General features: G+C 44.6%; 3 protein-coding genes across 5 annotated transcripts; 2 read left to right on the top strand and 1 right to left on the bottom strand.

Annotated features, from left to right (window-relative positions):
* Positions 1-20,513: 20,513 nt before the first annotated feature.
* iqcc (IQ motif containing C) lies at positions 20,514-31,603 on the bottom strand. Its single transcript, XM_033044828.1, has 5 exons — positions 31,564-31,603; positions 28,442-28,585; positions 23,677-24,067; positions 22,980-23,101; positions 20,514-21,849 (listed from the first exon to the last, which is right to left on the bottom strand). The coding sequence occupies exons 1-5, from the start codon at positions 31,597-31,599 to the stop codon at positions 21,808-21,810; spliced, it is 735 nt and encodes a 244-aa protein (XP_032900719.1). The 5' UTR covers positions 31,600-31,603; the 3' UTR covers positions 20,514-21,807.
* Positions 31,604-31,699: 96 nt separating this feature from the next.
* zbtb8os (zinc finger and BTB domain containing 8 opposite strand) lies at positions 31,700-43,525 on the top strand. Of its 2 annotated transcripts, none has more exons than XM_033044829.1 (7): positions 31,700-31,815; positions 34,641-34,665; positions 37,167-37,288; positions 39,350-39,432; positions 40,601-40,653; positions 41,282-41,318; positions 41,434-43,525. In XM_033044829.1, exons 1-7 carry the CDS (start codon positions 31,734-31,736, stop codon positions 41,518-41,520), a joined length of 489 nt encoding a protein of 162 aa, XP_032900720.1. In that variant the 5' UTR covers positions 31,700-31,733; the 3' UTR covers positions 41,521-43,525. The 2 variants fall into 2 exon arrangements, with proteins under 2 accessions (XP_032900720.1, XP_032900721.1); XM_033044830.1 differs by having other exon boundaries at positions 31,702-31,782.
* Positions 43,526-49,655: 6,130 nt separating this feature from the next.
* Positions 49,656-60,747, top strand: pnrc2 (proline rich nuclear receptor coactivator 2). 2 transcript variants are annotated; one of them, XM_033044832.1, is made up of 2 exons: positions 49,656-49,855; positions 59,965-60,747. In XM_033044832.1, the coding sequence occupies exon 2, from the start codon at positions 59,989-59,991 to the stop codon at positions 60,424-60,426; it is 438 nt and encodes a 145-aa protein (XP_032900723.1). In that variant the 5' UTR covers positions 49,656-49,855; positions 59,965-59,988; the 3' UTR covers positions 60,427-60,747. The 2 variants fall into 2 exon arrangements, with proteins under 2 accessions (XP_032900723.1, XP_032900722.1); XM_033044831.1 differs by having other exon boundaries at positions 49,657-49,839; positions 59,962-60,747.
* The last annotated feature ends 201 nt before the right edge of the window (positions 60,748-60,948 follow it).

Here is a 60,948-nt window from a genome sequence, read left to right on the forward strand (position 1 = left end):
TTAAGGATGATGAATATGAAAACCCAATATATTTAAATGCGTTTTCCTATAACATAGTATAATAGTAATAATCTGTTTGTCAGCGATGCTCCCTGCAATAAATGTCTCCTCTGTCCTTCACGTTTCATCAAGCATGCACAGTCCTGCTACTGAAGCTTGTCTCTTAATTACTGCATTTGTTGCAAGATAATTTCAGTGAGCTGAAGCAGTATTTAATCCTTTAATTAGTTTTTCTCTCGAGCAGTGCATTTTGGTTTAAGTATATCACTAGTACTGAAGATAGATACAAAATGCTGGAGTAACTCAGTGGGACAGGCAGCATCTGTGGAGAGAAGGAATGGGTGACGTTTCGGGTCGATACCCTTCTACAGACTGAAACGTCACCCATTCCTTCTCTCCAGAGATGCTGCCTGTCCCGGTGAGTTACTCCAGCATTTTGTGTCTATCTTCGGTTTAAACCAGCATCTGCAGTTCCTTCCTACACATGTCACTAGTGCTGAGTTGACACAGACCACGATATAACTACCTGCCTATACGTTTCACTGAAAGAAGTGGGATATTTCATGCAAATTACAATGCAAGAGTTAAAATACATTTATTATGAATGAATACACTAGATTAGGAATTCACATTGTTAATAGACACAGAATGCTGGAGTGACTCAGTGGGTCAGGCAGCATCTATGGTGAGAGGGAATGGGTGACATTTCGGGTCGAGACCCTTCCTCAGACAGAACCCTATCGATCCCTGAACTCATCACACTATCACGTTCTGGTGTGAAATATGTTCTAAACCGTTTTGTTTGGTGGTGCAAATATTTTTTTTAAACGTTGCAATCATTTCTAATTGAGGTAATATTGCAGTTTGATTTTGTCAGTGCCCAAAGTGCTTTTGTACTGGCTTTCACTCCACCACTGACAGATTCCCAAATGTTTCTGCTTTTCTTCAGACTTCTAGCATTTGTCTCCTTCAGCTTCTGAATCCATTGCAGAGAATAACGTGAGTGGTTCTACCACCCTCTGTCAGTGCTGGTGAGCTGTGGCTTTAGTGAGGCCAGGCCGTGGACCAGACACTGTTACAACTACATTCCATCATTTCAATTAATGCCAGCATAAGTTTCAACTGCATTTCAGCCAATCACTTCCAGCTGGTCATTATCATGAGTTATTTTTAGCAATTTACTACATTTTATTATTTGTTTATTATGAAGGTATTTCCAGAAGATTATTATCTTGCTATAATTTCCACAAGTTACGGAAACACAACTGAAGACAGTGCAGTTAATGGATGGACTGAGATATTTCAAGGCCAGGTTTTGTGCCGATTCTTTCAGCATCTTTCCATGTTTCTGTGCTGATGTCAGCAGGATGTTATGAGGTTCGAGGTCCACTTGCACCATTGACCGATCTGCACCTCACGTTGTTCCATTGTGCAGAGTAATTCATTTGTCCCCATCAGGAAAGCCTCGCTGTCCAGCACGGATACTGACCACCCAACTGGTGAAGGGATCTCCAGGAGATGGTGCCTCACAAAGGCAGCCAATATCAGCAAACACCCACTGTCTCTAGTTTGGTTCAGTTCAGTTTATTGTCACGTGTACCGAGGTACAGTGGAAAGCTTTTGTTGCGCGCTAACCAGTCAGCGGAAAGACGATACATGATTACAATCCAGCCATCCACAGTGTACAGATACATGATAAAGGGAATAATGTGAAAAACATTTAGTGCAAAATATAGTCCAGTAAAGTCCGATTAAAGATAGTCCGAGCGTCTCCTATGTGGTGGATAGTAGTTCAGGACTGCTCACTAGTTGGTGATAGGATGGTTCAGTTGCCTGATGACAGCCGGGAAGAAACTGACCCTGAATCTGGAGGTGTGCGTTTGTTTTCACACTTCTGCACCTCTTGCCTGATGGGAGAGGGGAGAAGAGGGAGTGGCCGGGGGTGAGACTGGTCCTTGATGATGCTGCTGGGCCTTGCCGAGGCAGCGTGAGGTGTAGATGGAGTCGATGGAAGGGAGGTTGGTTTGTGTGATGGTCTGGGCTGCGTCCATAATTCTCTGCAATTTCTTGTGGTCTTGGATGGAGCTGTTCCCAAACCGTGCCGTGATGCACACCAATAATAACCTGTACAATTTGCTAATGGGGATGAGCTTAGGTATGGCTATACTCTACTGGACTGTTGGTCGGAAAGGAGTCTCACTTTGCACATGTGACAATGAAAGCTCCACTGAACCTTCCAACCACCCTGGCAGAGGGAATGGACAGGTGACGTTGACAATCCATACCCTTCCTCCATATTTATGATGTTACAAATTCAGGTTCACCTTTTAATGGATGTTCAGTGTGACTGGTATTAAATGAACTCATCTCAGCGACAGGCTGAAGAAATTAAAAATAATTTGTCATGCAAATACAACCTCTCGGTCCCCTCTCCCCTGACTCTCAGTCTGAAGAAGGAAGGGTCTCAACCCGAAACATCACCTATTCCTTTTCTCCAGAGATGCTGCCCATCCCGATGAGTTGCTCCAGCACCTTGTGACTGTCCTGGTAAACTAAGCTTCAGAAACAGTAATAAGTAAAGGACGGTCCTTCCTAGGTCTGCTATCCCTTATGGCAATAAACAATTGAACAACACGAGTTGACTTGGGGCATATTGACATGAGAAATGAGTAATTTTTCAATTATTTAAAGAGCAGAGCTGCAGGGTTAACGGGTGAATAACTCACAGCTCAGGAAGCTGACGCTTGCAATCGTGACCGCCTGCTCTGAAATTACGCCTGACGTACAGTCTTGTAAAGTTGACACTAAAGGGCTTAAGTTACGATCCCTCATAAATTTTATCCCCTTCTTCCTCAGTCCCATTCATCTCTGTAAACTCCGGTGGTTAAAGTGTGGACATCCATCTGGGCCTGTTGTATCTTTGACCACCCACACCCACCAACACCAGGCTGTGGCACAATCAGCCAGTGATTTAGTGCAGAAAACAGTGTGCTGGAGGAACTCAGCAGGTCAGGCAGCATCTCTGGAAGACATAGGTAGGCCATGGAATCTGAAGAAGGGTTCCGTCCCAAAACATCACCTATCCACGTTCTCCACAGATGCTGCCTGACCCGCTGAGTTACTCCAGCACTCTGTGAAACGTCACCTATCCATGTTCTTCACAGATGCTGCCTGACCTGCTGAGTTACTCCAGCACTCTGTGAAACATCACCTATCCATGTTCTCCACAGATGCTGCCTGACCCGCTGAGTTACTCCAACACTCTGTGTTCTACGCAAGTTTCCAGCACTGTTTCTGATTTGGTGCAGATCTTAACGAGACACACCCCAGTAATAAACCAGCAGTTATTCTCAGCAATGTGTCTGTAAAGCAAAGTGAATCCCTGTTTAACTGTTTACACAGCCTTGGGTGCGTTAAGTATAGAGGGAACTCAATTATACAGTCAATGGGAGAATTCAATGCTTTGTTTTAACTAATGTACTTTGTGGAATATTGAAAGAATATTCTGCTTCGTGGAAGAGAATAGTTGATCAGAATAAGTTGAAAACATTTCCCATTTCCGCTACATATTCCATCACACAACCAACCTCCCTTCCATTGACTCCATCTACACCTCACGCTGCCTCGGCAAGACCAGCAGCATCATCAAGAACCAGTCTCACCCCGGCCACTCCCTCTTCCTCCCTCTCCCATCGGGCAAGAGGTACAGAAGTGTGAAAACGCACACCTCCAGATTCAGGGACAGTTTCTTCCCAGCTGTTATCAGGCAACTGAACCATCCTCTCACCAACTAGAGAGTGGTCCTGACCTCCCATCTATCTCATTGGAGATCATTGGACTGTCTTTAATCGGACTTTATTGGACTTTATCTTGCACTAAACGTTATTCCCTTTATCATGTGGATGGCTTGATTATAACTATGTATAGTCTTTCTGCTGACTGGTTAGCACACAACAAAAGCTTTTTGTACACATGACAATAAACTAAACTAAACTAAACTAATACTACGAGAATGATCCCAGGAATTAGTGGGTTAACCTATGATGAGCATTTTTGACAGCACTGGGCCTGTGCTCGCTGGAGTTTAGAAGAATGGGGGGGGGGGACCTCATTGAAACGTACCGAATAGTGAAAAGCCTGGATAGAGTGGATGTGGAGAGGATGTTTCCACTTGTGGGAGAGTCTAGGACTAGAGGTCATAGCCTCAGAAGTTAAGAACATTCCTTTGGGAAGAAGATGAGGAGGAATTTCTTTAGTCAGAAGGTGGTGAATCTGTGGAAGGAACTGTAGATGCTGGTTTATACTGAAGATAGACACAAAATGCTGGAGTAATTCAGCGGGACAGGCAGCACCACTGGTGAGTTACTCCAGCATTTTGTATCTATCTTCAGTATAAACCAGAATCTACAGTTCCTTCCTACACACTGTACTGCTCTACATTCCATGTTCTTGTACGAACATTTTGGGTATTGTGTGCAGCTCGATTAAGCTGGCTAATGTTGACTGCATTTTGATGTTTGATGGATGATTTTCACTGTTCCTCAGTACACGTGACAATAAACTAATGTGTAACTGTAACCGATTTGGCTTTGCAACTCACTACTACATATAAAATCAAATCAATAGACCAATCCTGGTATGAGATGGTTTCCCTGTTGCTATCAGCTAAGGCAGGCATGGGAAGGGGAGAGTGTGGTTAGTGTGTGGTCACATGCAGTTACACGCTCTGAAACTGACTAGACCTTACACCTACACTCAGTACAGTCTATCTGTGGTAACACCGGCAGGATATTTATTACCCCATGAACATACTTTATAAACCAAGTTATCATACTTTAATCTACTCTCTGCCTTCTTCTACAATAAAATCATGTTATAAAATTTAGCAAATTATTACAAGTGAAGTTTTGGATGAAAATTTGCTGTTGTGACAAGGAATGAATAATGAAAAGAAGCGATGCCAACCTGTCTCACTGTGTTTGCAATTTAATAGTCTGACTAATATTTCGCTGGCCTGAAGCTATAATATGCTGGTGTGAATTTCAATCTGTACTTGATTGAACATAAGTATTCTGGTGCTCTTCTGGTAGAGAAAGAGCCAGTGTTACTATAACACTAATTACATAATGCTATTCTCCTCCAGGCCAGGGAACGATGCTCTATATTAATAATCAACCCGCGACATAATATGGAGCCTGTGCTCTCCAGCGGCTGAGAGGGAGCAGCCACTAACACCAGGAGGAGCCAAGAGATATGTTACTTCCAGCATGGATGCTGCTGCAAACTGCCAATGACCACACACACGCGTCAGTAGATTGTGGGATCACTTTGATATGTGTAGCAAGCAACTGCAGATGCTGGTTTAAACCGAAGATATAGACACAAAATGCTGGAGTAACTCAGCGGGACAGGCAGCATCTCTGGAGAGAAGGAATGGATGATGTTTCGGGTCGAGACCCTTCTTCAGACTGAGAGTCACGGGAAAGGGAAACAAGATATAGACGATGTTGTAGAGAGATATAGAACGATGAATGAAAGATATGCAAAAATATTAATGATGATAAAGGAAACAGGCCCATTGTTAGCTGTTTATTGGGTGAAAACAAGAAGCTGGTGCGACTTGGGTGGGGGAGAGTTCGAGTCATAGAGTGAGTATAGAAGTGGGAAAACACACACCTCCAGATTCAGGGACAGCTTCTTCCTGCCTGTTATCAGGCAACTGAACCATCCTACCACAACTAGAGAGCAGTGCTGAACTACTGATAGACTGAAGATGCTGGAATAACTCAGCAGTACAGGTAACATCTCTGGAGAGAAGGAACAGGTGACGTTTCGGGTCGAGACCATTCTTCAGACTGCTGGTCTTGACCCGAAATGTCACCCATTTCCTCTCTCCACAGATGCTGCTTTTTTTCCCTGAGTTGCCCCAGCATTTTGTGTCTATCTTCGGTTTAAATTTGCATCTGCTAGTTTAAAATTAGGAGATTAGTGAAATTCCAATTTAGTTCAGAGATACAGTGCGGACTCTGTGGCCCTTCAGCCCAGAGTCCATGCCGAGCAGCGATCCCCACCCACTGCCATTCGGCCCATCGTCAACTCCACCATTCAATCATAGCTGATCTATCTTTCCCTCTCAACCCCATTCTCCTGCCTTCTCCCCATAACCTCTGACACCCATACTAATCAAGAATCTATCTATCTCTGCCTTAAAACTATCCATTGACTTGGCCTCCACTGTGCAATGAATTCCACAGATTCACCACCCGCTGACTAAAGAAATTCCTCCTCATCTCCTTTTCTAAAGGAACGTCCATTAATTCTGAGGCCCTGGCCTCTGGTCCTAGACTCTCCCACCAGTGGAAACATCCTCTCCACGTCCACTCTATCCAGGCCTTTCACTATTCCACTTTTCACTACTGTGTGGTATCGTGTATTTTTCATTTGTTTCTGCAAGTCAGAAGCAGCCAAGGGAAGGAAGCCTCCTCGCTAGCTGCTGAAAAACACGGTAAAAATAGAAATAGAAGTAAAATGGACAGGTGAATAATTAATGAGCTCCTCTATTCACACGGTCGCTTTACAACTTGCTAAATCATTGATGACTGGGCTGCATTTTTGAATACATTAAACCCTTAATGAACAAGCTCCATGCCTGCAACCGATATGCAGATGCCTTTGTGAATAATGCACGGTGAAGCTGCCGCTGCAGCCTCCGGGATCTACAACGACCACGTACATTTCAACACATACTAATATTATGCCCCATGAAATGTCACCCCCAGTCACTCCCGGCTGCGTTTGTCATGTTACCATCGGAAAATGTGCAAAGTTACAAGGTGAAACACGATGCAATAATATCCCGTAAAACGCGTGAACGCTTATTTCCAGTAACTATAAGCGATGGGGCATAATCCCACGTCCAACCTTGGACTCACAAACGATGCTGGAGCGAGATCAACAATTAAACCAGATCCATTTATCTGACAGGTGGGGCAATGTCATTGCGAAGCCAACGAGGATAACCCTGAATTTCTCTTCTCTCGTGTCATCAGGTTCACGCGGGTTTTTGCTGTTACATTCATGCCACCTTCTTGTTCCTGGTGACGGCTCCACCACCGATTTTCCGGCATATGCTGGTCTGGCACCTCCTTTAATCCGGACACATTTTAGGAAAGTGCACATGAAATCCGCTCCCCGGAGCCCCCCCCCCCCCCCCCACCTAGGCCGGGTGGGGCGGCCGACCTCGACCTCGGGAAGGAGGTACAGGAGCCTGAAAACCCGTGAGCTCCAGGTTGAAGGACAGCTTCTTCCCAACAACCATCAGGCTCTTGAACACTGCACAACACTGACCTCCCTCAGCAACTGTGATCTAACACGGACTGTGTCTGTGGTTGCACTACAGACTCGAGTTTTGCGCTTTTATGGTTACCTATATATATTATTAATTGATCGTGTTAAATGTGTCTGTGTGTTGTTGCGTTTATGGGCCTGTGAAGCTGCAGCGAGAGTAAGTATTTAATTGTTCCTATGACAATTAGATGCTTGATTTCTGCATGACGGGCCCTGGTCAACGAGATGCTCAGAACCCCTCAGGTCAAACAGATTTAGTTGCACTCTAGTTCAAAGATCTTAGAGCAGATCTTTGCTCTAGTTCACAATACCACACAGTCCTATTAACATGCTGTGGAGGAAGGAACTGTAGATGCTGGTTTACACTGAAGCTAGACACACAAAGCTGGAGTAACTCAGCGGGTCAGGCAGCATCTCTGAAGAATCCTTCTTCAGTCTGAAGGGTCCGTTGTCTGCGGAGGGCGCTCAGCATCGCCAAGGACTGCTCTCACCCCAACCATGGACTGTTTACCCTCCTACCATCCGGGAGGCGCTACAGGTCTCTCCGTTGCCGAACCAGCAGGTCCAGGAACAGCTTCTTCCCGGCGGCTGTCACTCTACTCAACAACGTACCTCGGTGACTGCCAATCACCCCTCACCCCCCACCCCCCGGACACTTATTATCACTTATTATTATTTTTTCAAATCATTTGCTATGTCGCTCTTCCAGGGAGATGCTAAATGCATTTCGTTGTCTCTGTACTGTACACTGACAATGACAATTAAAATTGAATCTGAATCTGAATCTTTTCCTGAAACATCACCTATTCCTTTTCTCCAGCGATGCTACCTGACCCGCTGAGTTACTCCAGCACTCTGTGCCTCTTTCCCATTAACATGCTGTCAGGTCACATCCAGTACCATCTTTAATATCACATCCTGAATGTGCAGACACTGTCTGACAGTTGTAATTAATAAGATTGTGGGGCTTAAATGAACATGCAGTGGCGGAGGTCTGAAGGGGGTTAAGTCCGATCTCAAAGAGAATCTGCTTCAGTAGTTTGGTGCCTGTGGTTCTGTATCCCGTAACCGCCTGAGGGATTGATATGAGACGGATACACATTGTGTGTGTGTGTGCGTGTGTGTGTGTTTGTGTGTGTGTGTGTGTGTGTGTGTGTGTGCGTGCGTGTGCGTGTGCGTGTGTGTGTGTGTGTGTGTGTGTGTGCGTGTGCGCGTGTGTGTGTGTGTGTGTCTCCCCGCACCCACTGTGAGCGACGCAGACACCTGCAATGGGCAAAGACACTGTCTTCATGTTCACTCTGTCAGCTGTGGCCAGCTCTAATCTGCTTCCAGGTGCAGACAGAATGAGGCTGGATTTCCAGAACCAGCGTTAACATTTAGTGATAAACATTTACATTTTCATTTAAAGAAAGGAATCTTGACTTCAATTAGAAGAAAAATGTTCATGTTTTAATGTAATCTAAACATTCCCCATCCAGACCACAAAGGTGAAAGTCGTCTTTGTTTTGTCATTTCATGGTGAAGATATTCTTGTTGTTTATGCTCTGTGGGGAAATTGTTTTTAATTGTTTTATTTAAACTTTATTCAGAATAAAAGATACACAGATCAAAAACCGTGAGCTACACCCTCAGTGTGCAGACTTTCAATATTGCTGGAGTCACACTTATAGTGTTAGCATTCTGCTCTGTGGGAAGGGATCTACTAAAGCATTTAGATATAAGGTTGGTCTAAATGCTTGGTTTAATTGTCTCCCCCTGTCTGTGTGAGCTGGGAGAAGTGGGGACCATATAGTGCATGTCTCCGCCTGGTATAAATCTCCACCGTAGATCAGAGAGCTCTATCGCGTGAAGCATAAAACACAGCCATGATTTTGTTATGTAAATACGGGCCGGGGGGTTTACTGATATGAAGGGAATCAGAAGTGGGTGTTGCAGGAAATGGCGTTTGGATTAAAGGCCAGTCGTCATTTTATCCAAATAAACGTAGATCAGAAGAAATGCAACGAGTCACTGAATCACCTGTCTACACGGATATAAAGATCCACGGGGCTCTGGGCCAAGACGGGACCAGCCCGATGGGCCGAAGGGTCATTTCCCGAGCTGTAAAACTCTATGGTTCTAACATCTGTCCTTTTCCTCTTCCCCTTTCACCATCCATGGATACGTGGAGAGGAAATGTTTAGAATGATACGGACCAGTCAATGGGACCTGGCATGGGTCAATGGGTCCGGGCATGGGTCAATGGGACCGGGCATGGGTCAATGGGACCAGCTTAGATGGGAGATCTTGCTCAGCATCCACGCGTGTACAGTGCACAGCACGCTGGCTGGTTGCATGCCGGCCTGGGTTCAGTAACTCGAACTCGGACACAAAGGAACAAAGGAGATTACAGAGAGTGGTGGACACTGCCCGGTCCATCACAGGTACTGACCTCCCCACCATCGAAGGGATTTACAGGAGTAACTGCATCAAAATGCAGCCAGCATCATCACAGACCCACACCACCCTGGCCACACTCCCATCTCGCTGCTACCTTGGGGAAGAAGGTCCAGAAGCCTGAAAACCGTGACCTCCAGGTTCAAGAACAGCTTCTTCCCAACCATAAATAAAATGTATTATTATTATTATTAACCATGGGTCCTTGAACACTGCACTAAAACACTGAAATGAACAACTGTGATCTTCTATGGACTGTGGCTTTGGTTGCATCACAGACTTCATTTTTTCACCATAATGGTTACATGGTATTACTGATTGTTAATTTATTGTATACTTGATTACTATATTTATCAGTGTGTTATTGCGTTTATGGGCCAGTTAACCGGCAGCAAGCAAGAATTTCATTGTTCTGTTGGGAATATACACTATATAACAATTAAACTCACTTGACTATTGACTCTTGACATCTATACAAATCTTTTCATTTCATACTTCAATCTCATGGATTGAACAGAAGATGGTTATAGCGGCAAAAAGATATACATAACCTTCTTTATAAAAACCTCATGTAGCAGTAGCCGAGGAACAGGCTTCAGTGTAATTGATGTGAAATTGTAAGATGCTTGACACTCATCCATAAACATGATGTTCCCGTACAATATATGGCCGGATCAGTCCCCGGCACTGCAAGCGATCAGTAATGAATGCAGCACTTCACACTTCACACTGGGGAAGAAAGAGATGACCCAAACTAGTTAATCCATGGATAATCGTTTGTTACTTATCCATAACTAGTTTGCTGTGATGTTTGGACGCACAGAAACGGCAGATGCTGCGGCTTTTATCGCCTCAGCGGGTATCGCCTCAGCGCAGAAGGAGAAGAGGAGGGAAGAGACTGCAGCCCTAAGACTTTTGCCTCCATCACAGTGAGGAGATGTTGGGTGGACTCACTGTGGTGGATGTTAATATGTGTTTATTGTTGTTTTTTATTGTATTGTATTATATGTATGACTGCTTAAATTTCGTTCAGACTTCGGTCTGGATGACAATAAAAGGCTATTCTATTCTATTCTATTCTATTTTTTTAAAGCGAAAGTACAAAGACCGTTCCCATGAGAGAGTTGATGTCATGCTTACCTCCTTACCTCCCTTCCCTTCGTAGTCCTCAAAGTGCTTCTCCAGTCAATGTCCCAGTTCATATTCACACAAATATTTCCCGCCACTTCTCCTATGCTGTCCACTTGCTGAGGAATGACTTTGCCCCGTTGCCTCTCGGTCAGAGGCGGGGTGTTCACCTCTAATCCTAGCCCAGTCCAGAACTTGGAACATAAGGTCATTAAAGATAGCGGAGTCAGGGGATATGGGGAGAAGGCAGGAACGGGGTACTGATTGGGGATGATCAGCCATGATCACATTGAATGGCGGTGCTGGCTCGAAGGGCCGAATGGCCTCCTCCTGCACATATTGTCTATTGTCATATTGTCATAAGAGGGAGTTAGATGTGGCCCTTGTGGCTAAGGGGATCAGAGGGTATGGTGAGAAGGCAGGTACGGGATACTGAGTTGGATGATCAGCCATGATCATATTGAATGGCGGTGCAGGCTCGAAGGGCCGAATGGCCTACTCCTGCACCTAATTTCTATGTTTCTATGTGATCGGAGCAGAATTAGGCCATTTAGCCCATCGTCTATTCCACCACTCAATCATGGCTGATCTATCTCTCCCTCATAACCCCATTCTCCTGCCTTCTTCCCATAACCCCTGACACCTGTACTAATCAAGAATCTATCTAATCTATCTCTGCCTTGAAAATATCCATTGACTTGTGGCCTCCACAGTCTTGTTTGGCAATGAATTCCACAGATTCACCACCCTCAATATATAACCTGTGGTGATACCATGGAAACCCGATAGAAGTATGTACAATTATGAGAGGAATAGATAAGGTCGACATGCAGAACCTTTATCCAGTAATGGAAATGTCAAGGACTAGAGGGCATAGTTTTCAGGTAAGAGGGGAAAAGGTCAAAGGAGATATGTGAGATAGGTTTTTTACACAGAGGGTGGTGGGTGCCTGGAACATGCTGCTGGAGGTGGTGGTGGAAGCAGATACAATGGTGGTGTTTAAGAGGCTTTTAGATAGGCATATGGATATGCAGGGAATGGAGGGACATGGTTCAGGTGCAGGCAGAGGTTAGTTCATCATGGCATTATATTTGGCACAATGTGGGCCGAAGGACCTGTTCCTGTGCTGTACTTCTATGCTCTATGATTTATGAACAAACCCTCCCTCCCTCACCTGTGCCCATCTATTACCTGCCACACTCTGTCCTGTTTCTCTCGTCCAGCTTTCCAGCTTCTATGATCTATGATCTATGTTCTATGATCTAAGTTCTATGTTCTATGATATATGATCTGTGTTCTATGGTTCGTGTGCTGATAAGACAGATGGACTGCTCATTAGACCTTAAACTGAAGCCTTTTCCAATGGTTCACGGAGCTATTTGTAGAGTTGTCAGTTCCCAGAGAATTCTGCCCAGATAAAAACACCCAAAGTTGGTTAATGAAGGTCATCATCTGATTGCTGTTTACAATGACAAATTGCCTGCTATGTTCACCGGTATAAAAACGGCACACTTCACCCAGTGGATCTGCTGAAATACTTTGAAGGAAAGAATTAAATTCTGAATAAACATCGCAGCAAAACAGAAAGTGCTGGTGAAACTCAGTGGGTCAGGCAGCATCTGTGGAGCATCTAACCATCTGCCTATCAAACACCTCCCTTGCCTGTCTACATATTACCTGCCACGCTCTGTCCTGCCTCGCCTCTCCTCTCTTCCAGCTTTCTTTCCCCTCCCCCCACCCCTACAATTCATCTGAAGAAGGGTGCCGACCCGAAACGTCACCTATCCATGTTCTCCAGAGATGCTGCCTTACCCACTGAGTTTCTCCAGCACTGTGTGAAACGTCACCTATCCATGTTCACTACAGATGCTGCCTGACCTGCTGAGTTCCTCCAGCAATTTGTTTTTTGCTCCAGCATCTGCAGTCTCTGGCGTCTGCGTACAAATCTCCCGATGGACAGTACAGGCTTTTGATGAACAATGTGAACAAATTGCTATTGTCATTTAATGTGTGGTATCTTTGAAGCGCCCCTCCAGTTCACTCAGTCTTTGACATGTTGGTGAAGCTGCACAAATGAGCAAAGTGTGTACAGACCAACAGGAGTTACATGGCCACTGAAAATTTATTGCTCTTTCCCCGGTAATAAAAACATCTGCTTTCAAGTGAATTATGATGTAATCCTGCTCCACATGAATGATTTTATACACATATAAAAGACAGATAATAGACACAACGTGTAGAAAGGACAGATATTGCAGACTATAGAGAGTGGTGGACACTGCTCGGTCCATCACAGGTGCTGACCCCCCCCCCCCCCATCCCCCATCGAAGGGATCTACGGGAGGCGCTGCCTCAAAAAGGCAGCCAGCATCATCAGAGACCCACACCACCTTGGCCACGCTCTCATCTCGCTGCTACCATCAGGAAGAATTAATAAATTGGCCAAGTATTCACATACAAGGAATTTGCCTTGGTGCTCTGCCCGTAAGTGACAATGACATACAGTGACAATTAGGAATGAAATTGTACAGGAGCCTGAAAACCATGACCACCACATTCAAGAACAGCTTCTTTGCAACAACCATCAGCCTCTTGAATACTGCACAACACTAACCTCAGCAACAGTGATCTAACATGGACTGTGTCTGCGGGTGCTCTACGGAATTCAGCCTTTGCACCGATATGGGGTACCTAGTATTACGCTTATTAATTCATTGCGTTTTGGATTATTTTATATTATCTGTTGTGTTATTGCGTTTGCGGGCCAGTTAAGCTGCAGCAAGTATGAATTTCATTGTTCTGTTGTCGGTGAATATGACAATTAAACACTCTTGTCTCTTGATTTGAATGAATTAACAATCTTCTATTTTAAACTACGACAAACTAATCTAAAAATCCTGTCTGTGAGTGTTAAGGAAAAAGCGAGTAATAGTGTCTAAAAATAAGTAATTGGATTCCAAAATGCTCCCCACTCACGGGGCCTTGTTGTTGAAATCCACTTGAGAAGCCTAAATCTACATAAATTCCAGTCTAAACTGGAGTAGACATGTCTGGTAGATGAACAAGCATCCCCCTATCCCACACACCACCACCGTCCAAGTGACGTGGAATTATATTAAAACAGTGTAAAGAAGTTAATAGTCTTTCGCCTCTAAATCTCAGCCTCACAGCGGAGACCGCTGGAGCTACGATTGAAAATTCTTGCTTGGAACAATCATTAGGGCAGCCTTGCGATGCTGTGCATCACATGCCTAACACTCGAACAGCAAGAGATCCTCGGTGACCCTGGGAGCAGTGAAGTGACTCCTTTGTCATGCAGACTTTTTCCCAACCACACCTCTTTCACCTCCAGCGACACTTATTCTGACCGTGGCTTTTGTGGACGAATGTGGCCCCCGTCAGCTGTGAGCTCTAAATGTGACCATTGAGAGATGAGAGGGAGCCAAACACACGGTGAATAATTATCCTCACCAAGAGAACAAGATGGCTGGGGCTGAGGCAGGGTGTAGCTCCCACCCTTCGCAATGCTCTCTATCACTTAATGAATCTGCATTGTAAAACATCACAATCATCTCCACAATTTATTCATAACAAGTGTGTACACATAAGGAGACAGCTTTGAGCTGTGCTTAATTACACTCTCCTCCCCCCATACGCTTTATAGATGATTGGTTATGGATAATTCTCTTCCAAACTCACGTGATATCATTAAGCTCTCTCCAACTCAGGCATATCACTGGTGCTTGTAACATAGGCTGCTGCCTGCGTTTTCCTAAGGTTATCTCGAAACAGTCTCAAAACAGTACATTCAGGCAAATACTGTAATACAGGAAAGCTGAAAGGAAATTATTCTTCCTCTGGCTGATGAGATAGCTTTAAACTGCAAGCTTTAAACTGCAAATGTGAGTTCATTTTTAATTAGTGGACGACAGTTTAAATGCAAACCTAAATCCTTTATGAATCTAATGCAGGAATCAACTCAATCATCAACAAAGTGCAAATATTCAGCTCCCCCTGAGAGCTTTTGAACACAAGCCTGGCACGGCGGCGGCAGGTTCTGCATCAGAAACTCTGTGCTTTGTCTCCTGTGTCCCTGTCCCTCCATGCAGTGGTGCAAGCTGCATGGAGGATTGAAGGCTGATTTCCCTGCCCCCTTGTAACCCCCTCCCCCTCCCCCCAAACTCTTTCACCCAGATGGTAGTCCACATCTGGAACGGGCTGAGAGACGAGGTTACAGAAGTGGATATAATTACGTCTTTGAAAAAACACTTGTGCAGATATATGGATAGGAAGGGTTTGGAGGAATATGGGCCAAATGAGACATATGGGGCAAGTGCAGGCAACTTGGTTAGCATTCACAATGCGGGCCGAAGGGCCTGTTTCTTTGCTCTAGGATGCTCCAGGGGCTTCAGGGATGAAAGCCCAATGGTTAGGTAAAATATATAAAGGATAAGCCCATCAGCAATCTCATTAGCCTCTGAAGCCCGTATTGTGAGGGGATTGTCATCAGGCAACTGAACCATCTTACCAACAACTAGAGAGTGGTCCTGACCCACCATCTACCTCATTGGAGATCCTCGGACTATCTTTAATCGGACTTTATCTTGCACTACACATTATTCCCTTTATCCTGTTATCTGCACACTGTGGACGTAATGATTGTAATCATGTGACTAGATAGCACACAACAAAAAAGCTTTTCACTGTACCTCGGTACACGTGACAACAAGATGAACCAAACTGGACATGAAACACCGACCTCCTGGCACTGTGGCTCAGACTGGGGCTCTGACGGTACGGGGCTCAGGCTGCAGAGAGGACCAGGACAATCCGCCACAGATCTCTGCTACATCTTATGGCACTCTGAAAAATCACTCTATCTTTTAATAATAAAATAGTGATAAACCTGCGCTTTGAGCGCCTGGGGTTGTAATCTGCTATAGCACTGCCCCTCTGCGGGCGGGTGCGTGAAGTTACAAATGGCTTTGGATTCCAACAGGCACATTTATTACCTAAATCAAGTCCTGTATGTTCAGAGATATTGAATGGTGCCAAGTTAGACTGATAATAAACAGCATGTTTTCAGTCTCAAGAAATGAGATCTTGGGATTATTTCCCTGGAGCTGTCTACGAGTGCATGGCCTATGAGGATGAAGAGTGTATAATTGTCAACCGTACCAGCAACAGAACAATGAAATTCTTACTTGCTGGGCAGATTTACAGGCCCATTAACGCAATAACACACAGATAAACATACAATAGTCAATAATACAAAAAATAATCAGCAATATTAGGTGACCATAAAAGTGTAAAAGCTGAAGTCCGTAGTGGAACCACAGACACAGCCCATGTTAGATCACAGTTGCTGAGGTTAGTGTTGTGCAGCGTTCACGAGCCTCATGGTTGCTGGGAAGAAGCTGTTCTTGAAACTGGAGCTCACGGTTTTCAGGCTCCTGTACCCTCTACCCGATGGTAGCAGCGAGATGAGAGCGTGGCCAGGGTGGTGATGATATTGTTTGTTTACTGGGGTTGAGTTGAATATTTGCATCAGCTAATCCAGGCATGATCAAGGCAAGAGGAAAGCAGAGAAACACACAAGAAACTGCAGATGCTGGAATCTGTTCCTTCAGCACTTTGGTTTTTTTGCTTAAGATTCCAGCATCTGCAGTTCCTTGCATCTACAATCGCTGGCAAAGTCGTGAAACAGCATTTCTCTTCTAAAGACACATGAAACTGTAGATACTGGAATATGGAGCAAAAAAATAAAGTGCTGGAGGAACTCAGCAGGTCAGGCAGCATCTGTGGAGACAGAGGGATGGACCCTGTCTCAGACTCCAGATTCCGGCATCTGCAATCACGAGTGTTTTATTGTCATATGTCCCGAGATGGAACAATAGAATTCGTACTTGCAGCAGTACAACAGATCTACAAACATGTGTAGAAAGGAACTGCAGGTGCTGGTCTATACCGAAGATAGACACAAAGAGCTGGAGTAACTCAGTGGGTCAGGCAGCAGATCTGTGGAGGGAACAGGCAGATGACGTTTTGGGTCGGGACCCTTCTTCAGACTGGTGAGGAGGGGGGGGGGGGAGGGGAGAAAGCTGTAAAAGAGAGGAGGGGGTGGATCTGTTCATTCCCTCCAGAGATGCTGCCTGACCTGCCGAGTTCCCCCCACTTCTCAAGATATTAACCTAGACAGAGCACTTCACATCCAATGCTGAAGCTTCGAATGGGAGTTCGAACACAGGGAGTGCTGGAACCCACACCAGTGTCCTGGCCAATGTTTATCCATCAATAAACCACTAAAAAGCAGTTTATCCTGTCATTATTACATGGTTATTTACGGGAAGTTAGTGTGTGAAGATTGACTGCTACATCTATTACAACTACAGTCACACTGCCACAGTTGGCTCGGCTGACCGTGTTTACAATGCCAGAAGCTACATAAAGTGGAATACAGAAATGCAAGTTGTTATGTACGGGGAATACAGCTTGTGAATATTGTGTGGAGTATTTAGACATCTATGAGTTTCCAAAGGCTTTTGTTGGCACCATGTCTGTTCAAAATGAATCGGATGAATTATGTTTGACTCGTGCAACAGGTTTGCAAATCGCAAAAGGAGCAACTTCACACATGTGGGGGAAAAATGGACTTTTATGTTTAGTGTTTACAACGTGTACAATCTAAATTGGGAAAAAATTAACAGTCTGATTAACAGGTGGTTGAGTAATCACTAGGTGATTCTTTACAGACTTCACTTATCTTCACTTAAGTCGGCTTGCTGCTTGCTTGTGGTCTCTCTCTCTGTGTCTGTGTGTCACCATTGATTCCCACAGGTCCATTGGGAAGTTAGCAAGCCCCCTGTTTTGTCACGTTGAACTCTTGGGAATTACATTTGTGCTTCTGGCTTCTTTGTTACTTCAAAAGCGATGGGCATATTTGCAGGACAATTGTAAAATCTGAGTTTTCTACTGAATTTGCTCTTAATATTGGTCCCAGCAGAGCGAGATGTCCGTGGGGGAATGTTGCCGACTGGCCCGCTGCAGACTGCAGGAGTACGTGCTGAGGGACGCACTGAAGCTCGGTGCAGCCAACACCAAGGCTCGGTGGGGGAGGACCACAGTCTAGGGTCCTTCCGCTGCTGGACATTGGGGGTCAGAGTCCGGTGAGGACATCCCTCACACAAGGGACGGGATATCACCCCGGGGGGCCACATGAGAGGTGAGGGTCTTTTGTTCAAGGAAAGAGAGAGGTGCTAACACAACTAGGTATAACACTAGCAATATTGAGTGTATTGAGTAGACATACCATGAGGAATGTATTGAGAATGTTTTTAGAGTTTTTGTTTTGTATATGAGTTGCCAGAGGAAGATATAGAAGTAGGTACAATTAAAAGATGTTTGGACAGATGTAAGGATAGGAGAGGTTTAGAGATATGGGCAAATGCAGGCCAATAGGATTAGGCCAGTATGTCAACCGGATTGGCATGCTGAAGGGCCTGTTTCCGTGCTGCACAGCTCTGTGACTCTATCTGCCAACCACTATTTTTAATAGTTCTGCTTGATGCCTTGGGTCCCAACCACAGTCAGCTTTTCCATGTTGTAGGTCAATTCTAGAAATAGTTCATGATGGTAATGTCTTTGGATTCTCTAAGCCACAGTGAAGCCAGTGGAAACAGGACAAGAGCATCATATTGTAAATCCCAGTCTTAACACTCTCAGGAATTCTTTGAAAGTTCTCCTCACCCATTAATTTCAACTAATCTGCCAATCCCCCTTTCACCTGTGTCCACCTATCACTTGCCAGGCTTTGCCCCACCTCTTTTTCACAGCTTTCTTCCCCCTACTCCATCAGTCTGAAGAAGAGTCCCAACCTGAAACGTCATCTGTCCATTCCCAGATGCTGCCTGACCCGTTGAGTTCCTCCACCACTGTGTTTTGCTCAAGATTCCAACATCTGCAGTTTCCTGTGTCTATTATTTTCAAATGGCTGGTCAGAATTTTTACAAATAGGCCTAAAAATGTGTTTTTAAGAATGTATTATAAGAGCAATTAACACTTGGAATAATCTGAATATAATTATATATTGTACAGGGGTAGTGCAAATCTAAACAAGGTCGCTTTATGCCCCCTAGTGGATAACCAGCCAAGGCCATGGGGATTTATAATGGGCAGCGGTAATTGAAAGTTAACTGATTATTCTATACCCGACCAAGGAATACTCAACCACACCATAAATGGATAAAATATACTCAAATCTGCAAAAGACGCAACTCCCACCCAACCTCAAATTATTACTTTTTAGACAGTCAGAACCTTTTTCCCCAGGGTGGAAATGTCACGGACTAGAGGGCATAGCTTAAGGTGAGAGGGGCAAAGTTTAAAGGAGACGTGCAGGGCACGTTTTATGACACAGATAATGGAGGGTGCCTGGAACGCACTGCCAGGGGTGGTGGTGGAAGGACATATGATAGTGATGTTTAAGAGGCTTTAGATAGGCACATGGATATGCAGGGAATGGAGGGATATGAATCAAGAAGGCAGGAGAATGAGGTTGAGAGTGAAAGATAGATCAGCCATGATTGTATGGCGGAGTAGACTCGATGGGCCGAATGGCTTAATTCTGCCCCTATCACATATGAACGTGCAGGCAGAGGGCATTAGTTTAACTTGGCATCATGTTCGGCATGGACAATGTGGGCCAAAAGGCCTGTTCCTGTTTTGTATGGTTCTATGTTCATGGTTAGCAAGGGTAGAAAATATTAGTGATTATTAATTTATTGTATTATTTTTACTTATTTGCGTAACATTAGGTTTAGTTTTATTATTGTCTGAGGTACAGTGAAAAGCTTTGTTTTGCGAGATATCCAATCAAATCAGATATAATGTTACTGGGCCTGTAAAGCTGCAGCAAATAAGAATTAAATTGTTCCGCTGTCGGTACATCTGGCAATTAAACACTCTTGACTCGACTCGACGTCAATGGGCATCAACCAAGAGAGGCAACCCTGGACGTTTGTACTTTGGCTTTCAGCCTAATATTACACGAGTGGCATTGGTTTCTTATTGTCACGTGTAACGAGACATGGGGAAATGCTTTGTTTACGCACTATCCAGTCAAATCACAAGTACAATCAAGCTATTCACAAGTACAACATGGTGAAAAATACCAGAGTGCAGAATATAGTGTTATAGCATTATAGTTACAGAGAAAGTGTAGATACAAAAAGTACAAGGTCTGCAGTGAGGTAGGTTGGAAGATTGGGACGACCGCCACGGTTATGGGAGGGTGTTCAGTAGTCTAACAGCCGTGTTCCTGTATCTGTTCCTGAATCTGGTGGTACATGCTTTCAAGCTTTTGTATCTTCTGCACTAATCATTTTGCAGCCTGCACAGACTAGCTTATAAGACCAATGCCATGAGATGAAATATTTTGATGGTGCTTTTGGCAATGCAATAGTGATCAAAATGTTATTACCAATCTCAACTGAGGTTTGACAACTGGGAACACTGAAATTCTTTATTATTTTTAAAAGAATTGTGCTTGAATGGAGATCGAGATTATTGCTGCTCATAAAACGTGCAGGTGAGTGATGCAAACAGAAGAAAGAAAATCACTTTACATTTAATGTAAAAATATACTTTAACAAATTTTTCTCATGGATAAATCGCGCGCAGTGGGAAGGTTGTGTAACAGAGTAGTGGTACAGGAAATATACAAAATAACAACATCTGATACCGTTCAACAGTATTCTAAAAAAAACACCCAGACAATTTATTTTGATTTATGGTCCTTATTTAAGGACTTGCCTAAGAACAGCTCATTCCAGGCTTATACTCAGGGTTCTGCTTCTTAAAGTGTGGAGAACTAAGTACAACAGGCACTTGATCCTTTTATTTCCTTTGGGAAATATCTCGTTTCTATTCCATGCAGTCACCCCAGCAAGCAATCAGAACCTGACTAAAGAAATCCAGGCACATATTTTGTAGAAAAATCTCTGCTAAATTCAGTATTTTTTGTAAAGGCATACTGGCACCTCTAAAAAGTTAAAAATCTAGATTGTCAAGATTTTAGAATTTTTAATATTACAAAAAGATTACTAAAGTTTAAAAAATTAAATGTATTAATTAAATTAGTCAGCCAGGCCCTTAAAAAACAGCTTATGGAATGGCGATCCAGCATTGACACCAACAGCAAGGAATGAGATGCGTACTGTAACCTTTGTTGCATACAAAAAAAATACTGAGTAAGTTCATCCCACCACTAACAACCCCTCCACCCCCCCCCCCCCCCCCTCCACCTCCTTCTCAATTAGTGTTATTGAGCTTGATAATCCACATCTAGTCTGAGCAAGATACAAGTCTTAGAAATACAGAGGCAACATCTTAACCTTTGGTAGGTATGTCCTCTGTAAAATAAACCATGCTAACTGAGGGCAGTCCACACAAACCGATGAATGGTGGAGCTGGAGCTCTATGTAGATGGATGAATGCCAAGATCAGTGATAGGTGCTCTAGTCCAAACCAGCTACAAAACAACTGGCATATTAGATTAAAGGGAAGATAATTTTCTAAAGTGTTGAATTATGGCTGGGAGTTTAACAGGATTAGTAAAGATCCATGATCATGAAACAGACTACTATAACGCAGGAACGGTACAAAATAGCACCATGCCTTCCTTCAAAGGTGCATTAAGGATAATAGCATTCATTAAACCTTTCCTTTTGCGGTACAGGCTTCCAGCAAGCACTGTGCTACAGGGTTCATCGCAGGCAAGTCTGTTCCACACCGTCACTAGTGTCATCGCTTGTTCATTTTTGATTTAACAGCAAGAAGTGGTTTATGTTCAACTTTGTTTCTTACAGTTCTTGCGGTGCTTCCAAATCTGAAACCATATCATGGTTCTGGAGCTCCCAGCCTTTGCTTCAGTATCAGATACTGGGAAGGAAAATAAGGTCAAGTGATTTGGTTTTCAAACAAAACTATTTTAAATTAACCAGCACCTCTAAATTAGCAGCATTATTGCAAAATAGGGTAACCAAACAAAATGGTATAGTCGAGACACAAGAAACTAGATGCTGGAATCTTCATCAGAACAAAAAGTCCTGGAGGAACCTAGTGAGTCAGGCAGCATCTGTGGAGGCAATGGACAGAAGGATGTTGTTTCTGTCCCGAATCATCATATTTCAGTATTGTCCATCTCTAAGGAACAATTGAGAAAGAGTTGGTAAGAGATCTAGTGAAGGTGCTGTTCTTTGGCAGTTTAGACCCAGCACTGACAATATATTTCCAAGTCAGGTTGCTGTGGCACTTGGTGGCATTCCCATGTAAATGCTGTCCTTGCAGTAAAGAGTAGGTGTATGGAAGAGAGGTTGGATTAGCCTAAACGGGTTTGTAATTGGTACATAGTGCACTCATGTTGCACTGATGTGGAAGGGATGGATGGGGATCGCGTAAGCTGCTTTGCCTTGATGGTGTCAGATGTCTTGAGTGTGCTTTTAGCTGTAGAAGGCAAGTAGAGAACATCCTATCAGACTCCTAACTTGTGTCTCACTGCCACGAAGAGGTGATTCACTCACATCCCATGCAGCCTCTGACCATCCAGCTGAGCTGCTGGTCAGGACTTAGAGCTGCTTATGTCTTTAAATGGCAAATGGCATGGTATATTCCCTCTGACATAGGGGGCCACCGGGCCCATCAAGTCTATGCTGGCTCACAGAGCAACGCTATCCCACAATCAATGTTTTCCTGCAGTCTCTCCTCCCCATATTTCTATCAAAATCTCCCTGACGCTATCATTCATCTGTACACTCAGGGCAATTTATTTCAGGGCCAGTTAACTTGCAAAACTGCACGTTTTTGAGATGTGGGAGAAAGAGCTTGTTCGATATACCCACCATCTGCTCAGGTTCCTATTAAAATGTTCCCCTCTTACCGTAAACCTATGTCCCCTGGTTCTTGGTTCCCCTACTCTATTTCATTGCTAGATACATTGTCCGAAGCTCATTCAGGATCGGTTTCAAATACCAACCTACCAACTCTCAATCTTGCATCAATTTATGACTTACTTTTTTACGGCTGGCAATGGCTTGTTGCAGCCACAGGAGTTCCATCGCAAGGTTGCTTCTGTAGTTCTGAAGATCCTCATATGCTGTGGGCATCTCTTTCCTTTGCAATTTATACAGAGGTTCTGTGGAATCAAATGTCAACATTCCCCAGAATCAATCTTTTCTGAACCTTATTCTTATACCAATCACCAACAATTTTTAAAGTTAGTTAGGGACAGTGGTTTGATCATATTTTAAAATATACTCTCATTTTTGAAAGGTAAGGCACAAAAGTTAAAATGACTTTATAGCAGAATAGATCCTTAGAACTTTTGATCTAATATAAATAAGAATGTATTAGAAACATTTGATCACCTATCTGCAGAATTGTTTTCTTTTCCTGTCACCTCAGCAAAATATCCAACTTCCCCCTTAGTAGTTTCAAAATTTGGAATCTTAATTCCTGAAGCATAAAAACTACCCTTAATCTGAAGAAGGGTCTCAACCCGAAACGTCACCTATTCCTTTTCTCCAGAGATGCAGTCTGACCCACTCCAGCTTTTTGCATCTGTCTTCAGTTTAAACCAAAGTATCTGCAGTTCCTCCCTGCACAAAACTATTCCAAGTATTTGCAACCTTGGTGCAAACAATTAACATTGCAAAACATTTTATAAAGACATTGGTCTATTAATTTAACAAAGTCTTATCATTAGCGTACCATTCTTTGCATCTTGCATTTTACTTGCGACGCCATCAGCAGATGCATGCTCCCGTATTGTGCCACCACATGCTGACAGTACTGTGGTGCAGCTCTCAAGGACTTTCCTCTCAGCACCATCTGCACAGGATGCTTCCTCTGTCTCAAACAGTGCACTCACACCTTCGGTCTGTGCTGCCTCCCAGTGTGAACTGGTGTCTGTACTCAGAGCGCTGGCAACAAGCTGCATGGGAGCACTTTGTCCGCTGGTGGAATTCCTGCCATCACAAGAATCTTTTACTGGTTCATCATTCTCGATCAGCGAACAGTCAGCACTTTTATCAGCTTCAGGACAGAGTGCTGGAGATGTTTGGGTTTTAGATAATTTGTGCACATTGTCCATTCCTGCAATCTGACAAAGATGAAAACAAATGCTGTCATAATAAATTTTCAAACACCAGTCAGTAGAAAAAGCTGGGGAGTTGCCATTTCTTCAAATAAGGAATTTTAGATCTAGCTCATGCAAGAAATATGACAAGCTGTTAAATTACTGCCCTGATCACATGTACAATGGTGGTTTCATTAGCTGCAGCATAGTGTGTGGCAATATTAATATTCAATCTGATAATTGCTCAATGGTATCAAATCAAAATCGGTGCAGTGCTTCCTAGAATCAATGAATGATAGAATGGCTGAAAGGAGGCCATTTTGCCCATCATGTCCTTGCTAGCTCTCTACAGACGTAACTCACTATTCCACTCCCTGGTCCTTTCTCAGTTGCCTTCCATTCTTTACTCCACTATAAAATCATCCATGTCCCTCTCGGAGGCCATAATGGGGTCTGCCTCCACCAATTTTTTTTCTCTATAAAAAACACAAAGTTCTGGAGGAACTCAGCAGGTCAGGCAGCATTTGTGCAGGCAATGGATAGGGGATGTTTTGGGCCAGGACACTTCTTCAGATGGATTAGAATTGGGGAGATAAAGCTGGAAAAGAGAGGTGGGGGTGAGACAAAGCCTGGGAAGTGATAGGTGGATACAGGTGAGGGGAGATGGATGTAATTGGCAGATGGGTGGAGTACGAAAGGTTAGAAGTGAAAGGAGACACAAGGGTATTATATAAGGAGAGTGAAACCCCGTAAAGCCAAGGGTAGGAATATGGGCGGAAGGGGAAAGTCGGGGGGCTGATAAATGGAACACGGGGATGGGAGATGAGCTTACATATTCATAAGTGATAGGGGCAGAATTAGGCCATTCGGCCCATGAAGTCAACTCCACCATTGAATCATGGCTGATCTATCTCCTAACCCCATTCTCCTGCCTTCTCCCCATAACCCCTGATACCCGTACTAATCAAGAATCTATCTATCCCTGCTTTAAAAATATCAATTAATTTGGCCTCCACAGCCTTCTGTGGCAATGAATTCCACAGATTCACCTCCTTCTGATTGAAGAAATTCCTCCTCATCTCCTTCCTAAAGGAAAGTCCTTTAAATCTGAGGCTGTGGCCCTCCCTCATCCTTCTAAACTCCAACAAGTACAGGCCCAAAGCCGTCAAAAGCTCATCATATGTTAATCCAATCATCCCTGGGATTCCTTACGGTTGAGGGGAAAGGAGCAGGAGTCAAGAATGTTTAATTGTCTAATGTATGGACAACAGATGAACGAAACTGTTACTTGCAACATCTCCACTGGCCTGTAAATGCAATATACACAGATAATATAAAATCTATTTTTTTAATTCAATAAATCAATAAATGTAATTCAAGAGCAAAAACAGAAGCTCTTGGTGGGACCTAAGAGTCCACAGAGTAGTGTCTGGGGGTCTAGATGGTGGAAGGCATGTGTGCAAAGGACAGAGAGCGGGGGGAGGAGTATTATTCCAAATTGGAAATATTCTTTATTCTATGTTGCCTCTCCTCATTCTTCCTATGAAAATGTATCACCTCACCTTTCACCACGTTAAACTTTATCAGTCTGTTCCACTAGTCTGCAGCAACCCATCACTGTGCTCTTTGCAGTCCACCACACAGCCCAGTTTTGTCCCTCCCCAGTTGCTGCACCAGGGTGCATTTTATCCAGCACTCTCTGCTTCGCAGACAACATTCCTGTAAGACCCAATCAATCTCCACCTCAGAGTGGTATGAATGGATTTCCAGTTAATGCATTGGTTGCAGCATCTCACAGGCTGAGAGCTGCCCATCCCCCACCCTGCGTGGGACAGTCAGCACCACACTACACTGATTAACCCAGGAGCTTGGGAAGGATATTGTCCAGCCTCCGGCTACAATAGAACTGTTAAAAGGTACTCAATAATACAAGACTTTAATAGAAATACCGCTCACAGTAGCCATGTTGAGACATCTACTATGTTACCAACATTATTTGAACAATTGGGGAGATAAAGATATTAGTGTGTCGGTTTCAATGGGAAGAGCAAATGAAATTCATGAAGCAGTTATGTTAGGGCAGGATAGTAAAGTAGCAATCAGATGAGGTAGAATTAAAACATTTGAAGGAGACAAAGCAAAGGTGGACAATTTGCAGCAAAGGAACCAAACATGTAGGAAATTCAAGGTGAAATTAGAGTTACTGTTTTAAATGTTAGAAGTAAAGTTAGGAATTTAAAGCCGGTTCTGACAGCAAGGACAGCATGTGCAGCAATTAGAAATTCTTGTGATGGAGATGAGGTCAGCAGCTAAACAGGTGCAAACGGTTAAAGAGGGAATAAGCAGTCTTAAAAGGAACCACATCAAGATGGTGATGGAGGCATCTTGACATGTATTCAGCAAGTAGGATTCACAATAGGGAATAGGTTTCCAGAGCGGCACACTTAACAGGATGACAGATGACTTGAATGAGGTCATTGGCCATCCTTACAAATGAGAAAGGGAGTACCTTTTAAATAAGGTTGCTGCAGGAAGCAGCCAAATAGAGTTGAAGCTAAGTCACGTGGTAAAATGTGTTATCCAGTCAGGTGCAAAGATAAATCAGATTTAGGCAAAAGTACTTCTTTGGTTTTAAAGGAGATTGTTCTCAAGAGGAAAAGATTGGTATTGATGTTGGCTAAAAGAAACATAAGCTGTTCTCACAACAGTGAAGGTCAGTGAAGAAAGCTATAGTTAATGGCTATGATAATACTTGCAGATCTTTTCTAGCAGGGTATGATGTCAGACAGTCTTTGAAAGAAAAGATGCATTAATATAGCGACCTTCATAACCTCTGCACGTCCCAAAGAATATAACAGTTGTAAACCAAGGAGCAGTGTAGCCAATTTATGCACATCACGTTTGATAAAGAACAAAGTGATAAATAACCTGCAACTGGTAGGAATGACAATGGTTAAAGAGTAAGTGCAGCCCAAGATACTGAGATCTTTTCATCCACATCAGTGGATTGACCAGGAGTCGGAACATGCCCAGGACATGGATCGATTTACTTTATTGATGTTCTTTCCTTTACACTATTCACCGAGGTTCATAGGAACATAAGAAATAGAAACAGGAGGTGGTTATGTGGTCCTTTCAGCCAACTCTACCATTGGCCAGGGGTTTAGTTTAGTTTAGAGATACAGCGCGGAAACAGGCTCTTCGGCCCACCGAGTCCACACCGACCAGCAATCCCCGCACATTAACACTATCCTACGCCCACTAGGGACAATTTTTACATTTACCAAGCCAATTAACCTAAAAACCTGTACGTCTTTGGAGTGTGGGAGGAAACCGAAGATCTCGAGGAAAACCCACGCAGGTCATGGGGAGAACGTACAAACTCCGTACAGACAGCACCCGTAGTCAGGATCGAACCCGGGTCTCCGGCGTTCCATTCGCTGTAAGGCAGCAACTCTACCGCTGCGCCACCGTGACCGCCCTTCCCTGCATACTCCAGCTGGAATGTCACCAATGTTCTGGAGATCTGTGGTAAAATCTTCAATCCTCTATTCCAAACTACTTGTAATAAAGGCCAGATTGCCGTCTGCCTTCTCAATTGCTTGCTGTAACCCTACAAGCTTCCACAGATTCACGCAGAGAGGCATCCAAACCTCTCTGGTCACCAACATTAATAATTAGGCCTTCATTTCATCTTGCCAAAGGAATAGCCTCACACGTTCTCCCATCATATTCCATCTACCAAGTTGTTGTTCACTTGTTTAACTTCTTTAAGTCCTTTTGCTAAGTTGGGACGTAATGTTGACACATGACATAGGTTTGGCTGCACTTGTTCAGATTGCAGCTCTATAGGAGGGATGTTGTATCACTGGAGAGAGTGCAGAGGGGATTCACCAGGATGCTGCCTGGATTGGTGAAGAATTTCATCAGAATTTGTGATAAACCACTTGTCATTTTGAAGTTTTCTGAATTTCACATATGGTTATTTCCAAGTAGATGTTGGGAAATAGATGTCTAATAATTTGCACATGCATTATTTTGTGGTTAAACTGAAGATCTGTGTACATTTATCACTAGAAAGACCATCTTCCTGTAAATCAATTGACTGAATTCACTCAGGTTAATTACTTTCAGATAAGGGATAGGATTCAGAATTTGTTTGTAGAAAGGCAATATAGCTCGAGTATTTGCATCTCTGGAGAGGTTTCCAAAATGAAGAAAATGATTGCAGTTGTTTCTTGAAATCGGCATTAGGCTACACCTACATTAGGCAGCAAGCAATGTCAGCATTCCAAAATCTTCCAGATGTTCTGATTAACACTTTACGTTCGGTAGAAACTAAACTAAACAAAAGTTTAGTTAATGTGCAAGGTTTAGATACAAATACACGTTACATACCTGATTCCTAAATTTGGGTCTAGGCAACACTTTCCCATCCCATTCCAAATTGTCCAATCCTCCTTCAATTTCTTTCACAATGCTCTCATAATCTTGACGCAAACTTCGGAACTTTTTTCTTATCAAATAACCTCTACCATAAGCCTACAAAAAGGACAAAAATGCTTATGAAATTACTGTATATAACACATTTCTTACACTATAAGCAGCACTCCTAGTGTAAATGAATCCATGTCCCTGTTAGTTTGTCAGAATACAGACAGTCCCGCTGCAACACGAGTTTTCATAACACAAATTTGATATCATGAACTTAAGAGCTTTCATAACACAAATTTGATATCGGGAACTAAAGAGCTACTTAAAAGTTACTTTGGAAATTAGCAAGCAGATAAAAAAGGAAAACAAAGTTTTGTGGGGAAAAAAATATTTCCATGTTACCTCTCCGCAGCAATCAGACATCATAAGAACAGCTTAAGAATACAGTCTGCCAGTTTGACCAATTGGCCATTGAAGTTGACAAGCAATTGCCTCTATGGACACTTATGCAACAATATTCTATTAAATAATGCAACATACAGTTTTTAGTACTTTTCGCTTGTAGTGACAAATGTAAACTAAGTTAAAGCTATTGAAAAGACTGTTACATTTGAACATCCTTCAGGGGGAAAAAGCACTGTTAGTGTGAGTCTCAAACTCTCTAGCCCCTAACCCCCTTTTCCCCACTGACACAATGTAATTTTCTATAACACAAAGTTTCTTTGAATGCATCTATCAAGTTATGGCAGAACTACCTGTACTGTTATCTGCTCCATTTGAAATAACTATCTGTTCCGCCGACTCCCCCTGACATCAGTCTGAAGAAGGGTCTCGACCCGAAACGTCATTCCTTCTCTCCAGAGATGCTGTCTGACCCGCTGACTTACTCCAGCATTTTGTGTCAACCTTCCATTTTAAATAACATTCAAATTTGTTAACCAACACTGCATGTCACAATACCAATAGATGGAATTAACTGAAGTGTTAACAGTAATTCAATAACTATTGACTTTACAAAATCAAAATCATCTTCTTTATTACTCAACTCCCCAAATAGTTGCTCATCAGGCCTCCAAATGAAACACATTTTTTTTGTATTTAACATATTTTTTTAAATATTGGAAGGCCATGCGCAGATGGCTAAAAATCACAAAATACCCAATGAAATTTAATCGTGGTAATACATGTAATTTTTTTGCATTAACATGCAAATTATTTCATTCAATAGGATGCTCAGTGATTGTTCAAATCTTAACGGCACTAAAACAATTTTGAAAGCACACCACACTTATCATGCAAATACAGGTTTTGCTCAGTTAAGGAGTTACACAAGGGAAACTCCGAGGCTTCAGTGTGGACTTGGATATTATAGTGCTCTGGCCTCCCAGAGAAGCAATCTTTCAAACATGTCATAAGTTCATAAGTTGTAGGAGCAGAATTAGGCCATTCGGCCCATCAAGTATGTTCCACCATTCAATCATGGCTGATCTATCTTTCCCTTCTCCCCATAACACAGCCTTCCGTGGCAATGAATTCCACAGATTCATCACGATCTGGCTATAGAAATTCCTTGTCATCTCCTTGCTAAAGGAAGGTCCTTTTATTCTGAGGCTTTGGCCTCTGGTCCCTGACTCTCCAACTAGTGGAACCATCCTCTCCACATCCACTCCTCTCTGCCTGTACCAAATGGACATGAAAAGCCCCAGTGAGCAGCAGGTTCATTCTCTGGGCAGCCAAAGGAGGTTCGATGTCACCACTGCAGTTTTCTAGCCCTGGAATGAACATCTCCGGTGTCCTTTCTGCAGTGTTTCAATTTAGTTTACCATATTTACCGCTCAAGGGATTTTCTCCCTGGGAGGAAATCAAATATAGCAAACTGCTGAAGGAACTCAAGAGGGCCAAAGAAAATGAACAATTATTTTAGCTGGTGTTTGTAGCAATATTCTAGAATTTCTAGCCACTGTCCAATTTAATTTACTGCCTCCACTTGGACCCCTCTGTTCTGAGTTTCTCATGTAGCTTAATGAAATTGCAAAGAACAGCTACAATCTTCCAGATTGAATCTCAAATCCAACAGGTCAAAGCCACTAATTTTGTTTTCAGAAATACGGTGATAATTGTTCAGCTGAGGTTCTGCAAATGCATTGTCTGAAAGGGTGCTGGAAACCAATTCAATTTTGGGTTTCAGAAAGTACAAATAATTGGTAACAAAAACTGCAGGCTCGAGGAAAAGAGCCAGAGGAAAGGGACACGCTTAATTATTTTACAAAAAGCCAACACAGGTTCAACAAGCCATAAGTGTGTTAGAGAATCAGGGCTATTATTTCACCTCTCTTGAGTTTCCATTCGGTTTGACGTTTGGTAACCTTTTTAAACCAGCACTCTGATGCAATTTGATGAAAGCAAAAATCAATGGCTCAGGCAGCAATACTTTAGTCCTTATTAGCAGAACATGTTTCATTCTGAGTAGGAAGGAACAGCAGATGCTGGTTTACACTGAAGATAGACACAAAGTGCTGGAGTAACAGGCAGCATCTCTGGAGAGAAGGAATGTGTGTGGTTTTGTGTCAAGACCCTTCTTCAGCATCTGCAGTTCCTTCTTACACATTTTGTCTGCGAAATCTCCTTAAGGTATGCCTACTTTGAAGAAGTTCTCCTCCTCCCTCCGACAAATCTGAAGAAGGGTCTCAACCCGAAACATCCCCCACTCCTTCCGTCCACAGATGCTGCCTCTCCTGCAGTAAATTCAGGAATTTGGTGTCTATCTTTGGTGTAAACCACATCTGTACTTCCTTCCTACACAATAACAAGCATATCCTTGATAAGGATTGTAAAATAGTTATTTGAGATTTAGTGATAAGATCATTCGGTGTAGACACTAAATGCTGGAGTAACTCAGGCAGCATCTGAGGAGAGAAGGAATGGGTGACGTTTCGGGTCGAGACCCTTCTTCAGACCGATTTACATTTGGTGATTTTAGTATTATGGTAGTGGGTGTGTTGTCACTGATTGGTTTGTTCTGTAAATATTATTTTAGTAATACTTGACTACATTGAATTAATTAATTGATTAATAACAAAGCTGACCTGCAGACGACAGATTCCGCGCAGCCCCGCCGCCATTTTAAACGGTATCTAAGGAAGTGACGCCGGAGGAGCCAGTGCACCAATGGCTGCAGCAGTGCTGGGTGACTGACGGGGGCTGTACCTAATGGAGGGCGGGTCGGTGGGCGGGACATCCGCCCAGCCCCGCAGACATGGACGACAGGGAGTACAGCCTGACGGCCAAGCAGCGCGCCGTCAAACACAAGTACCCGCCCGTCACCAAGAAGTACGAGTGTGAGTGGGGCGGGCATGGCATGGTATAGCGGGTGGTGCTCGGGGCCGGGATCCCGCCTGGTCTCCCCGATGAGGCGCGGGGCCTGTGTCCGTCCCCAGGGTCGGGCCGTTGCCGGGGCGACGGCGGGGCCTAGTCGGTGTGTGGGCACAAGCCTACAGGAAAGAAGCCAATTGAAGAAGGGTCTCGACCCGAAACGTCATCCATTCCTTCTCTCCACAGATGCTGCCAGTCCCGCTGAGTTACTCCAGCTTTTTGTGTCTACCTTCTTGAGCGAAATGTTTACAGATACAGCGCAGAAACAAGCCCTTCGGCAAACCGAGTCTTGGTTTCTTGGTCCTCCAAAATATTCCAAATGGAATTTAAACTGGAGCTGGTGAAGGGAGGGCTTAAGCCAGAAAGGGTTATTGGGACCGGCCATCCCTGTCCACTAGCACTATCCTGAACGCACTAGGGACAATTTACAATTTTTACCCAAGCCAATCAACCTACAAACCTACACCTCTTTGGGATGTGGGTGGAAAGCGGATCACCCAGAGGGAACCCACGCGGTCACAGGAAGAACGTGCGAACTCCACACAGACCGTACCCGTAGTCAGGGTTGAGCCTATGTCTCTGGCGCAGTGTGAGGCAGCAACTCTACCCGCTGCGCCACCGTGATTTGGACTTAAAGACGAGGTGCTAAGTAAAAGGTCAGCCATGATCCTACTGAAGAGTGGAAGGGGCACAAGGGCTTTACAAACATGAGGCTATTTTATAAGCGCAATAAAAATCAAGTAGCACAGGAAGAGAACACTGTCATCTCACTGAAGGTGATCACCATGTAAGGAAGGTGGTACACTCCACTTCATCACTAGTGGGAGTAGATGCTCTCCATTTATTTTGGCTAAACCCATAGTGGTTTTAAATGCTTCCGCCACCATCACCTTGTCCTATGGTCATAAAATTCTCATCGCCAGAGATGTTATGTCTCTTCTGCATGCTCTTCAGTGCCTTTGCATCGTTCATAAAACGTGTGGCCCAGAACTGGGCAATGGTTGAGCCACCGTTGTGTAAATGTTCATTATATCTTCCTGAATCTTGCACCAATGCCTCTACGTATATTTTGACCATTTTAAGCTTCCCTTCAATAGTTGCATGTATGTCCTCACACATTTATCGATAGGAACTGTAGATGCTGTTTTTTACACCGAAGACAGACACAAAATGCTAAACTAAGCAGGACTGACAGCATCTGTGGAGAGATCTCGCCCCAGAGATACTGCCTGTCCCACTGAGTTAATCCAGCATTTTGTGTCTTTACGCACACTTATTTTATTTTTATTTTTATTTTTATTTAACCTTTATTTAACCAGGAGAAGTCTCATTGAGATTAAAAATCTCTTTTACAAGAGAGTCCTGGCCAAGACAGGCAGCAACACAGTTCCACAGTTACAGACAATAATTTAAAAACAACAGAGAACATATAAATAGAGTCACAGTCAGAACATCATCAAACAAAGCATGTACAGACAGAAGAGCCCGCTTCAACATCATTAAGAAGGGATTTAAATCTGTTTATAGAAACCAGCTCCTGTTATGCTTGTACTTTTTTAGAATTGTGCCACCCTCACATTCTTAATATTAAAACATAGTGCATAGCTTTCCTCAAGAATAGTTTTGGGAATTCTGCAATCAGCATTATAACCAAATGATCAGTTTTGAATCTGTTGATTAACGGATATACTGTATATTGACCCTAGTGCATTCTCTGCCACAGAAGGCAGTGGAGGCCAATTCACTGGATGTATTCAAGAGAGAGTTGGATAGAGCTCTTAGGGCTAACAGAATCAAGGGATATGGTACTGATTCTGGAATGATCAGCCATGATCATATTGAATGGCGGTGCCGGTTCGAAGGGTCGAATGGCCTACTCCTGCACCTATTTTCTATATCTCTGTTATTGTGTTTTTTAAATCGCCTCAGATTTTTTTTAAATGTTTGTAAATTAATCGCCTATTCCACTATCCAGTAAGATAATGGCTGATATTTTACTTAGTACAGGTACCTATTTTCTTTATTAACAACATATCGTTCAATTTGGTTACTATCTATAAATCTGTATTGAATATATTCAGTGACTGAACAGTGCAGTAGGGCTGTGAAATCCAATAGGTCATACCCTCTGTGTGAAGAATTTATCCCCATGTGTGACTCCGACCCCCTCTGTTGTAGACACCCCAACCAGGAAAAAACTTTACATCCACCCCTTCAACGAAATTACTGCTCATTCAGTTCAAGAGCCAAATTGTCTTACAATGTCTGTCATTAAGATTTCAGTTAAACTTGAGCATGGACAATGCATTCCTACCCATAGTTGGGTCAATCAGTGCTTATAACATTTGTGAAAAAGAGAAATTCAAAGGTAATTGGTTTTGTGGTGAACTTTTATCTTCCCTGGAAAAGCAGAAGTGACTCAAATTGCAAACTTATGGTTTAATACCCCAGACAATGGAAATACTTTGTGTCTGCTAATGCTTCTGTGAAGTGCCATGAAATATTTCTGCTTTGTTGACGTTGTTGAAAAATAATGAGGTAGACAGCATTCTCGATCCCCGATACTTGGTGTGACTTTGGGCAGGAAAGTGCAATCTCTGCTTTGGACAAAATGATATAAATTGATATAATGTGGAGCAATTAACAAAATCAGTAATTGAACAGGTTCCTGTTTTGGTGCTAAGGGATAAAACAGTCCACAGTATATATTTTGCAGTGATATTTTTAGGCGTTTCATGACTGATAACTTAATGACATTGATATTGAGTTTTCAATTCTGTTTTCTCTTTAGATTTGGATCACACTGCTGATGTTCAGTAAGTTCTCAAAATGTCTATTGTAAAGTGGACTGAAAGAGGTGCTAACATATCTCAAATGTTTTAGCAGAGAGGAGTTTATATACTACTAGACCAAGTATTGGGGGAGGGGGAGGGGCAGTGAGGGAGGGGAGTAGAGAGGGTGGAAGTGAGGGTCGATAGGGAGGGGGCATCTACCTCCTCCACCCCTCCCCATCTCCCTCCTACACCCTGCCCCCCCCCCATCGCCCAATACCACCCCCCTCCCCACCCCATTTCCCTCACCTCCTCCCCTCACTCCCATTCCCTGCCCCAGGACCTACCCGGGTGGTAGAGCAGCTCCAGGGCCTGGTTCTCATATGCGGCCCGGCCCTGGCTGTAGACTCCAGCCGTCAGCTCGGCTGCCGCCTGGGCTGCAGTCCAGGCCCTGACTTCATCTCCGGGCTTGTCCTGACACCGGACCCAGGCTCGCCCTTGGTTCCAGCAGCGGCTCCGGTCACGGCCCCATCCCAAGCCCCGAGCTCGGCTCTCACTGCAGCTCGAGCACCAGGCTCGGCTCCAGCCAGGGCCCGCGGCACCACCCTCGCCATCGGGCGCCAGCAGCCGCCGCCACGCGAGCGCTGGAGTGCCCCTCCCTCCCAGAGTGTCCCGTCCTGCCTTGCGAGTACATTGTGACGTCACTTGGGGGTTTTTTCCGAAAAGTGTGAATTTTCGGGCTTTAAAAACTTTAAACAATTAAAAACTCCAGAAATATAGGTGGGAATGCGACGGGAAGATGTTTATTGCCTTGACGGGAAAAATGTGAGTAGAATGTGCAAAATGGGAAGGCTGTGGCCTAGCGTTTGGAAGAAAATAGGAATTAACCAGAATTCTCACACACACACACACACACACCCTCAAACACACACACACACACCCTCAAACACACACACACACACACACACTCCCCACACACACACACACACTCCCCCCCCCCACACAAACACACCCCTCCACACACACACACTGCGACACACCCACACTCCACACACACACACACAATCAAAGATGAAGAGTTTTAGTATTATAGAGATGTAATGAATGAATTATAGAATTAAAGCTTGCATTCATTTCAAAATGTTTCATTGATGTTGTATCATCTTTCTATCTGTCCAGTGTAGAACATGTTGAAACCTGTGTGCCTTTTGAATAATCAACTAAGCAACTAACGTGTCACTTCACGACCAAGGCTTACTTATTAAAATTTCTACTGGTCATTAGCACATAAATAATCCTCCATATCACTAAGATCTCACTTAGGCAAGTAAAGTATTTCATGCTTTTCCGATTGAGTTCCAAACATTGACCTTCTTCCAATTAGAATCTGGCTGGCAAACTTGGACCATATATAGAAAAAATATTTTGAACGATATTAATACCAAACTGCTTGCAGCTGTTACTTGTTGAATGAGTTTAGATACACCACACAAGCAGATTGGATGACATTAATGTGCTTTAAATTTTTAATGTGGAGTTTAATGTATTGTGACAATATTTAAAGTTTAAAGTTCCACAAAAGTTTACCAATTTGATACCAGGAATAGTCAAATTGAGAGGATGGCTCAATACTCTTGAGATGTTAGAGGAATGAGACTCGTACTAATTGAACCATGCACAATTCTTAAGCAGCTTGTGATGGATAGATGTGAAATTGGCTATTTCATGGGGTGGGGTGTCAGTAGACAAGGGTCACCTTACAAACTAAGGGACCAATCATTTAGCAGTGGAATGAAAAAGGATTTCTGCATCCAAAAGGCTGTGGAGGCTGAGTCACTGAGTATGCTTAAGGCAGTCATTGATATATCTTTGGATGTCAAGAGAGAGTGCAGCAAAGAGGTACTGAAGCAAAAGATCAATAATAATCTATTAAAATGCAAAGCTATCAAAATGGACCCAATATTCCTGTTCCTGGGTATGTCAAAGGTATGGTAGGGAAATCTGAAAATTATGTGAAATGTGATCATGTTACCAATGCTTTAAAGGTACTTTATTGTCACATGAAGCGAGCTGCAGTGAAATTCATTTTTGCATACAGTTCAGTACAAGTATTACTATACATAAGCTCAACTTAGATACCATACAAGTGTATAGAAATAGTACAAATCAGTATACAAGAGTCACAATTAGTGCCTGTTTCAAGTGCAAATAATGAGCTGGTACATGAACTGTTAGAAATGGCCACAACCTTTAAAATATGTTAAAATTTGAATTTGAGAGCTCTTCACAACCAAGCCATTTGATGAAAGCTAGCTTCTATTGTTTCCTCTGTAAATCTCATTCCAGTAAAGCCCAGCACATCCTCAGACATGGGGTGCAAAACTGCTCACAATATTCCAAATGTGGCCCCTCCAGTGATTTATAAAGCCTCAGCTTAATGCATATTTGTGGCGAAGAGAATGTGTAAACTATACTTGCTGCATATTACTTGGCAAGAGAATGAACTCTCAGTTCAAGGCCCTGAACTGTGCCCCTTTGTTTTCCAGGTTGCACTCATGGGGTGATACAGTTGAAGAGGCTTTTGAACAGGTTGTAATGGCCATGTTTGGCTATATGACAGACATAGAAACCGTGCAGCCCTTAACAACACTTGAAGTGAAGGCTGAAGGTTGTCTTACCTCTGTAGTAAATACATTATGGTTGATTTAATTGTATTTATAGATTTTCAACCAACTATGACCGTTTCTGTTATCCTCTATGTGAGCGTCCTTGTGTGGCAGGGTCATTTGTTAATCAGCTGCTTCGGGTACATGTGCTTGGTTTTGTGAGCATCAAGTCGTGTGATACTGGAAGGCTGCAGGGCATCAGTTTAAAATGTTTGTGCTGTTCTATGTGACTGCGTGCTCTACATTTTTCTTTGCCAGTTACCAGACTCCATTCAGGACAGCCAACTGTCCACCACAACTACCTCATGTCTCCTAGCATCCGGCCAATATTGGATAAACTTTGCCAGCTTACCCGAGATCTCATGGGCTACCTTGTGGAACCTTGTCAAAGGCCTTGCTAATGTTCATGTAGACTGCACTGACCTCAACAATATGTTTAGGTGCCTCTTCAAACAAAAATCCATCAAATTCAGGGGACAACATTTACCCTGGACATGGCCATGCTGATTATCCCCGATCAATTAGGGACAGAAGACACTGCTGGAATAGAGAGAAGGCTGTAATTTGAAGATAGACACAAAAAGCTGGAGTAACTCAGCGGGACAGCAGCATCTCTGGAGAGAAGGAATGTGTGACGTTTTGTATCGAGACCCTTCCTCAGACTGTAACTTGCTTTGCGGAGGGGTTTGTCCTCCAGAATGCATGAGTTTTGTAAGTTCAGTTTATTTTATTGTCAAATGTACCGAGGTACAGTGAAAAACTTGTTGTGCTGACGCAAGTTAAACGTTCATTGTTCCGCTTCGGTGTATATGAAAATAAAATACTCGTGACACGCTACTACATACAAACTGCATTTTCCAGCCCGTTGCTGAAAGAAACCCAACTGTAATTGTGGAAAATGGTTTAAGTGCATAGCTTCAAACTTTAGTTTTTGCTGTCTTATGTGTGCTGTGAAACTATTGCTGATTTACCTGTCCTGCAGGATGTAAACCTGCAAAAGCAAAACATTCCATGCACTTCATAAGTTCGTAAATGATAGCAGAATTAAGCCATTCGGCGCTTCAAGACTACTCCGCCATTCAATCATGGCTGATCTATTTCTCCTTCCTAACCCCATTCTCCTGCCTTCTCCCCACAACCCCTGACACCCGTACTAATCAAGAATCTATCTATCTCTGCCTTAAAAATATCCATTGACTTGGCCTCCACAACCTTCTGTGGCAATGAATTCCACAGATTTACCACCCACTGACTAAAGAAATTCCTCCTCATCTTGCTAAAGGAACATCCTTTAATTCTGAGGCTGTGAGCCCTGGTCTCAGACTCTCCCACTAGTGGATACAGCCTCTCCACATCCACTCTATCCAGGCCTTTCACTATTCGGTAAGTTTCAATGCGACCCCCCTCCCCCTCATCTCTCCTCATCCCCCAGCCCTCCCTCCTCCACCCTCCCTCTTAAATCCCTAGAGAGGGAGGGGGGGGGGGGGTAGAGAGGGAGGAGTGTATAGAGGGAGGGGGGTTGATAGAGGGGGAGGGGGTAGAGAGGGAGAAGGAGGGGGGTACAGTGGGAGGGGGGCAGAGAGGGAGGGAGGGAGGGGGGTAGAGGGAGAGAGAGAGGGAGGGGGGTAGAGAGAGGGAGGGGGTAGAGAGAGAGAGGGAGGGGGGTACAGTGGGAGGGGGGCAGAGAGGGAGGGAGAGGGGTAGACGGAGAGGGAGGGGGTAGAGAGAGAGAGGGAGGGGGGTACAGTGGGAGGGGGGCAGAGAGGGAGGGGTGTAGACAGAGAGGGAGGGGGTAGAGGGAGAGGGAGGGGGGTAGAGAGAGAGAGGGAGGGGGGTAGAGAGAGAGCAGGGTTGAGAGGGTGGGAGTGAGGGTAGATAGGGAGGGGGCATCGCCCTCCTCCACCCCTCCCCATCGCCCTCCCCATCTCCCTCCTCCATCTCTCAGGTGATGCTGATCACCAGAAGGTGCTATATGCTGTTGCTCAGTCAGTTGCAGGAATACTTGCATGATTAATATAAGACAGTAATTCTACCCTAACTCTAATATTTCTGTTTTCTTTTAGGACATGACATGTTATCTCTACTCTATAATTTCATGGCTGAATGGCTGTATCAGTTCAGTGCAGAACTGTTTTTTATTCCAAGGGTCAGTGACTGTTTTAAAATAAGTTGTGCATGAACTAATATAGTAGTAACATGAAATGAATTGTTTGTGCTACCATAGCTATGTTGCAGAAAATCTGAACCAGCCCTCTGCAAGGTGTTACGAATTTTAAGCAGTCCTGCAAATTTATACATTCCTACTTTAAATGTACATGAAATAAGTCCAGTGAAGGGTTTGAGAACTTTTGAATCATAGATTAAGCTCGCAGAGAAAGTGGAAACCTATTTAGCTCAGAGCGGATTATTTTATTGACAACAGTGTACCATTCGATGAGATCGGGTAGGTGCAGAGCATATGAATTAATTAACCAGAGAATAACCCAATCATCTCCATTTTGAGTGCAAAACAATATTCTATAACCAAAAACACACTTTTTGAAAGAAATCAATACTTTTATCAAAACTTATTTTAAGTTGAGACAAGTTTCCTGCGAACAAAGATAGTCATACTAGTATGAAGGGCCCCTCTGGAATAGTGAAAGGCCTGGATAGAGTGGATGTGGAGAGGATGTTTCCACTAGTGGGAGAGTCTAGGACTAGAGGTCATAGCCTCAGAATGAAAGGACTTTCTTTTAGGAAGGAGATGAGGAGGAATTTCTTTAGTCAATGGGTGGTGAATCTGTAGAATTCTTTGCCACTGAAGGATGTGGAGGCCAAGTCAATGGATATTTTTAAGGCAAAGGTGGATAGATTCTTGATTAGTACGGGTGTCAGAGGTTATGTGGAGAAGGCAGGAGAATGGGGTGAGGAGGGAGAGATAGATCAGCCATGATTGAATGGCGGAGTAGACGATGGGCCGAATGGATTGATTCTGCTCCTATCACTTTTGACCCTATGACCTCTTTTATTCCCCCCCCCCCCCCCTTCTTGAAAGCTTCAAGTGTGAGTAATCTCAATCTTGAACCTGTATCTTATCACACAAAAATACCTGGATACAAGGAACTGCAGATGCTGGTTTACAAAACAAAGGCATAAAGTGCTGGAGTAATTTGGCAGTATCTCTGGAGAACATAGATCAACAGTGTTTCTGGTTGGGGCCCTTCTATACATGTTTGGATGGGATGACCCAGTTAAAGTGAACCCATTTGTTGTCATTAGAAAGTTTACTAATTGCCGTTGCTGTTGTAAACGTTCCTTTGTTTCTCTTTTAGGAGATGAAAGTGATTTACTTGGACAGAATTAATTATACAATTCGATCAATAGGGTAAGCCTGTACTTTCACAGAACAGTGGGAATACCAACCAAGTCTAGAGAATTAGTAATCTTTGGGTCCAGTGGCATTATTATTTTTGACTTTGCACTTTTATGTTTTATATATATAATATCATAGTCACAAAATGTTGGAGTAATTCAGCAGGACAGGCAGCATCTCTAGATAGAAGGAACGGGTTCGGGTTGAGACCCTTCCTACTGTCTATTTACTCATCCCCATTACATTTTCATAAATAGGGATGAAATCTAATGGGTGAATTGAATGATAATTTGGGAGAGGTTTCAGAGGTTTTTTTTGTACTGTGGTGATTTTGAAGTTGTGGAAATTGACAATGAATGCCTGTGGGTTTGTGTGCAAATTATTATTCCCTTTGGTGATGAGAATAAGTGTATATTTATTGCAAGTTATTCTGATGCATCCACTGAACTGAGTGAGATCCATTTGCTAGGTACATTTGTTCAATGAAAATATGACCTTGTATCCTGTCTCTAACACTTAAGCCCACTTTCAATAAGCATTTTAGTGGAAAGGGAAGTTTGTGCAAAATTATTGTCTGGTGTCTCATATTTATATTTTTAAATGTACTCTGAAATGTACCAATTTTTTTTCTCCTCATAAGGTGGGGTGAAGAATTTGATATAGCCAAACATCCACAGGTAAGGGGTGAAGTTGGAATTGTTAGTCGCCTTCCCTTGTGGCTTTAGAAATTGCCATGTTCAAAGCCCAGAATCATACCCAGCAATTATTTTGTTGTCTTGTTTACACTTACAGGGCACTGAAGTGAAAGCCATCACATACTCAGCTATGCAGATTCACGAGGATGAATCTCCTCACATTTTTGTCATTATAGATATTTGATTTTTGATTTCTGTTTGCACTAATCTAAACTATGTACAAAGTATATCTTTTTAATGATTGTTGGTGATGGTACCTCTAAAAGTTGAAAGCGACATTGGTGTACAGCAGTGTGCCAGTGTGAACGGTTCGAGGTGTACCCACACCTTGTTTTGTACACTAAAAGCACTGAGTATTTTGGCATTGGTAATAATGTGTCAAAGTGTGCTAAATAATTGCTAAGAAAATGGTCTTTAATATATTAAAATATATTCCTATACTGAACTGGATAAAGAAATCTGAATGTTTACAAGCCAGCGTAACAGATGATTGGAACGATGAGGTGGTAAATTAGAAATGAGTGTGCTGTGCTGTAGGGTATGTCCCCATCTACTTGGAATCATTCTCATTTAGTAGATTGATCTACCATGGATGATGTACCTTTGAATTTCACATTTCTTTTACCAAATTCTCGCCCTTCTGGAACATTTCTTTTGTCTTTGGAAAAGGTTACTCGTCCACATGTTGTGGCGATCACTGGGGATTAGGGCCACTCCTTGGGTCATCTCCCTCGGCCCTTGAGGGACAGGGACGATTGTCTGCCCATGGGGTTTCCCGCTAGCTGCTCCAAGGCCGTTCTGTGTGTTTGCCATGATTCATTAAACGACTTCTGAACCTGCTTGGCTTCTGGCCTTTTCCTGACCTCGTCCAGGCCTCTACAATGTTCAGCGCACATTGTGGTTACCAAAGATCTTTGGTGGTTACTGGTGACGTTTTTCAGTACTGGAGAAATTGTTTTTTGGGGTATTATTTTTTAATATGTATATATCAGACATGAAACCTCTTGGAAGTGAAATATACCTGACAGATGAATGTGAACACAGCAAGCTGACCTTGTCACACATGCTGTAGATGGAGTGGTCTACCTGTTGAATGATGTAGTGGCTCTATGAATTAATGATATTGAGGATTTAGGATAAAATGTGAATAACAATCATGTGTACAGGAGGGAGGGAAACCATGAAGCCAACACTGAAAGCTCCCCACTGGTAATGCACACTGATCTTTTACTCTACAAATAAATTATTTGGAAAATTGAGAGAGTTTGCTGGAAATCTGAAATAACAGAAAGCAGTCAGTATAGGATTACTTCCCCATCATCAACTGCTCCCGTTTCCATTTCTTCCAGGCATCTAAGATCATAAAGAACAGACAATGTTTGAACAATGCCAGTCTGAAGATGGGTCCCGACCCAAAATGTCATCTGCCCTCTGTTATAGCACAGACATTGTGGGCTGAAGGGCCTGTTCCTGTACTGTATGGTTCTATAAAATGCCTTGTTTATTGGCTTGGCTGGAACCAGCAAAGTTTTTTATTGGCATGCATGGTCTTGTAGCTCCATATCCATGCAAAGCAAACTTCTTCCCATCTGTAAATTATTCCCGGTGAAATCCACGTTTGAGGGGAATATCAAAAGTATCTTAAATGCATGTTGTTTTCCCCATGAGCCAAGCCCAAAGCACTGGAGGAACTCAGCGGGTCAGGCAGCATCTGTGAAGGGAATGGACAAATGACATTGTGGGTCGAGACTCTTCTCCAGACTTGTCCTTTCACTCCACAGATGCTGCCTGACCTGCTGAGCTCCTCCTGCATTTTTATTTGTTCCAGATTCCAACATTTGCAGTTTTGTGTCTCTCTGCTTTCCTCCTGCCTTGATCATGCGAGGGCATTGATGCCAATACTCGACCCAATCCCAGTAAACAACCAATATCATCAAGGAACCACACCACCTATCTGCAGCCTCCAGCTTCCAAGCGATTTAAATCTCTCGTTTTCACAACAGTTATTTTCTGCTTCAGGGGAACTTCTGCTTTTGGTCGTGGCTTCAGCTTCACCTACACACTGTAAAGACTGGACTTTTACAGTCAGATGTATCTTGATTGTGAATTATTTGAAGTATTCTTAATTTTTACTCTGATCAAGTTTTTAAGTACAATAAAGTTATCACAATATGTCTTTGTTTCATAAACTATTGTGAACATACTGTGTCTGGTTTGTCACACTTGCCAATATTAACATAACGGGCGGCACGGTGGCGCAGCGGTAGAGTTGCTGCATTACAGCACCAGGGACCCGGGTTTGATCCTGACTACGGGTGCTGTCTGTACGTTCTCCCCGTGACCTGCGTGGGTTTTCTCCGGGATCTACGGTTTCCTCCCACATTCCAAAGACGTGCAGGTTTGTAAGTTAATTGGCTTGGTATAAATGTAAATTGTCCCTAGTGTGTAAGATTGTGTAAGTGTGCAGGGATCGCTGGTCGGCATGGCTTCTGTGGGCTGAAGGGCCTGTCTCCGCACTGGATCTCTAAAAACTAAAAATATACTTGTGTTTTCCATTTAACAGATTACCTTACAGGGGACTGAGATAACTGTAGGAAAATAGTTTTACCATGAATGGAAGCTTTCTGATGCTTTTACCCTGCACACTGGGTGTATCTCCACACTCATTCCCTCAAAGAATGCTGCAGCACTCCCTCCACTGGTGTTGAGTATCAGAGGTCTAGCCAAGTCCATTAGTATGGAAACCAATCCACAGACCAGCTACTTTTGATGAGTCCCTTGCAGTTCCACAGTGAAATGTGTTCAATTGTAATTTGTAACAGGAATGGAACAATGAAACGGGCTCCTGTACCTTCTTTCCGATGGTAGCAGCGAGATGAGAGCGTGGCCAGGGTGGTGTGGGTCTCTGATGATGCTGGCTGCCTCCTGTAGATCCCTTCGATGGTGGGGGGGTCAGTACCTGTGACGGACCGGGCAGTGTGTGGCGGGGGTGGGGGGGGGGGGGGTCAGTACCTGTGACGGACCGGGCAGTGTCCACCACTCTGTGGTCTCCTTCGTTCCTGAGCATTTTCTGCATATTATTGAATGAAAGAAAATGTGCTGCCATATTGAACCAGATACAAGGCATATTTATCATATATGTATCACAATTCTCTCCAAACTTTCATTTTGTTAATTTTACTGCAGTAACAAAAATTAAATTGTAAATAAGATGTACTTCCATTGCCTGCCTGCAGGTGGAAGTAACAAACAGCTTCTCCATTAAGTGTGTAGACACAGACTACAGATGCTGGAAACTGGAGCAAAACAAAATTGCTGGAGGAACTCAGCGGGTCAAGCAGCATCTGTGGAGATAGAGTAATAGTTGACATTTTGGGTCAACAGCTTGTATCAGGTCCTGTTCTGGTACAGTGATTGTCGGGACATCATTAATGAATTTATTCAGCTCCTTAAATGGCACAGCGATTACAACAACAATACTAGCATTAGCCATGGTTGCTACATTGGAAATTATTAATAAATTGTTTTGTATTTTTGCACTGCACAATAGCCTGAATTGATACAGAAAGTGACCTTGATGCACAATCAAAGTGTTGACAGCAAGCTAAAGATAAGAGGAATGGCTATTGAACAAACCTGGTCAATCAGGATAACTTTTAAAGAAAATTGCGAATGGCGGGGTCTCTGAGCTCGAGACACAAGCAGCAGAAATGATGGCGAATGATGGCGGTGAGAGAACCGGAGGCACATTCAGGGGCAGTTTCCTCCCAGCTGTTATATGATACGATAGAACTTTATTTATCCCAGGAGGGAAATTAGTCTGCCAACCAGTCATAAAACACAAGAAGATACAAGATACTGTCCACACACAGCCAACTGTTCACACATCCAACCTGTGTCGTGAAGCCATTGGCCTGCACATTGCACTGGCCAGGATTAGAATAATTTCTAATTTAGCTATGGACAGAGAAAGTGTAAGCATCCACTTATTTCTTGCTGGAATGATGTCAGATTCCATTTCTGTGGAAGAGAGAGAGGAACATTGGTTGGAATTTGTGGAGCAATTTCTTCATTAATCAGGTCTTCAGTTTCATAGAATCATGCAGTGTGGAAACAGGCCCTTTAGGCCCAACATGTCCCATCTACACTAGTCCCCCACCTGCCTGTGTTTGACCCACGTCTCTCTAACCCTGTCCTAACCATGTTCCTGCCTAAACGTCTCTTAAATGTTGTGATAGTCTCTGCCTCAACTACTGTACCTCATCTGGCAGCTCATTCCATACACCTCATGTACAGTCATCATGAAAGTACGATGATATTTCCAAATGTTATCCCAGTCACAAGCCTCAAGCAATCAACCGTCCAAAGTCACTTAAAGAGAAGAGATTGCCCATGCACGAGTTTCATGTCATCTCCAAAGTGTGGAAGCTGCAGAGGTTTCAGAGTTAATTCAAACTCTGCAGCTGTTTATATGGTAACCAGGTGTCTGGGTGACACATATGAGTTATTTTTTATTCAATTAGCATAAAAATAACCATGTTGAGACTGAAACATAAACAGCAGAAACATGGAGAGGTTGAGAGATGTACAGCATCATCAACACCAGCTGGGATTACATTGTATTTGCCCTTGCTCTGCCCAGCTTTCTACCTGATATATACTGTATATGGCTGTTGACTTTGACAACCTTCAACACTCTCCACAATACCACAAATGTCGGGTCATTCGTAACTTTATCAAACACCTTCCTGAATTCCTATCCATGAGGTTTATATATATGTCACCGCGTGGAAACAGGTCCATTGACCCAACTTGCCCACACCAACCAACATACCCTGTGTCTGAAGTAGGGTCTCGACCCGAAACTCCATCTATTTCTTTCTCCAGAGATGCTGCCTGACCCACTGAGTTACTCCAGCACTTTGTTTATTACATTTACATTAGTCCCACCTGCCCGCGTGTGGCCCATATCCCTCTGAACCTGTCCTATCCATGTACATGTCTAACTGTTTCTTAAACGTCCCTGTAGACCCTGCCTCAACTACCTCCTCTGGCAGCTCGTTTCATACATCCACCACCCTTTGTCACCCTTTCTCACTGAGCCAGTTTGGATCCAGCTTGCTGCACACCTTGGATTCCATGTGTCCCAGCCTCTCGCCAGGCAGACACAGACGTGGATGCACACGCAGCTACACACTCAGACACACACAAGCACACAGATAGAAGCACAGCACACACAGACAAACATGCACTGACAGACAGACACACACACACACAGACAAACAAACATACACCGACAGACACACAGGCACAGATAGACACACACACGGGCATACAGACACACACGCACCGCACACACACACACACACACACACAGTCTATCCCTGATGACTGTCCAAATGTACAGAAAAAAATTCCCCTGAGGATTTTCTCCAACACTTTCCCGACTACTCTCATGCGTCTGCTCAGCCTGTGGGATAAAGGACAACGCAGTCCACATACCTACGGAGAGATTGAATGTTCTGGAGACCGACTGCTGTAAAACATAATTCCTTAACTCAAAGCTGTAGCTGGAGCTCCTGTTGCCATTGGCGACTGCCAGAATACTCTCCAGCGGGTAGAGACCATTTCCGTCTCGTTGGTGCCAGATCTCGGACTGGAAGGAGATGTTCTTCCTCCCTGCACTGTTCCAACAATCACTGGCTTCAGGGTAACCGCGGGACACCAATGTGAATGTCCACCCAGATGCCGTTAACCTGATGAATAGCTTGGGTTTTGTGTAGTACGCTGCAGAATAAAAATTAAACTTGTCAAAAAACAATTCCAGGCAGAATTAGGCGGTGTAAACTGAGATGTTGCCACAGCAACAGAGGCAAAGTAGAATGAAGATGTGCCTGGACTTTTTGCTGCAGAGGGTGGTGGATGCCAGGGGTGGTGGTTGAGGCAGTTCATAAATTATAAGAGCAGAGTTAGGCCATTCGGCCTATCAAGGGCCTGTTCCTGTGCTGTACTGCTCTATGTTCTGAACAACAGGGAATGATACTGTGAGAGAATCTCAAGCATCCAAGAAGATGATAACTGCAAGGTCAAACTGGTAGGAGAAGTTCATTGCTCTTTATTGTGCTCAACTTGTTGAGATATTTGAATAGTTTTATATAAAACAATCACAATAGACAATAGGTGCAGGAGTAGGCCATTCGGCCCTTCGAGCCAGCACCGCCATTCAATGTGGTCATGGCTGATCATCCACAATCTGTACCCCGTTCCTGCCTTCTCCCCATATCCCCTGACTCCGCTATTTTTAAGAGCCCTCTCTAGCTCTCTCTTGAAAGTATCCAGAGAACCGGCCTCCACTGCCCTCTGAGGCAGAGAATTCCACAGACTCACAACTGAAGAAGTGTTTCCTTGTCTCCGTTCTAAATGGCATACCCCTTATTCTTAAACTGTGGCCCCTGGTTCTGGACTCCCCCAACATCGGGAACATGTTTCCTGCCTCTAGCGTGTCCAAACCCTTGATAATCTTATATGTTTCAAAGAGATTTCCTCTCATCCTTCTAAACTGCATAGTGTACAAGCCCAGCCGCTCCATTCTCTCAGCAGACAACAGTCCCGCCATCCCGAGAATTAACCTTGTAAACCTACGCTGCACTCCCTCAATAGCAAGAATGTCCTTCCTCAAATTAGGGGACCAACATTGCACACAATACTCCAGGTGTGGTCTCACAAATCACCTACATTGCACTGAAACCAGGTACCACTAGATCCAGGAACAGCTTCTTCCGCACTGTTATCACCTCCTGAGTCTCCCATAGTCTAGGATGTAGTCCCCATCTCCCAACCTACATCTTGTTTCTCTGTAACTGTAACACAACAACCCTGTAACTCTATATTCTGCAATGGTATTTTTTGCTTTGTACTACCTGTTGTACTTGGTATGGTTTGGTTGTACTCATGGCAGTATGACTGGATAGCACATAAACCAGGCTTTTCACTGTACAAATGGTAATAATAAGCTAAAACAAACACCAGTAAATCTTTCACCAGAACCAACCAAGGCAAACTGGAAAAGCTGGCGATCTGAAGTTCTTGAATTCCGTGTTACAGAGTGCTGGAGTAACTACATGGGTCAGACAGCATCCCCAAAGAAAGACACAAAGTGCTGGAGTAACTCAGCGAGTCAGGCAGCATTTCTGGAGAAAAGGGATGGGTGACGTTTCGGGTTGGGGCCCTTCTTCAGATTGAAAGAACATGGATAGGTGATGTGTCTTCAGACTGATGACATCATAGACATAGAATTCTTCTGACCACCCATCACATACAGTTTCAGTAAACGACACCTTCCTTCTTCATGAGTCAAAACATAAAACACCTTTAGGTAAAGTTCTGCAACGTCAAGGATCCCCACCTGAAATTTCACCTCTTCATGGTTTTCGGAAATGCTGCTGGGCAGCACTTTTGTGACCTTTTTTGTTTGTTAAAACAGCATCTGGACTAGTTCAGGTGACTCCAAAGGTTTGGAGATACGGGCCTGAACCCACATAAATGGGACTAATTCAGGTAGACGTCTTGGTTGGCATGAACAGGTTTGCCTGAAGGGCCTGTTTCTCTGCTGTGTACCAAACTCTCTGCCATGGCAGATACCACAACCACATCTGAAAGGTACATGGACAGATTAATGGCCAGGAAAGATTTAGAGGGATATCGGCCAAATATGGCCAATGGGATTAGGTTGGATGGGCATTTTGGTTGAGTCGGGTTGAATGGCCTGTTTCCATGTTGGATTACTCTATGAAGTGTTTTCTTGTCTTAATTTTGAATTTGGTGGAAAATGAGAGAAGACAAAGTCAGAGGAGCCCAAATGGGACAGAGCATTGAACGGGACATTTAGTGTGACCCCTTGCCCATGAAATGGGGGCATTTGCCAAACCGGTCGCCATCCATTCCCCAATCCTTGCCTTCTGTTCTCCCACGGTCCATTCCACTGGCTCTATTGTGTCTGAAGAAGGGTTTCGGCCCGAAACGTCGCCTATTTCCTTCGCTCCATAGATGCTGCCTCGCCGCTGAGTTTCTCCAGCACGTTGTCTATCTTGTATTGTACTTGACTTTGAACTGAGTGTGTTTATTTATGTACAGAATATCTGATCTGGCTGGATAGGCTTTCACTCTCACGGGGGGGGAGGGATGTGTGTGTGTATGTGGGGAGCGCTCCCTCTCCGGGGGGTTGGGGAGGGAGGGGGAGGTTGGGGTGTGTGGGGGGACGGAGCGCTCCCTCTCCGGGAGGTTGGGGGAGGGGGGAGGGAGCGCTCCGTCTCTGGGCGGGCGGGGGAAGAGGCGGAGTTGGGACGATTTGAAAGTTGCGTCGCTCGTTTCGCTCGCGGGTCTCGGTCACTGTCCCCGCCGCCTCCTTGAGCCTCTCTCCCCGCCTGTGGCGCGCCTATGCCGGCCGCACCCCGCGCCCGAGACCCGCTGCAGCTGCCGGGGAGAGTTTCCGCGGCCGGGGCTCCAGCCCTCGCTGCCAGGTAGGTGGATCGGTTCCTCCACCGCGGCTGCTCCCGGACCCCGGACCCACTTCTCCCCCCCCCCCCCCCCGGACCCCAGTCCCCACTAGACCCCCCTTTCTCTGCACCCCAACCCCCGCCTGTCCCCTGCTACCTGACCACCCGTCCCCGGATCTCTAGCCCCCCCCTGCCACAACCCCCTCCCTACTCGTGCTCCCGGACCCCTGCCCCCGTTCTCTTCTCCCCCACCCCCTAGACCCCCCCCACCCCTCTATCGGCACCCTGCTCTGCCTGACCCCTGATCCCCGGATCCCTGTTCGCTCCAGGCCCCCCCCCCCCCCACCCGACCCCTTCACCAACCCCCTTCCCTGCTCCCTTCCCCCCCCCCCCCTAGACCCTCTTCCCACCCCCCCCCCCCCCAGACACCCGACCCCAGTCCCCTCTTGTCCCTAGGCCCCCCCCCTCTCTCTCTGCACCCCAACCCCTGCCTGACCACCTGTCCCCGGACCCCAGTCCCCCCTTCTCTGAACCCCAACTCCCTACCCAAAGACCAGGACCCCTCCATCTCACTATCCACACACTGGGGTGGGTACAGGGTGAAACGCTGACTTGTACATTTGTGATTGTCCAGAGTGGTCATAACTATTTACTTTCATCGGATGTGTGTCAGTAACAATATTCCCAAATACAGAGCAATGAGGCACAAACATTGTGGGCTGAAGGGCCTGACCCTCTGCTGTACTGTGTTCCATGCGTTCTATGTTCTGAGAGTGTAAAATAATTTTAGTTGAGAGATACAATGTGGAAACGGGCCCTTTGGTCCAGAGACCACGGCGAACAAGAATCACCTGAATACTCCGTACACTAGTTCTAGCCTACACCCTTAACAGAGTTCTCAATTTACAGAGGGCCAATTAACCTACAAACCTGTACGTCCTTGGAGTGTGGGAGGAAACCGGTGCACCCGGAGAAAACCCACAAGGTCCCAGGGAGAACGTACAAACTCTGTACGGACAGCACCAGAGGTCAGGATTGAACCCGGGTCTCTGGCGCTGTGAAACGTCAACTCTACCGCTGTGCCACCGCGCTGTCTAATGATACAAGGTTGTCATGCTACATCTGATGAGTACAATGGGATAGAGTTAAGAGCAAGAGACTGTGGCAGCACCCACGCCCGGCAAGGGGTGACTGGGCTATTGAGATGAAAAGGAGACAAAAAGGTGCAAGATAAGTAGACCCGTGAAGGCAGAGGAAAGGATTAACGCATCCCTATTGTAGAAACAGAACAGCAGATGCTAGTTCGTACCAAAAATAGACACAAAGTGCTGGAGTAACTCAGAGGGTCAGACAACATCTCTGGAGAAAGAGGATGAGCGACGTTTCAGGTCGGGGCCTATCTTCAGATTCAATGGTCTTTAATCCTATTGTTTGTTAGTCAATGATCTCGATGGGAATGACTGCACATTCCCACCAATGGGGAAGCCCCCCGAACTTGTGCCTCAGCTTCTGATTTGCCGTCTTCCCCCTCGCTTGCCCCCCCCCCCCCCCGCCCCCATCCCCCCACCCGTTTGTTACATCTCCATCGTACTCCAGCACCACCATATTTCCATGTCATAAAACTGTTGACTCCACTTCATTGCTTTATGCTTTTCCAAATGACCTGCTGTTACCTACATCGTGCATTCCAGCAATTTTCCTACAGTTTCCTGCTTCCTGCCTCTCTCCATGAATAGTGCCTTTACATTCACTGTTTTCCATTACTGTGTGAACTATCAACACATCCACATTGTCGGTAGCTACCCGCTTTAAGGTGAGGTGGGTCTAGCTGGCCTTGAGGCCTCTTAGTTTGAAAACAGTCCGCTTCTATTTGTCTGATAAACCTTTGGTTGACCGCGCTATAGCAGAAACCTGCCTTCAGAATGGGGGGAGCAAGTGTGTAGTATGGGGGCTGTGGTCTCACTATAGGGGGGCTGTGCAGCTTGCGCTATTGAATCCTGGCCTTGAAAGTTAAATCCCACCAGAGCAGTTAAAAACTTTAAATTCAGGTGATTAAATTCACATTTTTTTAAATTACTATCAATAGACAATAGGTGCAGGATTAAGCCATTTGGCCCTTCGAGCTAGCACCACCATTCACTGTGATCATGGCTGATCATCCACAAGCAGTACCCTGTTCCTGCCTTCTCCCCATATCCCCTGACTCTGCTATTGTTAAGAGATCTATCTAACTCTCTCTTGAAAGCCTCCAGAGAATAGGCCTCCACCACCCTCTGAGGCAGAGAATTCCACAGGTTCACAACTCTCTGGGTGAAAAAGTTTTTCCTCATCTCTGTTCTAAATGGCTTACCCCTTATTCTTAAACTGTGGCCCCTGGTTCTGGACTCCCCCAACATCAGGAACATGTTTCTTGCCTCTAATGTGCCCAAACCCTTAATATTCTTATGTTTCAATAAGATTCCATCTCATCCTTCTAAATTCTATAGTATACAAGCCCAGCTGCTCCATTCTATCAACATATGACAGTCCCGCCATCCCGGGAATTAACCTCGTGAACCTACGCTGCACTCCCTCAATAGCAAGAATGTCCTTCCTCAAATTAGGGGACCAAAACCGCACACAATACTCCAGGTGTGGTCTCACTAGGGTCCTGTACAACTGCAGAAGGACCTCTTTGCTCCTATACTCAACTCCTCTTGTTATGAAGGCCAACCCATTGGCTTTCTTCACTGCCTGCTGTACCTGCAAGATTACTTTCAGTGCCATTTATCAATAATGGCAATAACGAAACAATGGGATTGATTAGTTTAGAGATACAGCGCAGAAACAGGTCCTTCGGCCCACCGAGTCCATGCCGACTAGCAATCCCCGCACATTAACACAATTCTACACACACTAGGGACAATTTACAATTATACCAAGCCATTTAACCCCTCAAACCTGTGCATCTTTGGAGTGTAGGAGGAAACCAGAGCACCCGGAGAAAACCCACACAGTCACAGGGAGCACGTACATACAAGCACTCGTAGTCAGGATCAAACCTCGGTCTCTGGCAGTGGAAGGCAGCAACTCTACCACTGCGCCACCGTGCCGCCCATAACACTTCTGGGTCACTCCAATCCTGGCCTGAATATATTCAACACCTCCCAGGAATTTGCAAACACTCAGACTTGTTGAAGACACAGTTCATCTCTATCTCCACCTCCAAATCGTGTATTTTTAATGTTTGAACTCTGGTTACAGTCATACAGCAAGGAAACGGGCCCTTGATCCCAACTCATTCAAGACTACCAAGATACCCTGTCTAATTCCTCACGTTTGGGCCCCGTGACCCTCGAAACGTTTCCTATCCATGTACCTGCCCAAGTGTCTTTTAAATGTTCTTGAAGCTGCCTCAACCACTTCCTCTGGCAGCTCATTTCAGAAACCCACACCTCCCCTCCCCCACCAAGTGAAAAAAAAGTAGCTCTCGGGTTCCTACTAAATCTTTCTCCGTTCAGGCAAATGCAACGTTACATTTATTTCAAGAGGGTTCAAATATAAAAATAGAGGTGTAATGGTGAGGCTCTATAAGGTGCTGGTCAGATCACATTTGGAGTACTGTAAGCAGTTTTAGGCTCCATATCTGAGGAAATGTGCTGGCTCTGGAGAGGGTCCAGAGGAGGTTTACAAGAATTATCCTAGGAATGAGTAGGTTAACCTATGATAAGCATTTGTCAGTCGGACTGTACTCGCTGGAGTTTAGAAGGATGAGTGGGGATCTCATTGAAACTTACTGAATAGTGAAAGGCCTGGATAGAGTGGTTGTGGAGAAGATGTTTCCGTTTCCATTGGTTGAAGAGTCTAGGACCAGAGGGCACAGCCTCAGAATTCATGGACCTACCTTTAGAAAGGAGATGAGGAGGAATTTCTTCAGTCAGAAGGTGGTGAATCTGTGGAATTCATTGCCACAGACGGCTGTGGAGGCCATCAATGGACAGTTTTAAAGTGGAGATTGATAGATTCTTGATTAGTTTGGGTGTCAGGGGTTATGGGGAGAAGGCAGGTGAATGGGTTGAGAGGGGAAGAGAAGATAGATCAGCCATGATTGAATGGCGGAGTAAACTTGATGGGCCGAATGGCCTGATTCTGCTCCTATCTCACTTTAAACCTATTCCCCTGCCCTGGGGAAAGTGTGTATTGTCCCCACCTATTCAGCTTGGCTGTGGGTAACAACATGTATTGCCCTTGTGCTGGGTAAACATGTTTAATGTCAGTGGGAAACTGGGATGTGAGCTTGTCGCTGGGTTATTGGTATTGGTTTAATAGTAAGATTAAACGAGAACTTACCAGTTTGAAGTTTGATCTGTATTTTATGAGGAGTTACGATGAGGGATTACGTGAAGAACCCGTCCAGCACGCATGCGCGACATACTTCAAAGCAGCGGTGTGGAATCACAGACAGACACAGTAATTGAAATAAACATAGTAAAGAAAAGGAGAGCTTAGATACCAGTTTGATCTCTATTATTGAGGGTGGGAGCGGAGGACACGTAATCCCTCATCGTAACTCCTCATAAAATACAGATCAAACTTCAAACTGGTAAGTTCTCGTTTAATCTTACTATTTTACTTCGGAGTCATGTGAGTGACTACGTGAAGATTTTAAAGCTCTGTGATTTCAAACCGTGTAACAGTTCATACTTCACTCACTGCCGAAGTCACTTGAGGGAGGAAGTGTGTTATCGTAATCAACCAATTAATCTGTTTGTAAAAACAATAATGGTATTTATTAACAATAACAAAAAAACAAATTGCTCCCCCGGGCTTAAATTATATATTTGCAGATTGTAATATTTTCTATGCAAATGAAGCAGGTTTTGCCAACGGCTTATTATAAAAAGTTCTGAACGTTCTTTCCCCAGACCACCCCGCTGTAGCCAGGATGTGGTCTATTGGTACATCCATTCTCTTAGCCGCCGACGTGGATGCTGCCCTGGGGGAGTGAGATTTGTACATGTTAGTATTTATACCAGCAACTTTCAGCACCTGCTTGAGCCATCTAGAAATGGTTTGGCTCGTCACCCGACCATAAGGTTTCTTGTGGCTGACCCATAAGGCTTTTTCACTCCCTCGATGGATTTTAGTTGTGTGTATAGAACAGTAGGTGGGTCATGGCACATAACCGTGGTTCTGGTGGGTAGGCCCGGAATTCCATGACTGGATTAGATGTTCCTGGCCTGCTCTGTTTGACCAGCCCCTGGATAGTAAATGAGACATGGTCTGGAGTTATGATCATGTTGTCCAGTCGTAAAAGGTGAAGTGACTGGACTCTTTGTGCTGACACAAGTGCCATCAGCATGATCGTCTTGAGAGTTAATTGTTCCAGGGTGAGGGACCTGGCTGGTGACCATCCCCTGAGGCATGTCAGGACCACACTGACATCCCAGATATGGGTGTACCTAGGTCTAGGGGGGATAGAGTTGAATATCCCCCTCATGAGTTTGACCACCAGCGGGTGGGACCCCATGGCCTGTTGTCCTGGTGCCTGTATTAAATAGGCAGACAGAGCACTTCTGGCTGTGTTGATGGCGCTGTAGCTGAGTCCTTCATTGTGGTAAAGGCCTGCCAGGAACTCCAGTACATTGGTGACTGTTGAGGTTGAATAGGTGGTTCCTGTATCCAAACAGTATTTCTCCCACTTCTTGATACTAGATAAGTACGGTTTCCTTGTGGATACACGGTGGGCTGCTGTCATGGTGTTGATGGTGTTTTCTGACAATCCCAGGCCCAGCAAAGGCCTTTTCAAAATCTGCAACCCAGGAGTTTGATTTTATCATGGCATGGGTGGCTTGTGCCAGATACTGGGTGGGTTAGCAATTCTGGGCTACTGGGAAAAGTCATAGGGGTCTCGACAATCATGTCGAGGAGCACTGGGAACCATGGCTGTGTAGGCCAGTCGGGTACTATCAAAATACCTGAAGCAGAGTCCATTTGTATTTTGTGTAGTACCCGACTGATGAGGCAGAAGGGAGGAAATGCATAAAAGAAGAAATTTCCCCAGTCCAGCGCGAACGCATCTACCGCTGCTGCCTCAGGGTCTGGTTCCCAAGCGACATACATAGGAACCTGGTGATTTAGTCTGGATGCAAATAGATCGATATCTGGCGTGCCATATTGCTTGGTAATTTTAGCAAATACTTTGGGATTTAACATCCATTCGGTGTTGTCATTGAATTTGCGTGACCTGGTGTCTGCCACTGTATTTAGCTTACCCGGCAGGTAAGTTGCTGATAGCCAAATATGTCTGTCGACACACCATTGCCAGATTGTGTTGACCAATTTGTCGCATGATATCGATTTTATGCCGCCCATATGGTTAATATAGGCCACCACCCTGGTATTATCTATTTGTAACCGAACATGCAAGTGATGCATATTCATTGAATATGCTTTTAATCCATAAAATGCACCCAACATCTCTAGATAATTTATGCCCAGTGTAAGTAGTAACGATGACTCTGGGTTAGTCCATCTTCCACCTGTGCTGGATATGGAATTAGTTGCTCCCCAGCCTTGAGCACTGGCATCTGTTTGGATAACTAATGTAGGGTTAACGATGATGATAGGGCTGGAACTATGCCAAATGTTCTCTAGCCACCACTGTAGTTCTGATATTGCTTCAGTGGGTAATTTCATGATCCGGTCAAAATGACCTGCAAGTCGTTTTAGTGCCTGCACTTTTGCTCTTTGTAAGTTTTGATAGTGCAAAGGTCCAAATTTTGTAGCTGGAAATGCTGCTACCATTTTCCCAATTACTCTCGCCACTTGTCGAATAGTTGGTCGATCGTTGACCATTAAATTGTTACATGTTTGTGCCAATTCAGCTGTTTTTGTCTTTGGCAAAGTTACAGACATGTGGACTGAGTTAATTGTGAAGCCCAGATAGTCCATGGTTGTGGATGGCTTCAACTTAGATTTATCTGGATGTAAGACAAATCCCAAGGTTTCAAACAATTGTTTGGTAGCTGACACAGCTGATATAGCCAATTCCATGGTTTTGCCTACTATTAAGATATCATCAAGATATGCCATGACAATATGTTTTTGTCTTCTTAATATTGCCAAGGCTGGCTTTAGTATCTTGGTGAATAATCTTGGGGCTGATGTTAAACCGTTAGGCAACGCTTTAACCTGCCATAGCTGCCCCATCCAGGTAAATTTCAGGTATCTGCGATGATCCTTATGAATGGGTACTGAATAGTAAGCATCTTTAAGATCAATGCTTGCCATGAAGTATCCTTTGGAAATCAGTTGTTTGGCAGTTACAAACGTTTCCATTTTGAAATGTACATACTTAACAAACATATTTTGTGAAGTTAAGTCAATGATGATGCGACATCCACCATCATTTTTAGTTTTAGTGAATATATTAGAGACAAATTCCAAGGGTTCATGTTTGGTTTTTTCAATGATACCCTTTGTGATTAGCCTCACCAGTTCAGCTTGTCCCTCTCGTTTTTCCTTAACTGAGAGGGAAAAGACCCTCTCAGTTAAAGGGTGAATGCTGAACTGGTGGCAATTTTTCTAGAGTAAACTCTATTTTGTATCCACGAATGCTGTTGAGTATATACTTGTCATTCGTGATAGACTTCCATGCTTGCTCAAACAGGTGTAATCTCCCCCCTGTTAGTATAGAGCCCCCACTTTCTATATGCTGGTAGGAACCAGACCCACCTACCTCCATGGTTACGGGTGTTTCTTTTGCTTCTTTGTCGGACAATGTGTTTTCTGATGAGTTGTCTGATGTGTTGCTGTTGGTTGGGGGTGGCGCATTTTCCATGGGGTCCGCTCTGGGCCTTGGCCTAAAAAAGGCTTCCGGTGGTGATGTGCGGACCCCGAGCTTTCACCAGTCCCATAGGGTTGACGCCGACTGGTGGACGCGGTGTGGTACTGCCGCTTGGGTTTAGTGGCTTTGCTCGTCCCGGGGCCTGCCCTCATGAGGCCAAATGTTTTGGACTCCTCCATATCTTTTACTTTCTTGGAGAGGTTTTTGCCGAAGAGCAGGATTTCTGGCTCTGTGGTCGGCGTTTTGCACAAACCCGCGAATTTCGGGTTGAGGGCAGGTCTTATAATCTCCTTGCGGAGGTTGTTAATTTCAAACTGGGTATTGCACAGCAGTGCTAGTGTATCCTGCTGATTCGTGGTCATTTCTGTCCCATCCACAGAACGAGCATACGAAGTGATGGCTGACGTCAGGAGCCTGAGGATCCGCTGTAGTTTGAGCTCTTGATTGCGGATATTTGGCCCAACGTGCCCCCAGATTTGGCTGTTGACAGCCGGCATGTTGAGCGAGGCGCAATTCTCTGGGGCCGAATACAGCTCTAGGGCCTCATTAACTACCTGCTCCTGTAGGGGCTTGAAGGATAGGTAGTTAATGCTGGCCACCAGTTTTGGCTCTAATGGCCGTCCTGCACGTGGAGCTGCCACGTAGCGGTCTACCACACCCAGCAGCTCTTCCTGCTCCTGTACCCCAAGCGTACTCCCGACATCTTCGGTCAGTGACCCCTCTTCTTGACCAGCCCAGCCCTGGTCACCAAAGCTGCCCTCGGAAGAGGGGGAAGCGATGGCCAGTGCGTGAGGCACCGTGGTGGGAGTGCCTGAACTCCCTCTGCGAGACAGCCCCTCTCGAAGCAAGTCTCGCTGGAGCATACGCTCCACGAGCCGCTCCATGCGGCTTAGGCGGCTGTCTCTGCCCCGCGCGGGCGGTGAGACGTCCCCGTCCGAAGAATCGGAAACCACTGGCCGGTTACTCTTCCGTGCTGCTTTACATCCAGCCCGCTGCTCAGGCTGCGCTAGCGGGACTGGGCTCGGCTCGGTGTCGGGGATGGCGGATCGCTGGGTTAGCGGTCCTACCGCCTCTTGCCCCCCACTGATGGAACGCTCCTCCGTTGGAGTCGAACGGGGGGCAGATTTCTTGGATAGTCTTGTTTTGTTCATGTTCTCCCTGTTGAAACAAAACAACACCCTTCTTTTCCGGAAAAAACGACCTCAGAATAAACGGTCTGTCTTTTTAAACTGTAGCGGGAGCGCCTGCCTTCCGCTGTGTCGCTGTTGCACTGCGTGAACGCAATGTAGCGCATGTGTGCTGGACGGGTTCTTCACATAGTCACTCACGTGACTCCGAAGTAAAATTGCCAACCACTACTTGGAGACAGCAAAGTTTGATGTGTTGGGCTGTTCAATGAATGAGAGTTTGCTGCTGTCTCAGTGTAGTCATAAACATCAAAGCTTCAATTCGCATCTTTAACTGTCATATTTCTATGCACAAAACATGTAGATGTCCTGCTCAAGTTCAAATGTTGTTCAAGCATTTTAAGGTGTACCTTAGTTTATTCAGGCTTTGCAGAAAAAGTTTGTGGGCGGCAGTGAGAGAATTGCTGCATTCACAGCAGCAGAGACCTGGCTTTGATCCTGACTAGAGTTGCTGTCTGTGTCCGTGGAGTTTGTACATTCTCCTTGTGGTTGCGTGGGTTTCTTTCCACATTCAAAGGACGTGTGGGTTTGTAGGTTATTTGGCCTCTGTAAATTGCCCCAAGTGTTTTCGGAGTGGATGAGAAAGTGGGCGTCACGGTGGCGCAGCGGGTAGAGCTGCTGCCTCACAGCGCCAGAGATCTGGGTTCGACCCTGACCACGGGTGCTGTCTGTACGGAGTTTGTACGTTCTCCCCGTGACCGCGTGGGTTTTCTCCGGGTGCCCCAGTTCCCTCACACACTCCAAAGGCGTACAGGTTTGTAGGTTAATTGGCTTCGATAAGAATTGGAAATTGTCTCTAGTGTGTGTGTAGGATGGTGCTAGTGGTAATGATGTATTGTCTTTCCACTGACTGGATAGCACGCAACAGAAGCTTTTCACTGTACCTTGGTATGGAGAGAAGGCAGGTATGGGATATTGATTTGGATGATCAGCCATGATCATATTGAATGGCGTTGCAGGCTCGAAGGGCCGAATGGCCTACTCCTGCACCTATTTTCTATGTTTACCTTGGTACGGGTGACAATAAACTAAACTACAAAGTGATTGATGGATGGCGTGGACTCGGCGGGCCGGAGTGCTAGCCTCATCTCTAATCTAAACAAAGCCTTTTGTTTCAGTCCACACAGGTTGTTCAGAGGAAGATGGGAGGGGTTGAGCGACTGAACATTCCGATATCACAGCCGTGCTACGCCACTGCCAAGAGAAATGAGCACTTGACCAATGACCACCAGAACGGCAGAGATGACGACCTCAACCACGTGAAGATGGCGCACAAGAAAGGCGAGAAGGCTCACGGATGCTGTTCGTTCATGACCGACGTGTATCGGGTCGCTCAGAAGGAAGCAAAGAATGTTATGCACTTTACCAATAGTCAGAGCTGGGAGGCCGTTGTGAGCAGCTCGGGTGCACTACTCCGGTCACAGTGTGACCAGCACTACGCTGGAGCCAAGTTCAGTGAGCCACCATCACCAAGTGTGTTACCCAAACCACCAAGCCACTGGGTACATATCCCCCTGGACCCTTCTGACCACAGTGACATGGCCTTTCAATTGAAGACCTTACTTAAAGTGCAAGCATAGACTGTAGCTCAAATGTGGGGTTTGTCCAGGGCTGGCATTCTTGTTTTTGTGTTTAATTCCATCTTTCAGTAGAGTTTAAAATGTTCAGCCACACGCTGCCTTTAATTACCCACCCAGGGTGTTTACTTGCTGAGTGTACATTGGCCCAGCTTGGTGAGGTTTGGTGCCGTTGTGCACCTTGGACTTAGTATTGCATAAGTGAACTTGTTTTCTCATCCAGCTTTGCCTGCCTTTCCCTCTTCTTCCTTAAAGAGGAAATAGCTGAGTTCTGTGTCTGAGTCTCCCATTGCTGGGCATGTTCCTATGTGCAATGAAGTTGGTGTGTCAATGGGATTTTTGCAACTCTTGATCATTGAACTGTTGTCTGTTGGAGGCGGCTTGTACACAGGGCAGGCAACAAGCCACAGCCATAACCTCCAGCATCAACTCCTTGCAGAGCCCCCTTGTTTTATTGTTCAAAAGGGAACTGCAGATGCTGGAATATCGAAGGTACACAAAATTGCTGGGGAAACTCAGCGGGTG

The sequence above is a fragment of the Amblyraja radiata genome, chromosome 27 (assembly GCF_010909765.2).
Source record: "Amblyraja radiata isolate CabotCenter1 chromosome 27, sAmbRad1.1.pri, whole genome shotgun sequence".
Classification (NCBI taxonomy): domain Eukaryota; kingdom Metazoa; phylum Chordata; class Chondrichthyes; order Rajiformes; family Rajidae; genus Amblyraja; species Amblyraja radiata.

What these genes read in the sequence shown, in the direction of transcription:
- zbtb8os (XM_033044829.1), top strand. Translation starts at nt 31,734, where the DNA reads ATGGACGACAGGGAGTACAGCCTGACGGCCAAGCAGCGCGCCGTCAAA. An exon ending in CGTCACCAAGAAGTACGAGT is followed by an intron (nt 31,816 to 34,640) that starts GTGAGTGGGGCG and finishes TTTTCTCTTTAG; the next exon opens with ATTTGGATCACACTGCTGAT. An exon ending in ATATAGCCAAACATCCACAG is followed by an intron (nt 41,319 to 41,433) that starts GTAAGGGGTGAA and finishes TTACACTTACAG; the next exon opens with GGCACTGAAGTGAAAGCCAT.
- pnrc2 (XM_033044832.1), top strand. Translation starts at nt 59,989, where the DNA reads ATGGGAGGGGTTGAGCGACTGAACATTCCGATATCACAGCCGTGCTAC.
- iqcc (XM_033044828.1), bottom strand. Translation starts at nt 31,599, where the DNA reads ATGGCGGCGGGGCTGCGCGGAATCTGTCGTCTGCAG. An exon ending in GCGGAATCTGTCGTCTGCAG is followed by an intron (nt 28,586 to 31,563) that starts GTCAGCTTTGTT and finishes TCCTTTTTGTAG; the next exon opens with GCTTATGGTAGAGGTTATTT. An exon ending in GACCCAAATTTAGGAATCAG is followed by an intron (nt 24,068 to 28,441) that starts GTATGTAACGTG and finishes CATCTTTGTCAG; the next exon opens with ATTGCAGGAATGGACAATGT.